Source organism: Saccostrea echinata, unplaced genomic scaffold (genome assembly GCF_033153115.1).
Source record: "Saccostrea echinata isolate AGI-Se365-2 ecotype Australia unplaced genomic scaffold, CSIRO_AGI_Sech_v1 ptg000010l, whole genome shotgun sequence".
NCBI lineage: Eukaryota > Metazoa > Mollusca > Bivalvia > Ostreida > Ostreidae > Saccostrea > Saccostrea echinata.
The window spans coordinates 11586760-11658848 of record NW_026889759.1 but is presented as its reverse complement, the minus strand read 5'-3'; the positions used below and the strand labels follow the sequence as shown (position 1 = coordinate 11658848).

General features: G+C 32.7%; 4 protein-coding genes across 4 annotated transcripts in view; all 4 read left to right on the top strand.

Moving 5' to 3' along the window:
- The window catches only part of LOC133184554 (degenerin deg-1-like), a 16732-nt gene extending 12666 nt beyond the window's left edge, over positions 1-4066 (top strand). Inside the window, exons 11-12 of the mRNA XM_061319641.1 lie at positions 317-398; positions 3853-4066. Of these exons, the coding sequence (XP_061175625.1) occupies positions 317-398; positions 3853-4065 (295 nt within the window). The 3' untranslated portion in view covers position 4066. The remainder of the gene's footprint in view (positions 1-316; positions 399-3852) is intronic.
- A 7710-nt stretch (positions 4067-11776) lies between these two features.
- On the top strand, positions 11777-34770 carry LOC133184552 (FMRFamide-activated amiloride-sensitive sodium channel-like). Its single transcript, XM_061319640.1, has 14 exons — positions 11777-11782; positions 11948-12148; positions 13867-14252; positions 19069-19149; positions 19271-19362; positions 20133-20296; positions 22643-22732; positions 24507-24624; positions 25019-25097; positions 25282-25339; positions 29898-30065; positions 31211-31317; positions 31426-31507; positions 34558-34770. Exons 1-14 carry the CDS (start codon positions 11777-11779, stop codon positions 34768-34770), a joined length of 1845 nt encoding a protein of 614 aa, XP_061175624.1.
- A 12110-nt stretch (positions 34771-46880) lies between these two features.
- LOC133184732 (uncharacterized) lies at positions 46881-57754 on the top strand. Its single transcript, XM_061319805.1, has 2 exons — positions 46881-46959; positions 56217-57754. Exons 1-2 carry the CDS (start codon positions 46938-46940, stop codon positions 57629-57631), a joined length of 1437 nt encoding a protein of 478 aa, XP_061175789.1. The 5' UTR covers positions 46881-46937; the 3' UTR covers positions 57632-57754.
- Positions 57755-64072: 6318 nt separating this feature from the next.
- Positions 64073-68347, top strand: LOC133184731 (transcription elongation factor A N-terminal and central domain-containing protein 2-like). The gene is made up of 4 exons (XM_061319804.1): positions 64073-64194; positions 66713-66854; positions 67730-67917; positions 68133-68347. The coding sequence occupies exons 1-4, from the start codon at positions 64093-64095 to the stop codon at positions 68340-68342; spliced, it is 642 nt and encodes a 213-aa protein (XP_061175788.1). The 5' UTR covers positions 64073-64092; the 3' UTR covers positions 68343-68347.
- Positions 68348-72089: the final 3742 nt, after the last annotated feature.

Below are 72089 nucleotides of genomic sequence, written 5' to 3'. Positions count from 1 at the left end.
CACATGCTCTCCACAAATTAAGAGTAACTATACTCTTAAGAACTGGTATCAGAAACCTCACATTTACCACTGGGGGAATACTTGTAACGTAATGCCATCTAAATTCTAAATAGTTTTTAACGGAAGTGAATCCTTTTTTTATGACGAGCAACAAAAATACTTGCAGGTGGTTTGTATTCAATTTTGTCGAATCAATTCACACAGATAGATTTCGTTTGTGAAGAAGAAGAAGAAGAAGAAGCAATATTTGTAATATGTAATAAAACAATGACGAATATTATTTTTAAATGCATTATTGAAATTGTATTTCTTGAAGGTTATCGGAAAACTTTCTAAAAGCCGTTATTTACTACGAAGATTTGAACTACGAGGAAATCCGAGAAGAACCAATGTATGATGTAAGTAATTAATCTTGGACCTTTTTTTCATTCCTTGCAGGTTTTTATAGATTGCATTTACTTTGATATTTTGAGTGCATTGTTTTGCTACTTTGCGGCAGACGAGATTCAAACATTTTGATTAATTGAAGATAAAATTAAATTATACTGTAATTTTATTTAAAATATTTGAAGACACGTGTTTTGGAATTAGATACAATTATTTAAAAACTAGATGAAATCCCGCGCAAGCGCGGGGAATTGAATTTACACCACTACCGACAGAAAATATATTGTAGTTTTTACTGGCAACCTACAGGCTTATAGAAGGAATACTTTGTTCAAAATCCCACAGGAAGTAAATGTACGTCTCCACCCCCACCCCACCCCCTTTTTGTAAAATCTTGAAAAATAACAATATCATTTAATTGACATTTATTGTGAAACCTGTTATACAATGTTATGGATATTGTACTTCAGATGCTCTTATTTCATTTCCGCCAAGGATAAAAGGAGTGAATATGCACATTTTATTGAAAAATTGATTATTGGGGGGGGGGGGGGGGTTCACAGGTACTTGGGTCTTGGTTTATAAATATGTATATGTACCTTATTGATTTGTAAAAAATGTACTTTACCTTTTTTATATATCAATAAGGTACCCGGTACATACATATTTACATACCAAGACCCGAGTACCTGTGTAAAAATTAGCTGTTTAACGCCCTATGAATAGGCCGAGTATTTGATACAAAAGACTGTATTCAGAAAAAAAAACTGAAATGTATTGATTAAAGCACAAAATTTTACAGCTTTAATTATATTTGAACAATACCTTATTCATTAATTTTCTTTTTTCATGTAAGCAAGTTTATTACGAAGTACAAATTGTACTTCGGGTTCGTTGCCACGATGCTCTCAGTAAGGAAAATACAAATTTTACCGATAAATTTACAAATTTTACCGATAAATTTATTAGAAAAACCTACTACATATATGTAATAGTCTTTCGATATATAAATATATTCACAACTTATAGTGTTATCAATGATTTACCATTATTTCAATGACCATTCACACAAAAGCTTTTTTTTTTATTTTCATGCAGCTAGAATCGCCTCGTTTTTCTTTTTAACATCGGGCTCGATGCTATATGATGTTCTAGAAGCTTCTGTCAATATTAAGATTGGCGAATGACGAAAATAATGTGCACATTTCCCTTTTTAGTCGGTTATCACAACTTATTTCTTTTATATCATTTAAATCAAGTTTTGATTGAATAATAAAGTGATGACGTTTTATGAAATAAATAAACGATTGCTTGTTGTCAGTTTCATTAAAAACTGCCAGTAACTTAGATCCGCCAACCGGAAACGCCACCGTATTCACGTTTTTGCTATTTCATGGCTGTTTATAGAAAATAAAAGTAGACTTTTTATTTAATGTGCGACACTTACTATGCGAATGAAATCTAAATATAGTTTATGGACATCATCTTGAATATAGTGTATTGTTAGAGGAGTAAGTAAGAACTCTAGTGCACCCGTTTCGAAGTTTATTTTGCAAAACTTATTAATTTATAAGTATAGATACCGTATATCGAGTAGCTTTTGTGTCCGAAAAAAGGCGAAATTTGTGAATTGTGTTAATCAAGAAATCATTGTGTATAATATAATTAACAGGTTATTTAATTGAATGAGAATACAAGAAAGAATATTATTTATAGAGAGAGAAACAAATTAAATATGAATATTTGGTTTAAATAAGCAAAACATGCTCAAAGTCAGATTCTTGCCTGGAAAGCAATATAAAAGACTAGCATAAAGATTATTTATGTAGCAAAAGGGCCAAATGAATACAGTAGGTGTACACTGTTTGACGATTGATTAGTTATTATCAGGTAAAGTCATGGTGATCAGAGTTTAGTTGGCAAGAGACTACATAAAGTTGTTTCAGACTTTATCAAAGTGATCACAGAGAGCCAGAGTGACTAGAAGATATATGGGAGTTAGTGATAAGTGGCAAATAGCCAGGTTGTATAGCAGTCTCTCTCTGTGTACTTAATTGTAGCACTAGGCATATGACAAAACACATCTGTATGTATCGAATACCTTACACACTAGGCAAGTGTCCATTGTATTTGTGTACATTTTGCATTCATTATCATCCCTGTAAGACCTGGAAAAATCAAGTGCGATCCCAAGGAGATCAATTGGGTCTCGCACGTTACAATTAGCAAAGGTATTTTTACCAAATTTTTAAAATTCTTGGGCAACAGTTACATAGCTTCATCAATCAATTAATTCTGTTTTATACTTCTGTCGATCCTTTACAGTGTTGTATTATACTCAGGTGATCGTTAAGGCCCTTGTTAATCTTTACTTGATCAGCATTTGTAATTAGACGTACATGCTCCAATCCATGTACACAGCTAATATTGTGACGGATGAAAATTTTCCCTCTTGCAATGTCTCTCTAACATGATACTATCATATCTTACTTTTTTCCAAGAATAAAATTTTCGCCGGCGTGGCGCAATGGTTAGGGCGATTGCTCTAGAATCGCGGAGTAAGGAGTTGATCCTTATGTCACGGGTTCAAATCCCACAGTGGGACGTGGAGACCGGTCCTTCGGATGAGACCGTTTAAACTGAGGTCCCGTGTCGCAGTAGGTGCTGGCACAAAAAAGATCCCTCACTGGTCAATGGCCATAAGTGCCGAGTATAGGTATAAAATTTGCAGCTATCCACCGGCAAGTGGTGCGTCTCAATATGAGTGAAAAATTCTCGAAAGGGACGTTACACAAACAAACTAATGAATAAAACAAACAAAAATCAATTTTGCTTTCAATCGGATTCAGTTGTTCGGTAATTTCTTCCTATCTGAGAATTTTATTACTTTTATTTTCACGTTTGGTATATTTGATTGATCTTTCAAATTAATCATCCCATCTTCGAATACTTAAAAGATAAAAAAAGTTCTTAATATAACTTTTCTTTAAGTCAATTGAAGATCACTTAAAATAAGTCTTAGCAAATTCGAATTTTATACGTTAAATTGTAGATCAATACAGAAAAATATACTTAGGTAATAAAAACAGCCAAAGACAATGACAAAAGTGAATGGTAAGGTTCGACTCTAAATTCAGAGAGACTTCCAAAAATAGGCTTGTTCAAACCATAAGTTTGTCTTACAAAGAGATAAAAACATAACATAGATCAGGCTGTTCAACAAAAATGGTGCCAAACATTTTGTAAACGTAGGGCTGGTGTAGTTTATCATGGTATTTTCAATATTTCAAAATGTGCCCAATATGATTGCAGATAATTGATCATATTCTTTCGAATACATAAATTTTGACTTTCCAAAACACAATAGCATTTCTACTACGGTTTTTCTCTCTTTTTTAATCTTTGAATAATAATCTTTTTTGCTGCCATATATGTATGTATTTCTTCTTTCTTTTTTTCTTACAGGGCTTTCAGTTAATTTCGGATGTCGGTGGTGCACTTGGACTTTTCATGGGGGCTTCCATCCTGAGTTTTGTAGAAATCTTTCAATTTTTTATCGAACTATTAAATCTTTTGCGGTCTAAAGTGTTTCGGAGGCCTGCGCGTTCATTAACACCAGTTACAGACATTTATTTCAAGGAACCAATGGAGAAAGATGATCAAGCCTGGTCGAAATAATGAATGCAAAAAAATCTTGCCGTTGATTTCAGAAACAGTTTAAATGCACATGTACATTATGTATGTAGAAAATAAATTTTAATAATGATTTTAAAGTACATTTTATAGCTACTCCTTTGCAACAATATTACCAGATTATCACTTTGTAAATGTCGTGAACATAATGTTAGAGCGAAGAATAGTATATATATATATATGAATCCCTATTATGTGGTCCTTTCATAGATATCGGGATCACAGAAAAGCATATAGACTGAGCTCGTTTTTCTGTGAAGCCTATTGATTAACCGAGTCAAAAGACTACATTTTTATAATATTTTCTGTGAAACAAAAAACAAAAAAAAAAAGAAAAGAAAAAAGAAAAAAAAACAAAGAAATTCTTTATTTTAGAATTTGTAAGTGTTAAAGACTTTTCACCATTATAAACACATCTTTGAATTTTCCCTAAATTTTTATGGGCGTGTTTGACGTGTGATCTGCAGGAATAAGGCATACGAAACATTTATAGTTAAAATGTCTACGATTTGGTCGGCTGACCACAGCTGGACATACTTTATAAAGTTACGCACATAGGAAAATGTTACATTTAGTTTGAAATACTTTGTCAAAAATCAGTCTTCTTATGTTAATATTTACCACATGTAAAACTTAGTAACGCTTCACATAAATAATATACACCTATAGGGTATAGTTAAATGCAATTACAAGTACATGTATATATTAAAGTATCAGTAGGTTGGAAGAATTGCATTCACTTTCGGTGCAACAGAACCAGAATGTATCTATTTGAAAATAAACCAATACATAAAATTAAACTGACAAAAGAATTGATTGTTTGTACTTAAAAAAAATATTAACGCTCCATTCGAGGATCGAACCAAAACTATTTCTTTTTCGTTGCACTGGACTTATAAGGCATACTACTGAGCTTTCACCGCTACGCACATATTACGGTTTTTAAAGCGACAATGAAGCACCGCATTTACACACAGGAACCCGATACATCAAAAGAATGCTAAAATTTCGTGTGTCAGTTCAATGAAATTTTCAATTTTCAAGTGAACCCAGATTCCTGCCGAATGCCAATCAAAAGCGCCCTCGTTTTTTGCAGGGGGACGGAACTCTCATTATGCTATATTTCAGAAATTTATTCTTAAAAAATCAAGCTTTTTAACATAGAAAGCAGAAAATACTGTTATCATCTTGCGCTATGAAGTCATGTGAATGTACAAAAAATACACGTTACAGGAGCTGTACTGTGTCGGTGTCTAGGCGAGGGGAAAAAGTCACCTATAGTCAATATGGAATCTTCAATAATTAAGCATTGCAGGAGAGGCGATTCCTTGCGAGAGTTGAAGAAAAGGATTGTGAAATGAAACATGCTATCCTTAATTAAGTGAAACAGCACTTCCATAAAAGTTATACGAAAGAGTAAGATAAACAAAATAAGATAACCAATCACTTACAAAATATAACTTGTTGTCTCGTTACATAATATTGCATTGTACCAATGTGACTTTAATTTGTGAGAAAAACCATGTGAGTTTAAAAAATGTGCGAAGCTGTACGTCTTTCTTAATTGAAATATACATGCAGGTATGTCAATGTAGCATTATTGTTGAACAGATATATTAGTATTAAAGATACTAGTACTTCCTTTAACTAAAATACACTCGTTATTCCGTGTATTGGTAATTTTTCAAATCAGCTCAGTATACTAATATTAGGTTCAGTTATCATTGTTGCATTCATTTGTTTATTGCTGTCATTAACAGTGACGATTTATCAATCAATTCAAAGATATTCTTCTGATATATCAAAGTTTTTTTTCCTGTTTAGTATTATCTCTTAATGCAACAAATCTTAGTGCATTTATACGTCATTCTCAGCTGTTTAAGTGTATGTGGTTTAGCAGTTGTCGGAGCAAAATGTCCATATTCACATTTAAAGAATATTGATAGATCCAATACTAACAAAACACTACTTTTTTGTATCACAGTTATGAATTCTACTGTTTATAGATATTGTCTCCATAGTTTGCATGATTTCTCTACTCTCACTGGCCAATAAGTCTATAAAATCAATCGTAGTTTTTATTCACTGTTCACTTAGTTCATTACTGGCGTCCACAAAGAATATAAGTCAGCACTGGTATATCCGGCAGAAAATTTCACTTCATGAAAATGGTAAGAAAATGATTTTCCTAGATTTCTATTGAACATTGTTCTCATATTCTTTGTGATATTAATAAACTCTTTAAAATTAAAATAAAAAACTAATCAAGTACAAATTTACTTCATGAAAAGTAATATTTTTAGAGACATGTGTATAATACTGAATTTAGTCAAAATTGGTTCTGAATTGGACGAAAAAATCTTTTGTAAAATACATGTACATTGTATATAGAAAATACCAGAAGTTATGTTATTTAATTGGATAAGATAAATGAAAATATACAAAATTGTGTTTTTAAACCATGAGACAAGTGCATCATCTTCATCGTAATTTTTAGAATTTTTTTTCTGTCCAAAAATATTTTTTAAAAATTAAAAAGTCATTTAGTACAATATACACAATATCCTTGGTTTGGGGGGATTTTTTTAAATAAAAGAAATGTATTGCCTGGTTTTCTTACTCTAAAGATTTTAAGACAAATGTAGAAGAAATTATTCACTTCATATATTATTTTGACCACTATTTTGCATTCAAGGTATGCCACTCGTCAGCTTTAATATCAAAATTATCAATCACAATTTAATTTCTTTTCTTACATTTTAGTTAAAGCATCGGCTAAAAGATATTTTTAAAAGTGTTTTTTGAAGTATTATTATAAGAGATCGCCATCACCTTCTTACAATTGCAAAACAGCTGAAATATCACTGAGCTACTGGATGAATATCTTATTAGACAAATATCATGTTTGGTAACACTAAGAAAGGGTTAATAATTGAATTTTTTTAATTCAACTAACCATAACATATTTTTCACTTATATCATCATATTGTACATGCATTCTAGTTAAAATTCCTGAAGTGGCAATAGAATAAACAATTGTATAAAAAAAAAGTTTCAGAATTTTTAAAAGTAAACCTTTATTTGAAAAAAGAAAATATCACTACATCCTAAAAAACTTCCTAAAATACATAATCAAAAGAAAATACAGTTTTTATGCTTCAAAAAGGGATATAAACAATTAGATCTAAACCTTAATCGAGTTTCTTCTCTTGTATATGTGAAAGAAATTGGCTTTTTGATCGTTATTTACATTATATTTTTTTCAATTCTGGTTCGAAAAGTTTTAATATAAAAGAATTGTGAAACAATTGATTCCCCTTAAACTACTTTTTGTCCATTTAAGTCAATTCTTTAAATCTAAGCCAAAAAAGAATTTTGATATACAAGTTTTCTTACAAAGAAATTAATTTTTTCTGAAATATTCTTAATATGAAGATGCTATCTAGATAAAATAAAATTGTATTTGTTGAATGTTGTTCAGTGCAGATTTTTTTTTACTGTAACATTTATAGATGGTAATTATTTTTTAATTAGAAAAAATAGTACATGTAATTAATTTGTTTTACATTACAGAGATATTGTTATTCAGTATCTTTGGACTTCCATTTTCACATAATATATGGTTATTTTTTGTCTAATCTTATTGTGACTAACAATGTCTTGGTCAATGCTAGTCAATAATCATACAACCATCATATTGATTTCCATGTGTCCTGAAATCATTATTCATTTGTCTTCGTCTTTTGTACTCAAAATAAGGTGTGAAATGACGATTAAGTTTTGTGTAATTCTAGAATCATAATGTTTAATCGCATATTTATATTGCTTTTCTGCAATAGAAAACATTTTCATCCCATTACTAATACAGAGCACACATTGTTTATGATTTTTTTGCAAAAGCTTATTGAAAAATATCTTTACGATCACATACAATCTATCAATGTGTATTTATTTTTATTGCTATGGAGACGGAAGCCGCATACTGGCAAGTTGATATTCTGCTACAAAACAGAGGAGGACCAGTGCTATAGAAAAAATGTTCTTCCGTACGAAAAATATACATGTATAAAAAATTTCTAAGTGGTTTGGCTTAAAAACTAGATTTAATACTAAATGGAGACCTCTGAAGCTTGCATAATAGTCCAGTGATGGATACCAAGCAATTACGGTCGAATTTGACACTTGTGTCAATCAGTTTTCTTGTTGATTTTGTTGCACTCTTGACTGCCGTAAAAATTTAAGAGTAGAACCAGAGAACACAAAAATTCATAATGTGTTGGCAACACCAAGTGGTAACGAAATTGTGCAATATTTATAGTCCAATGCTTTATAATTAAAACACATCAAAGTATTTAAACTTGGCTTTATATCTTGAATTGTACCCTTTTTATGTCAAAAATTTAGCTAAAGTATGTATTTAGAGGATAAGATGTATTTTTTAGTATATTTTCCTTCAAGGGAGAACTCTGTAAGCAATTGAGGTCAACCAAAAACATTCTACTCATCAATTTTTTTGTTTTAATTATTCATATTTGATCAACAATAATTCTGGCATTTTTGTTGCACTCTTGACCAAGAGTAAGGGAGTCTTTAAAGTAGAATTGTGAAGCCAAAATTACATCAGAACTTGACCTTTTGTATCAGTGAAGTTGAGGTGGAATTACTTGAATTTCATAATTTTTCAGTGTTTTTTTTTTTACATTCATAAAAAATCAAAGAAAAGAATATTATACAATAATAAAACTGTCAATAATTTAGTACTAAATTATTCAAATAGATCATTATTAATTAAAGAGTACTTATAAGTATAAATAGAAGTCTTTTCATCATATAACTTGAATCTTTAAAAAAAAAAGTGTTGCACTCCTGACTATAGAAATATAGATCTGAAACACAGACAGACCCTGTAACTAATAGATCTATTTGGTAAAAAGGTTATCTTTGTCTTTATTTTCCAAAATAGAAATTAGAGAATCATATACTGATAAAAGTTTTTCTATGCTTGGGAGCAAAACATCAAATGTTGCACTCCTGACATATTTGGGTATGCATTGATACTTGACTCTCATTAATGCAGCTTGTGATTTATATAATATTTTTAAAGGTAAATCAGTTATTGTCTTACACTTTGAAAATTCTTTTTTGACTTAATTGTCTTACAGATTTTTTAAATCAATGTTTTTTGGCAAGACTACATTTTTTTGTTGCACTCCTGACATGGTATAAAAAAAAAATTTCAACATCAGCCATGACCACAACGTGCTCAACGAAAAGTTGCTGGTCTATATTTAAAGCTCAATACTTTGAATATTATCAGGAAAGTCTTTATTTCCAACACAAACCATTATTATTTATTTCAGTGATGTTCAAAAAATATTGAGATTTTAAAATGTCACAAAAAGATATTGCACTCCTGACATTTTTTTAGCATTAATTTTGAGCATAACTTTTTTGTGTGAACTGAGATATCAATGAGATATTTAGCAGGTATTTTGACACTATCTAAAGACATATGCTGAGACATAGAAATCTATGCCCATTGCCTGTATTTTGATGCAGGCTGATAAATATGTGTCTGGTCTTTTTTTTTTTTTAATTCACCAAAAACTTATTTCCATTTTATCCTGCTATTTGAATATTCGTCATGTAGACTATCACCATGCAGACTGAGTCTGAGACTATTTACAAACTATTAGTTCTTCTGTATTACTTTTACTCCATATTGTGACCTCTCACATTGGCCTCTCTTGGTCTTTGAAGAACATTTAATATGCTATCTTTGTCTTTTTGAAGAACATTTGATAAGTATCTTTATCTCATTTTTATTTATTTATTATTTACAAGTCTACCTCATCATTAAAACTATGAAAGTACTTTTTTGTATTATACAATAAAAGTTTTTGCATAATTCTCTTATTCTATTAACTTTCAAACACATTATTTACAGTGATTAATTATCAAAAGTGAATGGCAAAGGGGAATAACTTCTCTCAGTTGAATAAAAACTAATAGAACCCTGGCCAGGACCAGAACACTCGACCAAATGGTCCTGATGTACAAAAATCTGGTAAAAATATCCTTGCTTATTAAAACTTTTATTTTGTTTGCCTTCGATATGCCAAGGAGCAGAGAAGATTCAAGATTTTTCAAGGTTCTAGAGAAGAAGTTGAAAATGTTCAAAAGTTAACGCACGACGACTACAGACAAAAACGGATAGCAATAGGTCACCTGAGAGACTCAAGTGACCTAAAAAAGATCGAAATCTAAACATAAAAGAAAAACATCAAAATACCAATCTCCAAGTATATACAATTGCATTGACTAAATACAGAAAAATTCCTCTGTATCGTAAACTTTTGATCCAAATGTGCATTTGTATAACATTGATTTATTGAATTGTAACGGAAACGCTTTAAGGCACAAGAAAATAATGCAAATTTCATGAATAAATATTGTTGTCAACTGCGCATGTCAATTCCAATACATTTATTTATTTAAGGAATATATTGTGTTTAGGTTTAATACAAAATGGTTCATTTGTTTAGACAACTATTGTCACAGAACAAGTTGCGAGTCTGGGGGAATTCAAGCATAAATTCAAGCCATCACAATAGAAATGAATAAAGTCCAAGCATATTTAATTAGATGAACTATTTTCTCTTAATAAAAAGAGAAAAAAATATTTAGAGGTCTATATGTACTAATATTGGAAACAATGCCTAGGTCACATTTAAGTCGATGGTCGGGCAACCAAACTTTTCTGGTATCGTCGGCTGAAAAAAAAAAAAACATGATCGGCCGACACGAGCATCGGGCGACACGTAGCAGTCACATTAATTCCTAGGAACACTGATGAATTTAAAAAGTTAAATATTTGTAAGTCGGCCAATCATCGAGCGCTGAACTACAGTTTGATTTTAACCGTCCGCAGAAATTTTGGAAAGCCCTAAATGTCGACCGACCGATGACCGACTTTATTAAGTGACCGCCGATGGTCGGACTGCTTTAATTGAAGAAATCGGCCACCGACGCAAAAAACAAATTATAACTTGGCCCGATGGTCGCAAAATTGGTCAGCCGACGAAAGAAGAGGTCAAAATCGGGCAAGACAACGGCCGATGAACCGCCAACCTTCACCCGAAGAATCCCATTTTTGCTTCAAAAACCGTCGGCCGTTGGTTGTTTTTGGAAATGTTACTGGGGTTTAAAAGAATACAGACACCAAGTACTGGAATTCTTAAATCTGTTAAGGCAAAAGATAGGAAATTATATAAAGTTCTCTGTGGAGTTAAAGTTACATGTATAAACATTAAATATTTTTTTTCAAAACAGCATTTTTGGTTGTAATTCAAAAAGTAATACTAGTACTCTAAGTTTTAAATGGACTTTATCTTCAGAAATTTTCATACAAATACAATTTCCATTTCAATATATATCACTGTTTATTCTAATCATGATTTCAATTATAAGCTACTTCTTTAGCAACAATTAAGTAGCAATTCTATTTCATTGGGGGGGGGGGGGAGGGGGGGGGGGAGTTGTTAGACATTTCGCTAACTTTTCGGTACATTTTTCTTTTTCAAATGCTGGATTTTGCCAGCGTCCAACCTTTCAACAACAAAAAGTGGGGAGCCAAACAGCATCTAAATAAAAATTTACATAATTAAATTTACAGCAAAAGACTATTCTCAGAAAAATGGGGGTGGGTGCTGAAATCTACTTACTACAGTCCTGAAATCTATTAACCATGGGAATTTATTTTACCTGGATTTCTCAGGTAGGGCATATTGGGAATAAGCTGTTTTATGTATTGGGCAGTAAAATATTGAAATTAAATCTACTTATATCTCATGCATATCTGTTTTAGGCACCATTGGCTAATGACGATCAGACGATAAAGGAGGTCTTAGTAGCAATGGCAGAATCTTCCTCTCTTCACGGCATCTCTCGAGGAGTGGCCTCCAAGCATTGGTATCAAAGAGTTCTCTGGTTTCTTGTCTTCCTTGGCGCTACCGGCGGAGCAAGCTATCAACTTTGGCGTCTGTTCTCGTCATACACGACATATCCAGTAAAAACTTCGGTGGAATTAAAATTTTCAAGTCTTTCCTTTCCTGCCGTGTCCTTCTGCAATATGAACCCGATCAAATTATCAAAACTGAAACTGGCAAGCACTGAAACTATAAAGATAATAAACGTAAGAACTTTATAGCTGAAAATAAATTAATTACATTCAAATTCATTATGTTGATTTAATTACATTGCCTTTACACTTTAGAAACTGAGCTGGAGACAAGTGGTCTCTTGTTCGGAGACGAACACTGTATCAACTGTTCTTGATAAGAAGATATTTAAATATTTTTTCCCCTTTATGTTCCCATGCATGTAATGTATCCCCATTGAGGCCCCAACCCTACCTCCAAGTTGTATGATTTGAACAACCCTCAGTTTGCATTTCCTGATGATGCTTGCATATTTTTGAGAAAAAAGATTTCAAAAGTTTTTTTTCTATATATTCCAATATAAAACCTTAATTCCTTTTTGTGGCCCAAGCCTACTCTCGGGGATCATGATTTGAACAAACTTGAATCTGCACTATCGAAGGATTATGATTAACTTAGTTTTCCTGCTTTTAAAAAGAAGTTTTTATCAGATTTTTTCCTATATATACCTACAAGTAATTTTTTTCCTCTACTGTGGGCCACTTTACCCCATGGGGTCTTGAAATAACCAAATTTGAATCTTCGTTGCACGTTAAGTTTTTTTCTTTTCTGGAAAGTGGTTCTTGAAAACATTTTTAATGCAATCTGAGCTGCATTTTTTTAAAATTTGATTTTGCTGTTAAAATGTGCTATTCTGATCAATTTTCATGTAATTTAAACCTTTTACATCAATTTGAGTTTGATAAAGTATTAAATTGTTTCAGAACAAAGACATATGTACAATCGAATATATATCATAATATAAAGAATCAATATTGTACAGGACGATACTAATGTAATTCAATCTTCAATCAAAGCTTAAAAATAATTCTTCCATCGCAAATATGAACAACAGAAGTTTATAAACGTTCTTTTTTCCTGTCATTCTGAATCATATCCCTTTGAAAGAGGGAGTAGCCCTTACGGACAAATCTGAATTCCTTTTACCCAAGAATGCTTTGTGGAAAGTTTAGATGAAATTGGCCCACTAGTTTAGAGAAGAAGAAGCTTAAAAAAAGAAGGGTAAAGACATCACACAACATATAAAACACAGGACAGAGAGACAGATGGTTCAGAAAAGCTCCTTTAACTAAGGACCCTCTATAGACACTAATGACTTTGAAGAAATAATATGGTATAAAGGTGTAATTATTTAGTTGGTCTATTTTTCATTCTGTCATTCTTTCCATAGAAAATTGTTTAAATACAGCAAAGTACTGATGAACAGAAATATTGAATACAAGCTGTGTGTTACGGTACACCCTAGATTTCAGTGCAATCGATTTAAAATGGGGATATAACTGACTCTTATTTCATGAAATACCATAGAATTGGAATTTTTTAGTGTTCAGTGTGTAGAGGGACCTTAATAAAGAAAGGGGGGATCTAAGAATGGATTTTAGATAAAAGACTTGAGGCTTGCATGTAAAAAATGACTTCAAATCCATGTGCATGTTTTATTTATGAAAATAAGAAAATATTTTAATTATGAATTATCTTTCTCTTATCGAAGTAAAATGTTTATTATCCACAAATAAGCGGAATGAAAAGGATTTTCTTACACTGAGTTTTAAATTCTTTCTAACAGGGCAATGGCGACAGTACATCGTATGGACAATCACAGGGTAAGAGAAAGAAAAGAGGCACCGCCAGCGATATTCTTTTGGCCAAGATTCGTTATTTTGCCTCAAAGAAATCGCAACCCAGTCCAAATTTGGTAAAGGGATACGATCGTAATAAAGAAGAACACAAAACATCATTAAAAAAAATTCTTCGTAGAATAAAAAGAGACCATTTGTCATATGGCAACTCATCTGGAAATACATATGCTTCGTCTGTGTCCACGCCTGGATATGGAAATTCAGATTACTATAGCAGTTACCTGCAGAATCAGCAATTACAAGACTCTTTTGTCCAAGATGAGTGGAACAAACGAGTGACGAATTTTCGATCCGCCTTTCAAAAGAACGACAGGTAAAATTTAAAAAGAGTAAAGTGACACAGGATAGTCTCAAAATAAAATACGTCTACAGTTCACAAAAAAAACCCGAAGGTTTGAATGCATATTTCACATGTTCTATAATAAACTACCGGAATTATACATTAATATTATATGACACTCACTGCAAGTAATACATTCAAGGGATATGGAACGAAAAAAAAGAACTTAAAATAAAAAATCACACTTTCTAGATTTCTGAAAAGCGGTTTAGTCCGACGTATCTGAAAGTGGCAAAGAGATTATAAAATTATATAAATTAATATATCTGGGGTTCAAGTTCTAGATGGAATGGGTTTATATGATGAAATACACATAGCTTTATAGAAATGTGGATGGATGGTCAATTATCTCCTATTTATCAGTGTACAGACACTGGTTTGCATTTTTGTGTGGTAGCTCAAGGCATAAGCAAGTTGAAGTTGTTACAGATCTAGTGAAATAGTGAAAATAAACCAAAATTTCATAAATTTTAAGACTTTCCCTATGTGGTCTTTTTTTGATAAATATGTAAATTGTATGTTTTTTCCCTCATTGAAGTTTAGCTGTATCAAAAGTCGACCAATACAGTCCGGAGATATTTTCATTAGTAAAAATTCTTATGAGACAAATTCCAGCTTGACCACCTTTGTAAGTATTACTGACGAAAATTCATAATATATTTATTTAGAATATTTTGTAATTTTGCAACTTGAGCATCTAGGATTTTGGGGGGTTTTCAACCCATACACATCTATGACAGTAAAGTGATGAGGACATATGTATACCCGAATTCATCAAGTTACGCCGAAAGCGAATTAATAAAACTAGTAAGGAGGAAAAACCGATTTAAAAAAATAAGGCACAAAGTCAGCAAAAATCAGTTGCAAGTGCTATATAAGTGCACACGAGAACCAGCGCTCAAACAATGACAACAAATACTATGCGAATGGAACAAGTAATCAAAGAAACGTTTCATGGCACATCAGCATAATTCACTTCTTTAATATTGACTCAAATTTTGTAAACATATTAACCAGGAAAATGGGATCAAAAGTCGTTAAAGGATTTTTAGGGAGTCACATTTTATATTCCATGTGATGAAATATCTTTCACAAACTCTCAGTAAATACGTTAATGTCCAAACCAAAATAAGGACTCGGTACGGTACCTTGTCAGAGGCTGCCACATCTGTTTCATATTTGGATATTTTACTGATTATGGACGTATGGCCAGGTTACAAGTAAATAACAAGCATGATGACTTCAGCTTTTCCATCGTCCCTTATCCATAAGTAGTACAATTCTCTTTTCTGCTTGAACTTTCAGTAAGGCGTGACATTCTCGGCGATACATAATTAGCGTCTCTCGAATGGTGACCTAGATTCTCATTGGTTAAGAAATTAATAACATGAGCAACTTTAGATTGTTGTTAACAAACGATGAGATGACATAAGCCACACCTCTTTACTGTAAGAAACGATGTAATTGGTCTGACTCATTTTTATCCCATGTGTATTTCACCTGTGAATGAAAAGCTGCGTAAATTTCAGTATTGATGAGTTAATCTGGCAACCTATGAGAATCTAGGTCACTATTTGAGAGACGCTTATAATGTATAGCCGAGAATGTCACGCCTTACTGAAAGTTCAAGCAGAATAGAGAATGGTACTAATATTCACACATAACGTGTATTTGTTGTTTATGTTTCCCATCTGATTTGGTATGAAAGAGCATTTTCTGAGTACGATCAACCGGAGCAGGCTACTGAAAAATAAGTTAATGTTTCAGGACCTTCAACAATCTCGTTAAAAGTCAGTATTTTGCAATTATTATGGTCGATATAAAGACTGTTTGCAAATACATTCTAATCTTGCATGGGTCGTATTTTGACTGATGTATAGCTGACCAATACGCAAGTTTCGAGATTACCTCCCTTGGTGCGCTCTTTCGTTACGGGGGAGTTTTGTTTTCGCATAAACCGGCAGGTGGGATGGGACAGTTTTATATTGGATACGTTACATTATCGATATGCCGGTCCATCATACATGATTGTCGGGATACACTCTTCAACTCGAAAATTAATGAATTAAAGTAAAGGCTTCAAATTTTTTTTTTGAATTTTTTCTACCCAAAAACTCGGAATAAAAAGAAAATTTAAGTGGATAATACTTTCAGACGAGGGAAGAGATAAGGATCTCTAATAAATGCACGCATCTGATCATTGCAAGTCTGCATTCTGAATGACGACTGTCTGTTTCCCTTATAATAATTTAAAAGAGCCCATTAACTTTATCATTCAAGGAAGAGTCTTTTTCAGAAAGACTATGACGGTTCTTTTCTTTTCAAGTATCCTAATTGAAAGTAGATTCTGTAAAACACGTGTTGTATAGCTCTTTAAAATCATCAAAATTATCACTGCTATTATAACATGTTGTTACATTATAATCTCTCTTTAACATTAAATGAATTTTAAAATCCCTAGCCATTTTTTTTACGTTTACTAGATCTACTGATAGCTTATAGTGCGTGTAACTGGTCGAGAGGGGATGCTTACTACTGCTAAGCACATGATCCCACCTCTACAGACCTAGTAAAAGGAGTAATCAACGAATTCAATCGATGATTGTTATGATCAGAGAAATACCACAGGTAGTATACAATTCGTTAAGACCGAATGAAAATTTGAGCATTTGAGCAGATGAAGCTTTAGCATGTACTTCAGTGATTTTTTGTTGCAATAAAATTTGAAACAATTTATTAGGATTAAGCAATAAGGATATTCAAAAACTCTGTTTTCCTTAACTGTAGGAGAACTTCACGCACGGGTGAAGCAAGTTGTGAATCAATTGCCCAAATGTTATACCCTGTTAAAACCTGTTTTGTCCTACCTTGTACTTAATAGTATGACGTATATTACGCTCACATCCATGTTTGCGATAAAGATGGCAAAATTTTGGTATAAATTTTGTTTACCTGCACTGCGGATTTAACTTGGTCAGTTCCGAAACTGTGGTACTCCAACTATAAAGTTGGCCTGCTCATGTCTAAGTAGTCCATAATACAAATTCACCATGCACGGTGTTAATTTGTATGATAACCTACAGAAAATGAATCACACTGTGAAGAATGTCCCTCAGTAAATCAAAGGACTGATGCAGTACTGAAAGACGGGGTCAAATAAGAAACTTCATTATTTTACAATTTTCATTACTGTATGTTGAAATTTTTTGTAGGGCTTTGATATCAACTGAATTTTTTAAAAAAGATTTTTAATATTAACATAAAATTAAAAAAAAAATTTAAAAAAAAAACACTGTGAAAAATAAATCTTTACGTTTTTCATTTAGACTGTAATAGATTAATCAGTAATCACTAGTCAAGAAACCTTTTTGAATTGTCCGAATTTCCCCGGGTCCGAATTACTATCATTATGGCATTTCTGGAAGTCAACAATCGATGATGCGTACGCAGTCATGTTTTACAAAGCCAAGTAGTTTGTATACCAGAGTGGTTCAGTATTACGTTTTTCACGTTTAAAATTTTCAAAACGCTTCTTTAATTTGAGTAAGAAAATCTTCCTATCACTCTCTTTAGTTTGATTCAGCGCATTTGTATTTTAATCAAAACAATTTCCGCACTCTTTCATTTAGCGTAGATTTAATTCATGTGTTCTCCGCACGGCTTCCGTTTTGAGGCCTCAACGGACAGTAAACATAATAGACGGGGTAACGTGACCCCGTCTAAAAATCACGAAGCCCCTCGTAACTTGGTATGATACATGTATGTACAGTGTAAAAAATGTCCATTAGAAGAGATCCCGCCGCATAACCCTCGAATTTTTTTTAAATTTGTTACTTGAACATTATTTCATTCATTTATTTCTTAATTTAAAACTCTGAATTGGATAATTTTCTTTATAAGTATGTATTCCTTCCACCCCTCCCCATCCCCTCCCAAAGTATACATATACTGTGATTGTATAATTAATTTTAATGAGTCAGTATTAAAAAAATCCATTAATAAACATGTAAAGACATCCACAATCGCACATCAGCGCATCATACTCTGAAAAACTCTGAATGAATCCATTTTCGAAATGACTTCATTTTTTCCATTCTTTCTTTCAGTCTTGAATTCAGTAGGAAAATCTTTTCAAAAACAGTAGGGCCAGGATTATTAAAATGACTATGCAACCATCTTCAGGTGATGCAGATTCAAATACGTCCAAATCATGATCCCTTGGGGTTAGGATAAGGAGGTCAAAGCATGGAAATACATTTGAAAATTGGATTGATTGATTGATTGATTAATGTTTTACGCCGAATCGGCACTATTTCAGCCATATATCGGCGATTTTGAAAATTGGAAAAAAATATTGCTAAAATTGAAAATCATTTTCCTGAGAAAGGCAAGGTCAGATATGCAAGTATTCCAAAGTTGTGTTGATTCAAGATCTGTTTTCAAATTATGGATCCTTAGGTTAAGGTGGGTCTAAAATTGGGTGTAAAAATTTACACAATGCATGTACGAGATGAATAAGATCTTTTTAAAAAATCTTTTTCCAGAACAGCAAACTTATGTCATTTCAGTCATATTGATATTGAAGCATTCCCATGCTGTTTGGATTCAAGTTCAATTTAATCATAATCCCTTGGAGCTAAGGTGGGGTCATAATATGGGGTCAAAAGTGCTCATGGGAATAAAGAGTTCAGAACAGATAGGCCAAGGTGATTCAGGTGAGTGTTTTGGCCCATGGGCATCTTGTTATCAAAGAAATATTCAAACTATTTGAACACTTTTTATTCCTCAGAGACATCAGAGAGGACATTGGTCACAACATTTCGGATATGTTGTTGTCGTGTGCATTTAATGGAAAAGAATGCTATGTTGCGTAAGTTTCAATGATCAGATATTTCAGAATTGAGGGATTACGTTACTTTTATATGTAAAGATCAATTACGGGACCAATTTCTTGATCTACCATCATAAAGATTTCTTTATGTTCATTTTAGAAATTTTACCCTTTTCCAGTCCTTGGAATATGGTAACTGTTACACCTTTGAAAGTAGTTCCTACGTCACGAAACAATCTGGACCTCTTCTTGGTATGTAAATGAATAGATAAAATGTAAATTGAAGAAAATATCCATAAAAAGTGAAGGTAATGATGTTGAATAGTTCATCATCTTAATTGATAATTTTGCTTCAAAATTTTATATCATGAGGCCTTTCCAAGTTTTTTTTTCTCTATGTTTAGAGTCCGCATGCGCCTTGGTTTTTGACACCCAGATCAGAAAAAAATAAACAAAATCAGGTCCTGACATTGAATATTCTGGTCGAAATGTTTGAATTCTGTCAATTTCTCTCAATATTTGTCGCCGATATGTCATATTAGGTATATTTACATGTAAGCATTTATTACCTCCATTTTGCAATAGAATAGATCTTTCTACGAGAAAAAAACCCAGAAAGTATAGATAAACGCCTTAAATTTAGATGTACAATATTTCAACAGAGAAAGATATACGTACATGCATGATACGATTATTGAAAAGTCACTATGAAAACTTTTTGTATGTGCACGTTTTTTATGCATACATTCACCTCTGTCGTTGGCTCGCGTATATCACAGTGAAAAGCACGAGAAATAGTGCGTTTGTTTTAATTCATTATAATTAAATGTCTGAGATAATGATAGTCCTTAAAGATAGATATTTACTAAATAAATATAAAACTCTGAGTTTAATTTGAAATAATCTTTGAAATGTTATGTTTTAACGTTACGTCAAAAATCTTGACGCGAGCCCATTGCAGAGGTGTCTGAGAGAGGGACGAACGACAACTCTGCATAGGAGATTGGTTTTTATGTTGATAGGTTTAAGAATGACATTAAATATTGAGACATCAGAATATATTAACAACTACATGGACGCCAGTGGAGTAAGGCTGGTAATTCATGAACCTGGGACTCTTCCATTTCCAGAGGATGAAGGCTTTACCCTCAACCCTTCATATGAAACAACAATAGGAATGCGAATGGTATTAATGCATTTTTTTTAATTCAAGTCCAGCATATAATTGTTAAAATCTTAGCACTATGCATTGATTTGATTTTGTATGTAAACAATATTGCCCAAAATGAAAAAAATAACTTAAGTTTTTTTTTATTCCTGCATTATTTCTTTTAACTACAGTTTTTTTATAATTTTCACACGATGGGTTAGCAGATTCCGTATTAATTAGCAAGATAAAATTCTCGTATCATAAAACATTTTTTTTTTTATCAAAACAGTAAAAAAAATCTTGATCCAAGTTGACATTATGTAAATATTGCATGCGGATGTAGTTGAGTGCAACATTGAAATTTCTTACCCCAAGGAAACCATTGTCAACCGAGGCGCAGCCGGGGTTGACAGGGGTTTTTGAATGGTGAAAATTTTCAATTTTACAACTACAGGCAATATTTATTATATTATACTGAATGATTTATACAAGTACATGAATAGTGAATCGTTCGCGCATAAATTTTACGCAGTCATTATTTTTTGGAATATCACCTGTCGTCAAGCAATGTTGCCTTTTGCTACAAGTACGTTCTATCACGCTGGAGGGCGTGGTTTCATTACTCAAGAGGGTAACAGTGCTTTTTAACAAATCAGTCGAATGAGATTCAATTAATTTACATGAAAGTTTATCCCCAACTACCCAAACTCCGTCGCCATAAGCGGAAAACACGCCAGGTTACTCTCCGAATTTTGTTTGTTTGTTTGTTTGTTTTTTGATTCGTTTCTTGTTTGCTACACTTAGTAATGAACTTAAACATTGTTTTTAGTACTATTTTTAAAAATGCAGTTATCGGGCTAATATAAAACCACTACAAGTACAATTGATGCAAAGCATCAAATCGGCCGCAAACAAAATTTAAGTTTCAAAAAGTACTTTTCACAATCGAGCATCCAAAGAAAGCACAAGATATTCAAAGCTGAGAGAGGGATCGTTTTTATTTCAGACTGTCTTCAAAGCAAAAAAATAAATAAATAACATAAATGAATAAAAATAAAATAAAATAAATAAATGATAAAACAAAATAACATGAAAATAAATAAATAAAAATTTTAGTACATTTGATCATCAAACTGATTCATCTATGTAATAAAGGCAGTTATAAATGATAAGAATTTATTGTCATCAAAATTCTCAAGATGAACCACGTGCCGATACCCTGGATCTTTGTCACGTGATATGCCGATGAGCTTTCCTGCACGGCGCGGTGCAAAATGTAGAAAAAAAATTATCCTTGTGTCATTTGCAGCTATAACATATTCAAAACAATTTTTATTTGTTGAACAACTCTTCAATTTTTATTCAACATGCACTTATCCGGAAAATCAAACCGATTTGCGTTCATATCTTACACACTCCCAGGTTGGGGTACATGTACCTATTGTAAACTCTTTTTATATAATCAATTAATGACAATTATCTCATGAAAAAAATAATAAAATTGAAATATAATAATAACAATTAAGATTTAGTTTAAAGCAAAATTTTACTCATGATTTAATAAATGTTATCATGAAAGAATTATTTTACTGAATTAATAAAGAAATAACGTCTCATTTCCCCATGTGCACTTTCTAACACGAACACAAATAGATCGGCCGCTGCTACGGCCGATAATAAATAGAAAGTCGTACATCCGTGTACATGTACATTACGTCCAACGAACACTGAATAACTCCGTCACCAGCTGGCCCTCTACAATATGTCAACGTATAAAAAGAAATGTGTATCCAGTTTAGTTTTTTTGTCTCTTTTTCTTAAACTTGTAAACATAAAAAATAGTTTTAAAGATATAAAATAGCATTAATTTTATTTTAGGAAAAGTATCAACAACAGAAAAAAAAACGTTAATTTAACGTATTTTATATGTAATAACGTTATCTGAAACATGTGACGTATTAGGGCATATTGAGATGAAAAATAAAATAGCCGTCCGTATGAAATGTCATATGAATCCTTTGGCAAAGACATTCATAACTATACGGCTGACATGTAAAAAAGAGCATATTGACGCACATGTCAAAAGTATCGTTGGAATTGCGCTTAAAAGAAAAAAGTGCTCACTGATTTCACATAAAATATGATAGATACAATAGATTACGTGTAATTGTTATTTATTTTTTACGCATTCTTGAACTTGACTGTCAGAATTTCTCGGAATTTGATTGTATTTCAGCAGGTAAAAAATAACGTCACAATCGCATTCGTTACAAAAAGCTTGGAGTTTCCCGAAAGTGACGGAGTTAAGGGGTTTGGCGATAATATAGCACATATAATACATCGTATTTAAAGTAAACTAACGTCTTCTTTACTTTTTCTTAGCTATCGATCCAGAGAGCATCAGAGCCACATGGTAACTGTGAAAATGGCGAAGACTTTATGAGACTGTTTGGTATTCGATATACAATCCCGGTAAGTGTGTAACGTCGTAGCTAACCTGATCTGAGAGTTTTCTTATCAAAGCTCGTCCATCATTTATCTGTCATTGTCTTTTGTGTTTTTACATTTTCGTCTCCTTCAAAAGAAACGCTTTGCCAATTGTAACCAAACTTGGCATGAAACGTCCGAGGTTGACTGTAGCCCTCTGACTGAGAAAATTCGGACAGACAAACAAGAGATCTTGTCTGTCCAAATTTTGTCAACCATAGAGCTACAGTTCTGCAGGTAAAGTCAAACAGCACTCAATTTGGTTTATACAAGGGTGTAACATGTTCTTCCAAAGTCGAAGGAGGGGGGGGGGGGAGAGGGTAATTAGGAAAGCCAACTGAGCTGTTTCCTGTAAATATTTTTCCACAGAGCCATCGACAAAAAAAGGGGTTCGGTGTTACACATAACAACTGTGAACATTTTCTCCTAGCCAGAAGATCCTTAATAAAATTTTCAGATTAGAATGAAAGGAAATTTATAGAAAATATGTCTTTTTTTAGATCAAAAGCACATTGATTCATTATATAGAATAAAAGTTTTATACAAAGCTAAAGAACACCAAGAAGATCTTTTTGCGAGTTAAAAGAATAAAATATATGCTTTGTCGCTCAATATTTGCACAAATGTTCATAAATTCTCTGAAAATATTCTCTCTGATTAGCTCCAACCATTGGAGAAAGATGTGCTCTGATTCTTTTTTCCAGAACTTTAATAAAAGAACAAGAGGCCCATGGGCCACATCGCTCACCTGAGCACTGTGGCAAGGAAAAAAGCATAAATCAGTTCAGTATTCAAAAGCTTAAATGCATAAGTGGTCCCGACCTACCCCTTAAAGGGGGGTTTGATTTGAAGAAAATTGAATCCACACTAACCAACGATGCTTACATATTTCTTTGACTAACTGTGGCTTTTTTCTTACAAGTTAAAACTTTCTTTGTGCCCCCACCCTACCCCTGGGAGTCATGATTTGAACAAACTTTTATCTACACTATCTGAGGATGCTTCCATATGAATATGACCAATATATCATGGCTTTGCTGTTCTTGAGAAAAAGATTTTTCCTTTATATTCCTATGTAAAACTTTGATCGTCCATTGTGGCCCCACCCTACCCTTGGGGGTCATGATTTGAACAAACTTGAATCTTCACCACCTGAGGATGCTTTCACATAAATATGACCAATCATGGCTTTGCTGTTCTTGAGAAGAAGATTTTTAAAGACTTTTCCTATATATTCCTATGTAAAACTTTGATCGTCCAGTCGGGCCCCGCCCTACCCTCGGGGGTCATGATTTGAACAAACATGAATCTACACTACCTGACGATGATTCCACATGGGCTTCATCTTTCCTGGCCCATTGGTTCTTGAGAAGAAGATTTTTAAAAGATGCCATTAATTTTTCACTATTTTGTAATTATCTCCCCTTGGAAGAAGGCGTGGCCCTTCATTTGAACAAATTTGAATTCCCTTTAGCCAAGAGTACTCTGTACCAGGTTTGGTTGAAATTGTCCCAGTGGTTCTCGAGAAGAAGATGAAATTGTGTAAAGTTAACGACGACGACAGACAACGGACAAAAGCTCCTTGAGCCTTCGGCTCAGGTGAGCTAAAAAAGGGGGGAATTAATGTTTAGTACTTGCTTTAGGTAATTTAAAACACAGATCAACTTCCTTGTGCATATACTTACAATTCATTAAGCTAAACATACATCTTTTTAAATATTAATAATGATAGTAATAATAGTTCCTTGTTTTTATTTAGTCGTGTTTGAAGCTCTGCAAGCAAAGGGAGATAATGGAGAGATGCTTTTGTTTACCATCTACGGCCTATTTGAATGTTGGGAATCTAGATGGTTACAGGCCCTGTTCAGTAAACAAAAGTAAGTTTATTATTTACTTTTCTTATTTTACTTTGATACTGTATTTTACTTATAAAATTGGCTGAAACAAAGAATCGAAGTAGTAGGAACACTTCAACGTGTCAGAATTTTGTGACTGACATTATTCTTGATGTCCTAATCTTCAATTTGTTTAGCTTACTTTTTTGAAAATTGTGAAAAATTCCATCATTCACTATCCTATAGTGTAGGTGAGACCAGTAAGTGGGAAAACTATTTATAGCGTTTTATAAGATCTTGACCCTAATCATCCTTAGGAACATGTATTTATGGAGTAAATGAGAGAAATGCGGGCTAAAAAGGTATTTGTATCCTGTAAACATATTTCTACGAATGTATTTGTTCGTATCTGACATGTATTTTTTCGTATTTATAGTGAAGGTTGACTGTGAAAAATTTATCAACTACAAGATTGAAAACCAGCTTATCACCTGCAACTGTCTCAGTCCATGCAAGTAAGTCTAAAATTAATCATTCTACCTAAAACAGATAAAGGGATTTAAATTATTATATTCAAAGCTTTATATTGCGAATTATTTTTTTTTAAATAACTTCATTATCATATTAATAAATTCCATCCCATATACATTGCATCGTATCATCCCTGCTTTATATTTCAAATCTTTTTTTTTTCATCAGACAATTAATTTACGAAACAAGTTTATCAGGAAGGAAATGGCCAGGTGACCAGTTTATGGTAAGATTTTTAAAAAAGTGCAATGTTTGTCTGTTTGACTTTCAACAATTCATTTTAATATCATAACGTTCATTGTCGTTTATCAAGATAATGTTTGTTTCTCCCACAATAGAGACGCATCCAAGGCCTACCATCCTTTCAACGTCAGGGGTTCTGAGTCAACATATTGCCATTCGACCCTGACAATTCCCTAACAAAAAAATACTATAGTTAATTATAGTTAACTTAACTATAGTAAACTATAGTAAATCAAAGTGTCAAAGTTATCACTATAGTAAATCAAAGTTTTAAAAGTGATCACTATAGTGTCATGGTGATCACTATAGTAAATCAAAGTTTTCAAAGTTATCGTATAGTAAATCAAAGTTTTCACCATAGTAAACCAAAGTTTTCATAGTGATCACTATAGTAATTCAAAGTTTTCATAGTTATCACTTTAGTAAATCAAAGTGTCAAAGTTATCACTATAGTAAATCAAATTCATAGTGTCAAAGTTATCACTATAGTTAACTATAGTAAACTATAGTTAACTATAGTTTTTTTTTGTTAAGGAAATTTCATTCGTTTTTATTTGGGCTTGCTTCTCTCATTGGGAAGCACCAATCAAATTGAAGTAGACAGATAATGTAAACAGAAAGGAATGAGTTGAGACCTAAAATGCACATGTTACGCATTGTTTATCACCGAAAGACTTAGTGTAATTGGTTGAGAGATAAGAAAAACAATTAAGATTTGTTATTTTCCCGAAAGACGTCACCGCAGTCAGCCCGCAAGATATCGAATGAAATTTGTCAGGGGTCGAACGGCAACATGTTGACTTTGGACCCCTGACATTGTGAAAATGAAGGTCTAGACATGTCGTTGACTGCTTTTTATTTGAAAATGAAAATAAGTATTGTCGTGTACTTATTCTGATTTTCAAAATAAAAGTGAGTAAACTTCAGATGTACTAGCATTTTCTATCAATACTTCTTACGGTAAATAAAACTTACGTTCAACTCTTTGATCATTTACCAAACAGTCTTATCCAACAACTATAGGCGAGGGTGGGCTTTCTTTCATCCTCAGTGATAAAGTTAGAAAATTTACAGACATGGAATAAAGAATCAAAGATACAGGTTTTAAGATATAGAAAAAGGTGTTTTTTACACAGAGTCGTAGGTCTATATTAATATATTCAAGTATTTTAAATAGACCATAAAGTTGTACATGAGTGTACATGAGTTGTACAAGGTTACTTTCAAAGGCGACATTGCGAAAAAAGAGTTAATTTACCTACACCTTATTTTATATGTAAAATACTTTTATATAATTAATTCAGAAGTGTGACTTTTTAGAAATATATAAAACGACTTTCCTTTCAACTATTACCGCTCGGAAATTGCACTTTTGCAAAATTATAGCCCTAATCAATTTAAACTATGTGAGTTTTGAAATGCAAATTAAATTTGTTTTTAAATTTATTATTTATTTCTGGCTTTTTTCTTATACTATTAAATTCAGAATTTGAATCAACTAACTTCACAAAGTTTTAAAAGTAAATGTAATTATGAAAGGATACATACAAGCCAAAAAAAAAATGAAATTCTATTTTAAGGTCAGACAACACGGTCCTCAATAATATATATCGATAATTGACGTTTTTTTCTGGATTTTTAATCTACTTTTGGTAACCATGGCAACATCTTTTATGGAAATCAAAAGCTGATAAACATTGAATTATGTACATTAAAGGCTGACTGTACACAAAGTCATTGAAATCGAACCACAACTCTAGGAGGAGTAGCGGTTTGAATGAATTTCACAAAATATTTCTTTTTACTAATAACCAGGTCAACAGTGTTCAATGAAATCAGAAACCGATAAACAGAATTAATAAATGTATCTTAGTATAGTCTACTTGTGCTCCAAGTATTAATGAAATCCAGGGTCAAAGCTGTTGGAGGAGTAGAGTTTTGAAAAAACAAATTTTATTCTTATGAAGTTTTCACATAAGTTTAATTTTTTTGCCCAGTGGTTCTTGAGAAGGTTTTTGAAGATTTTTTTCCTATACATTCCCATGTAAAACTTTGATCCCCTGTTGTGGCCCCAACCCTACCCATGGAGGTCATGATTTGTGCAAACTATGTGATGAAGTTTCACATTAGTTAAAATTAGGGATGGCAACGAATATTCGAACATTCGAATATTCGTTCGATGAGTTGATATTCGAATATGAATTTAAGATTCGAATATTCGATGTTTTTCAGATTTCATAAAAAGAAGTACTGTGATTAATAAATTTTTATTAGATCAGTGCTGGAATTATCTCTGTTTAATTTACTAGCGACCAATTTCGATCGCCTGATTTCTTTCACTACTTTCATAGCTTATAAATCTACTAAATAACATGTATTTTGTTTTGAGTAAGGTGTTAAAGAATTGTACAATAATGCTTTATGTATAATACAAAACGTACTTTCATAGTTTTTAATAGTTAGATACGATCTTATCTAGAATCAAGGACAACAAATGAAATCTAAGAATGTCTAAAAGGCGTGAAGAGTATACTTACCAAAATAAAATTAATAGATCATTGAATGAATGTCTGATAGAATTAATCTGTAATTAATATTGTAAAGAGCTTAATTTCAGAATAAATGTGTAAATTACTTGATTATCTCGGGTTGTACATAATCCTGAATTTTATATTCATTATCGAGAAATTAGTTAATTATCTAGGAAAATTGTCTATGGAAATATTTGTTTTCATTGTATCAAAGATTATAATCATATCTCTTTTCAGGCAGATAATTGTAATTAATTACACGTATTGAAATCTGAACAGTATACCGTTACGACTATCTTGCCTTTTGTAAGACGACTGGTTCCTCAGTTGGAGCTACTATAAATACACGTTTCATTTGTTAAAATTATACTTTTCTACATTTAAATCAATTATTAATTTCAAACATTGACAAATATCAAATGGAATTTCTTATTGTACACCTACAAAAGTCTTCATACAATTTTATTTATATTATAAGTATACCTACGCTAAACCTTTCATGAGAGTAGGATGATGCATATTTAAAATAAAACAGATTTTATTTATTTTATCGAATATTCGAATATATTCGAATACTTTCATTGAATATTCGAATATGAATTATTGACAAATTTGACATCCCTAGTTAAAATTTTTTGTAGAGGCTTATATATGAAAATTATACCCTGAGAGCTATGTTTATCTGTCTCAACAAATCAGTTGAGGGTTCAGTGAGTTGTTTTCAAATTATGTTTTGCATACTCTGAAGACAGTCGTGTATTTTCTAATGGATTTAAGTGAAGAACTTCCATGTTCTTGAGTAATAGAAGTTCCATGTGATATTTGTAGCAAATCATGAAAAAGTCTGTAATTGGATGTAGATCAAAGACATGAAAGTGGGTAATTTTGTTTACATATCTGGGAGGAATATCATTCTAGCTGTAGTATGAATTACAAAGTATAAAATCTTAAAAAGTTGATCAATTTAAAAAAAAAAAATTCCTTATGTTACTTCATTTTAATTTTTGCCCAAGCAGATGTCAAAAAGAGAGAAAGAAAAGGAGAGTGAGAAAATACCCCAGCAGGTTTATAGCCTTATGCAAAACTAAAACTTACGATTGCAAGTGCTCGAAAAGAGCTACAATATTTGAAAAGCAATTTTTTCATGTATTGTTTTCAGAATAGTTCAAAGCTGGAAATGTATATCTTGTAATCATAGTATGACTTTTATCCATGTTGAAAAAACACTGAATATTTTAGAAAACAGTATGATTATAAATATCTAATCAAGGTGTTTTGAATAGCAAAATCAAACTACGTGTATACCGGTATAGCTAATTCAATCGCAGAACTTAATCAATTTTAAGATGCAAGAGACCTGTTCTCTTAATCATTCTTAAAATATTTATATCATCATTACAGATTCAAGGGAGAACTAGGAATATGACCAAAAGTCTATATCTATTCATAATTGGCTAATAAACATGTACATGTATGTTGTTACAAGAGTAAATAATGATGACAAGTCAGAGGTGGGGTTAATATTTACAAATTTAGGAGTTTTCAACAATTAAGATATGTAGTGACAACTCTCTCCCCTTTTCCCGCTTCCCAGCCCCCAGTTTGTTCATGTATGCAAACTAATGCTTTGTTTTTTGATATAAAAATGTGAATATATGCAAAAAAATGTGCACAAAGTTTAATAAAAAGAAATTGTGAATATGTGCAAAAATGAGCACAAAGTTTAATAATGCGTATCTCTGAATGATTTTCATTCCGTATTCTAAGATAGTGGGTTGACCCAAAATCATGAATGGAATGTGAAGTAATCTCATCATGGATGCACTTTTGAATTTGATGCAGGTCATATTGTGAACATTTCCAGTTCAAGGGGGTGGGGAATCTTGGGATGACCTCCAGGGGTTCATAACCTTTATACCATTAGATACACAATGACACAAGAAACAAAATTATGGTCAAGGGGAAAATTTTTCAACCTTTTTTGAGTTACATGATCATTTGTCGTTTCAGGGACAGGGGGTGGCCAGGGAGACCTCTGGGGGCAGGGGGTTCATGACCCCTTATACCCATTTAATCTGTCATTATACAAAGACGTCTTTGGGGTTTCAGATTTTATTTAAGGCTATACTATTGGTTCCATATCCAGAGAGTGGGAAACCCCCAGGAACTTGCTTCAATGTATAACTTGCATGTGGAATCCGATGATCTTTGACCTTTTTAAAACTATAATCTAGCCATTCGCATTTCAGATTATTTTACCCCATTCTTTTCCAAAGCTTGTACTTACCGCCTGTCATAGGTAATGTCAACTTCATTAAATATAATACAATTAAAACATACAGTGAATTTATTCCTACTGATATAATAATGTGTACACCATGTTTATTCCAATAATGCTAATGGTAAAACGATAATAATACTCGTAGGTGACGCAAGTCCAATGTGAGGCGCGGGTTCTAGAATTTTGAAAAAAGTGTACACATGTACAAATTTTATAATAATATAATTAAAAATGAACTTTTACCTAACTTTGTGCTATCTATTTCCAAAAAACAGGCAAATTTTGGGGAGGGGGTGGTGGTTTTGACGAGACCCATATTATTGATTTGAAAGTAACTTTTTCTTGCTAGGATAAGCCCCATGTGCTTTTGGTGGGCATGAGCTCCACCCCATCCTCATTACATGTAATATAATTTAGACAAATTGGCTCAATGGAATTTTTTTTTACACGTAACGTCGTTTTGTTTCTGAATCATTTATTTTTCCAGCACATTATGAATGTGTTTAATAAAAGATAAAATAAACATTTTATTTAAAATCCTACTAACAGCTTCATAAAATATGATAATATGATAACGCGATTTTTTTTCTGTAAAACTTTATTCTACCTTCTTGGCATAACGAAATGCAACACAATAAATTGACAGATCACATAGTTTTCTCTTACATTTTTGCACAGGATACTTAAAAGAATAAGTCGTACGCAATTTTGCAATCTATATGTATTTAGGAAAATACAGAGTTGAACCGTTTGAAAACGTTCGCGCCATCTAGCGTTCCTTCATTTAGCTGTTCGTTTTGTATTTCAGTATAATTTTACAAATTAATTTGTTCGTTTTGAAGTAAGGTATTTTTTCACACTTTCCACAGCCCTTATTTTCTAATTGTACGCAATCCATGTTATTAAGTGACATATTAGAAGAAACAAATATGTATATACTCTGTATCAATCTTTTATTATCATATTGTGTTTCTATGGACTATATATTAAGAATTTTCCATAATTAAAAAAGTTATCTAATTTAATTAATCGTTCATTTTAGGCGGGAAATTTGATGAAGGATCTCTGTCAGAAAAATAATATGTGGTATTTTAAAGGAATGTGCCAAAGTCTTGAATGGAAAACAGCGACAAAGTCGGATACAGAAAGGTTAATTCCTACATATCTTCTCTCTCTCTCTCTCTCTCATATGAAATATATTCAAAGTGATTTATTTTAAATTAAATGAAAGTAATTGATCAAAATACTTATTTTCAGTCTCGCGGGGAATTTCTTAAAAACGGTAATATACTACGAGGATTTGAATTATGAAAAAATTACTGAGGAACCTCTTTATGACGTAAGTATATCAGATCTGTTACAGGAAAATGTTGACAGGCCAAATCACTTCATAAGCATTTCGGTCTATTACAGCGAGATATTGACAGGTCAAACGTCTTTGTTTGGTCTCGGACTAGAATGACGCTTTCTCATTTGCTGACGGACATTACATGCCTGTCTTCAATATTTCTCTGGACGGTTAATTTCAAATTTTGGACAGCAAAATGGCGGATAAACCGATGTTATGTTGTCCAAATTTTAGGGAAAAAAATAGCTTTAAAAGAAACCGAAAAATTCATTACGTTCTTACCGATTTGGCAATGCTGCGATTAAATTTAGAGTATCACGCCTTTTCAGTGTCACATCAGTAAAAAAAAAAAATGGATGACAAATGAAGGAAATTGAGAAAATCGTTTAATTTTATTTCGGAAAGGGGGGAGGTGTTTACTGTTATTGGTCCTCGACAAAACAAAACTGTTATTAGGTTTGTTACTGACTGTCCATGGACTTGAACAATCCGTAATATTTCTGTGGACAGTCTCTAACAAACCTAATATTACGACATGCTTATTCCACGTCTATCACAGAAAACACTCATCTCCTTAGTATTCGATATTATTTAATAAAAAAAATATTACCCATTCCAGGCGGAACTTTTGGCCCCATGTATTTGATTTATGCACCTGTGGTTACTTACCAATATTAACATTTGCTGATGTTTTCCTTAACAGTGTTTCAGAAATGCATACCTAAACCCTTATAACCACAGGAGTCGGCATTTTTATCCATAAAGAGAAAATAAACGAGAAACAGGCACAAATCCTAGCAGACCAGAGAGCTTCTCGAGAAGTTCCCATTCTCAATTCTGAGTGACGTCATATACTCTGTCGGAAATATTATTTTGAATAAAATTGATACCAGTATACAACTTATTATAAAATATTTACTAATGTATTGCAGTTTTCGTTAATTCTTTAATGTTAAAACTGGGGATGTCAAATCGGTAAATATTTGATAATCGGTTACTCGGCCAGTTTTCTATAGAGTATTCGGGTACTCGGTAAAAATGTAAATACAAAGGTGTCAATTTTCTTGAGATGTTTTTATTACGTTTATAATGCATGTATATAAACATAACCGAATAAATTATTTTATTAAAGGAACACAAAAGATATCAATTAATAAACAAGGCACGTAATATCTTTTCTAAAAGTGGAGGGGACCCCCCCCCCCACAAAAAAAAAGTTGATACCTACCTCGAAAAACTCTGAGAAACACAAAAAAAGGGAAAAGTGTCCAAAGTAGAAAAATCCTATTCCTTAGGTTGGTTCTTTCCCCCGTATACGCTAAATTTACTTCGCGCAGCTGACTTTTATCATTTTTTTTTAAATCTTCAGTCATTTCTAAATATTTCTCCACTTTTGAAGTGGGTAGGCATCTCTACGTATGTTCGATTTTGCTACCGTATACTAAAAAAATAATTTAAAAATAAATAAAATGGAGGCATGGGGTAAATGAAAAGAAAAAAAAATGTCAGGAATTAATAAATCAACACTAGGTATGTTTTTTGGTGTTTCATGTTGGTAAAATAGCGAATTAAAGAAAACTCGTTGCCATCCTGTTGCTAAGCTCGCAAAGCTCACTGGTAGGATTTATGCCCTGTTTCTCATTTATTTTCTTTTTATAGATAAAATTGCCGACTCTTGTTATAACTCATTGTAATTCATCAACTATCGTAATTTCACAGTGACGTCAGAAGTGGTCGATGTGTTCAACACATTCAATTTAATCCCTTGAGGTTTGAAAAAAAATCATTTAATGGGTTTGAAACTAAAATACGAAATTATTTGTTATAAATCAGTTATATGTGTACATGTAAATATAAGTGATAAGGTATCATTTTAAAACATTTATCGGGATATAAATACGGGTTGGTACATGATTAAATCATCTACCATATAACCCTTTGGAGTTTGTGGGATTCGATCGCGTGACCAACCCGTACTATTATCATGATAAATGTTTAAAAATGATACCTTATTTTTTTAAATGTTATGAGCACAATGTAAAGAGTATATATTGACTTGGCTGCAAATAAACTGAGTTGACCAAATACTATTGAATTTAGATTTTTTTTTTTAATATTGTTTAAGTCAACGTTGTATGGAATCAAAACAATGTGGAACCGTTTCAAAGACCTACTTTTCACCTTAATTTTTTATTGAGGACTTTTGGACACAATTTCAATTGAATTTATTTTTTTTGATTCAGTTTAGATTATGACAAGATGCAAGATGCTAAATATGCTACATAAGCAACCTGTTGATTTTACGGTCTAAATGTTTTAAGACGATAAAGAAATAAGTTTGAACAAGATAATGGGCAATATTTGAGAAAAAGTGTCATTCAAGTACTCGTACTTGCTAGAAGGAAACTAGGTAAGAATAAAGCTGTAAAGTTCAGGGTCAAACTGTGAAAGGTCAGTAGACTGATACGTTTTAAGTTTTTTTTATTATGTATGACCAGTCAGTCTCAGATTGGATACTGTTAGTTATGTATCACTTACAGGGGTAATACGGAAATGTATGGGGTCCTAAAAATGCAAATTAGGCGAGGCGTAATCCTTGCGAGGTCAAGTTTACACAGTATATGGAAATTGATATTTGGTCAGTAGGTCACGTGGAGTGGGATATTAATTTGATATCTGGTCATTGTATCACGTGAAGGGGGGGATAATAAAAATATCATGTCAGTTGGCAGTATGATATGGTTTTATCAACTTTTATGCAATGTTCTTCTCGACCAATGAAATTCCAAGATTTTTATCAGAGGCAAGATTAAGAGAGATATCATGTTGCAAGAGAAAGTAGTCAAAAGTCAATATAACTAGAGTTAAGTACTGACAATGTAGTTAACACCATACCAGTTCAGTATTTGAGATTAAGTTCTCTTGGTTTTAAAAAAGGAGGGAAATGTCCTGCTTTATTGTGGCCATCTTTATGATATTTGTGCGATTCTGATCATATTTGCTTTCTTCATCATTATGTGGGTTTTTCTTTCTATTTTTAGGGGTTTCAGCTAATCTCAGATATAGGCGGAGCCCTAGGACTCTTTATGGGAGCCTCCATCTTAAGCTTTGTAGAGGTTTTGCAGTTCATTATAGAACTGCTAAATTTTCTTTTGAAAAAAATTACTCTCCAAAGATTATTCGCCAAAAACACAAAAGTTCTTGATTTTAAGGAAGAAAAGGAGTACAACAAAGAGAACGATTCACAAGCCTGAAGGGACTGCTGTTGTTAATGATTTTTTTGATGAAAAAATATACATGTATTTTACAGATACATTTAATATACTACCTTTAAAGTAATCACAAAACAATACTAGTACAATAGGCTACAATGTTCACTTGGGTCACTTAATCCCTTCCAGACATTCTTTTTAAAAATTCCCTCTGTAAATATTCCCTGGGAAAATTTGGATTCTATATTGTGGCCCCAGCCTAACTCCAAGGGGTCGTGTCTAATGCAAACTACACGGGCATTCTGAATGTCTGTATGACTGTGATCTTGCTGATCTGGAGATTTTTTAAACATATTTTTCTGTGTATGCAATGTCAAATAATCACTGATTTTGGTGTTCTTAAAAAACGATTTTAAAGTATGTTTCCCTAAATATTCCCATGAAAAACATCCATCCCTTATTATGGTCCATTCTTACCTTCAGGAATTGTGTTTGAAAAAAAAACTTGAATGTGAATATTGATAAGAGCTTTTCAACTGCATGAACAGTTTTGTTTTGCTTCGCGGATTATAAAGCGTAAACTGACCCAAACCAGGTTATACTCGAATAATTTGGCCAAGAATTAGAGTCATTCCTTATAATTTAATTTTCAAATCATTAAATAACTATGGGTGTAAAATTTCGTTGCTTTTTATTAGTTCAAATTTGCCGCTCAATAATACAACCATAGTAACGGAAGTGATGGGAAGCGAGGGGAGGTAAAAACTGATACATAGGCCTAGCAGCCTTGTTGTTTGTTTACATGTGGTAAGATCGAATTATTGTTTGAAGTTAAAGGTACATTTATTAAATCTGGAATTTTCCATGAATCCCAAGGACTGGAAATGAGCTAGAGGATTGTATGGATACAGATGATTCAGCTGGTTGTCAGGGGGGTGTGTCCTCATACCAAACCAGGTTATACAGAAATAATTTGTGTTCGTTTTTGGATATTAACCAATCAGAGGCTAGAATACAAACGAAATTAAATTATTTTTTTTTACCTTGACCTTCTCTATTTTCTTAACCTTGCTATTTTTAAATTTGCGTTAAGCTCAGTTTCAAATAAACTAATCAAGGACTGTTTATCAAACTTTATATTCTTTTATATTTTGATGAGTGCTATTGAATTGCATCAATTTTTTTTAACCTTTAGCTTCCCTTGAATTGACCTCACTTTCTTAAATTTGCATTTAGCTCAGTTTCAAAAAAATATTCAAGATATATTTATCACAGGTACTTGTGGACAGGAACCCCCCCCCCCCCTCCAATATGCCCCACAGGTCAAAAAATATTTTTAAGTATTTTTTTCATAAATTATTCTAGTACACATTTACAATGTATTCCATAAGAAAAATCCCAAAAATAACACAGAATTAACGTTTTACTAAAAAATCATACCCGCGGTATTATAAAATAGAGAAGGTAAGTCACTTCCATTTGTTTACACTGGACCCCTCTTGGATATCAGGCCCGAAATATCATTTACCTAATACATGTCACCGAAATGTGTCATGATATCTTGTTTCGGTAGATATTTTTGTCTTTAATCGTGCTATTTAATTGCCCAGGCATCCCATAATAATCCGAGTATTCATCGTCAAACGTGAAAAATGCTACAAGATTTGGAAATGTCAGAGTAGAAATTACGGAAGTGATGCAAAAACGACACCTAGCGTGTAACTCTCGAGTTCCGAGTGTTATAGAACTAAGGGAAAAGTCAGAGGTCTACGAAAAAGTTCGGCAAAATTTTGATAAAGAAGTCGAAATTGATTCATTAGAATTAAGTTCTGCTTAAGATTTTCGAGATGAGCGAGGGTAGTCGTCAATATTCCCTTTAAAGGATGTTATCAATGATACCAAGTAGCGGTTTAAAAATCGCTTAAACATTATAAACTTGACATGTAAACCCCCCCCCCCCACCCACTCCACCTCGACCGCCTTCCCCATCTGCGTGGACATGGAATTTTCATTAAATTGTGTCTGCGGAAAGGTGGATATCCGTTAAACTAATGTGGTAGTAAATATAATATTTAGAATGATAAACTAGTTTTAAAAATAAGTAAAGACAGAAATGTGATTATTTAAAACTGTACAAAAAATCTCTTTTTTTCCCCATTTGTTATGAATTCGCTACATGTATTTAATCAATATTGATTAATTTGGGGACGGGGGCTGTGCAACGTCATTACAAGTTACAGTGTTGGAGAAAAACAAATTGACCGGTTGATGAATGGTTGTACAACCCATGCAATATTTAAACGTCAATTGCTACGTAATACAAGTTGCAATTATCTAACTATGACTGTTAGAAAAGACGTACCTAAAGAACTTTTTAAAAAGTCTTTATTTTATAGAAGTTAAGCTTCCGTTTGTTCAATTAAAATAATAGCAGCTTGATATATATGTAATCAAGGCCAGAAATAAACTCAGCAGTGCGACGCGAAAGTAAAGAAGAGCATGAAAATTATTTTTAAAAAAAAATGGGGTTCTGATTTTCATTCTTAAGAATTAATTTTGAAAAGACTCACATTTAAATTCCTTGGTAAATGATAATCATCGCATAAGAATATTAAAAAATATACATAATTATTAAGCTTAATATTATCGGAATTAATTGCAAGCATGTCCATGTAGAAAGGGAAGGGGGGTTACATGTCTTGTAAGTTGTAAATAAATGTTTAAGCGATTTTTAAACCGCTACTTGGTATCATTGATAACATCCTTTAAAGGGAATATTGACGACTACCCTCGCTCATCTCGAAAATCTTAAGCAGAACTTAATTCTAATGAATCAATTTCGACTTCTTTATCAAAATTTTGCCGAACTTTTTCGTAGACCTCTGACTTTTCCCTTAGTTCTATAACACTCGGAACTCGAGAGTTACACGCTAGGTGTCGTTTTTGCATCACTTCCGTAATTTCTACTCTGACATTTCCAAATCTTGTAGCATTTTTCACGTTTGACAATGAATACTTGGATTATTATGGGATGCCTGGGCAATTAAATAGCACGATTAAAGACAAAAATATCTACCGAAACAAGATATCATGACACATTTCGGTGACATGTATTAGGTAAATGATATTTCGGGCCTGATATCCAAGAGGGGTCCAGTGTAAACAAATGGAAGTGACTTACCTTCTCTATTTTATAATACCGCGGGTATGATTTTTTAGTAAAACGTTAATTCTGTGTTATTTTTGGGATTTTTCTTATGGAATACATTGTAAATGTGTACTAGAAGAATAATTTATGAAAAAAATACTTAAAAATATTTTTTGACCTGTGGGGCATATTGGAGGGGGGGGGGGGGGGGTCCTGTCCACAAGTACCTGTGGTAATGGTGTGTTCACATTATGGCAATTTTATGCTAGATCAAGTCAAAAATTCTTAATTTTATGTAAAAATTCATTATTTTATGTCAATAGCAACTCATCTATTATACAAATATTAACTGGGTTTGAGGGCAGCGTTGATTATGTTATCCCTGAAGGGATGAAATATTGCGGAACGGGGGCAGTATTTTCATCTCGAGAGGGCTAACATAATCAGTGTTGCCCCCAAACACCGTCAATCATTGGTTTGTTATGCTTGCGAATCTTCATGTTGCCATTTGTTTATTATGTTTGGAAATCACGATGTATCATTACTTAACAATAAATTAATCTACCAAATAGAATCAAATTGTGAGAGAACTCTCTTTGCCGGTCAATAGTTAAATGACCGTCAATTTTTTTCAGAGGAGCTAATATCAACTATGTTGACTGCTTCTCTATATAGAAACTATTCTTTACTGAATATAACAATATTATATATATATATATATATATATATATATATATATATATATATATATATATATATATATATATATATATATATATATATATATATATATATATATGTATGTATGTATGTATGTATGTATGTATGTATGTATTTCAATATCTGTATTGGATTCCGAAATTTCATAAAAATCCTTACAAACAAAAATACATAGCAGGTTCCAGTAAATCTTTCTTTACTCCTTACTAAAATATCAAAACTTACGACTTTTCAGCTCTAAGTACAACCATTCCCCACAATAATTTAAAGTCCAGACTTTTTGACATCATTGACAGCTGCTTTTTCAATAACAATGGAATTCGTAAATTCACTCACTTTGTCATTGGTCATTTGCTAGATTATTTTGTTAAAATACATTCTGAGTGTACACACAAGTACACTGAAGTTGATATTAAAAAATGTAAATATTAAAAAAAATATTAGATAAAAATTAGATATTAAAAACATGCTTGAGTTTCTGATTGAAAATTTCTATGCGGTTTTTGGAGACAAGGTCTTCCAACAATCTGTTGGAATTCTCATGGGTACCTCATGCGCCCTGTTATTAACAGACCTATTTTTGTATTCATATGAAGCAGAATTTATTCAAAATTTTATACATGAGAAGAAGAAAACACTTTCTGTGGCCTTCAACTAGACATTTAGATATATCAACGACGTATTATCAAATAACAATAGTTATTTCCATTCATATGTCGACACGATATATCTCAGTGAGCTTGAAATAAAAGAAACTACAGAGTCTTACACATCTCTTTCATATTTGGATATTTTACTAGAAAAAGACGTTAATGGTAACCTAACAACTAAGCTTTATGACAAATGTGATGACTTTAAGTTTTCAATGGTCAACTTCCCTTACTTATGCAGCAATATACCGAGTACCATTATCACCTGCATAGGGGGTTTTATGTCTCAGTTGATTCGATACGCAAGAGCATGCTCTACCTATGAACAATTTCTAAAACGAGGTAAGTTATTGACAAACAAGTTGATGAAACAAGAATATCAACAGTCTCGTTTAAAGTCATCATTTCGTAGTTTTATGGTCAATACAATGACCTTGTCGGCAAATACAATTTATCACTGAGTCAAATGTTGACTGGCGTTTACATACTAATTGTTAGGCCATTATTTACAGACTGAATTGACTACGGATTTTCCGTTATTTCTGATCGTGACAATGAGCACACGGCGGGTGTGATCGGTTGGCAGGGGATGCTCACTCGTCATGGCTCGTCATCACTCCGTTCTTCACCTGTATCAATCTTGCTATTTCATTTTCATCGATAGCTGCACGTTCGAATCCTCATATTTTCCTTATACTGTTATTTATTAATGATTTTGTTTGGAGCAATCTTGCTATTCAATTTTTATCGATAAATGCACATTCGAATCCTTCAATTTTTTCTTGTACTGTATTATTAAGTAATTTTTTTTTTAATTCCATATTTCTGCATTATGATCTATACACTTTCCCTGAGTACCGAGTGGAGAGCCTTCTCAAAGGCAACAAAATTTGTGTAACTAAATCAGTGACCTCCATTCATTTTCTTCTTCTTAGACATTTCTTAGAATAAAGATCAGTGGCCTGTTTTAGAACTTACGACTAAGACCAAAAACTTGAGTTCATTGGAAGAACTTGCAAATTGAAATGATTCTGTTAAAAACTGCGTGTAGAAATATTTTTTCTGGATTGTTATTAAAAAGAATAAAACAATTTTTTAAATTAATGTAAATTTCCCGGAATTACATTTTGGTTTTAGTCGTAAGTTCTTCTGCAAAACGGGGCCCTGTTCTCTTGCTTCCCTTCCTGCTCTAAATCTTGCTTGCTGATTCCTGAGTTTCTGTTTACTTCTTTCTTTATTCAGTCAATAATCATTCTGCAAAATATACTGCTTATTACTGGAAACAGGGTCACTCCATGCCAGTTGTCGCAGTCCCGTAGGTCGCCCTTCTTGATTTTTTTTTTTTTTTACAATTTGTCTCTGTTACAAAATCTTTGGCCAGAGGTGTCTGCCTCCCAGATGTCGTATATTTCCGCTAGTCTAGCTGCTGTTGTTTCCATGTCTGCCGTCAGTATTTCAGGTCTTATTTGATCTACTCCTGCGGCCGTTCCACTTCTCGCTCTTTTCAGTACTGATCTTCTTTCACCTACTGCATGACCATCTTCCTGTATTGATAACCTCTGTTTCCTCCATTTCCCAAGGGTCCTTGACATTATTTTCCATAATTGAGTCAATTGGGTCTTTGTGGCTCAATATCTCACAAATATGTTCGACTCATCTTCCCATCATATCCTTCTTCTCAACATCCCTTACTTGCCTTTCACTCAAACAGGTTAATCACCGCCTGTCTCCTTCTTGCAAATGTGTATCTTTGTTATGGTATACAACTCTTTACTCCTCCCATTTTCAGCAGCCTTTTCTGCATCTGCAGTTTTCCCTCTGTCCTGTTTCTCTTATCTTCTATAGCACTCCTCTTAACTCTCTGTCTTCCTCTTGGCCTCTTTTTCAGTCAGTTAAGGGAGATGGGCGAACATAGCGTGCAGAAAGCTTATAGCTTCAAATAAATAAAAATCATGTTCAATTTGTGAATTTAGTATTTGGGTAAAGTTCATATTATTGAAATTTATGAAATTATGATAAACACAACTTTTCTGAGGAAAATTTTTCTCGGCAAAATGTTTTCTTTTATTAAAAAATAATGTGGTATTCGTGGGGTTCGAATCCTAGCAATAAAAACCCTGAGCATCGTTTTCTTTCGAGACTAGCACGCTAACCACTCGTCCTGATGAATAGTTGCATTTAAATCATGTTTGTGATATGACCCTTGACTTAATGGACTTCAAGTATTTCTCGATATAATGCGAATGTTATGTCATAAATGTATATTTTTAAGGTATAGTGGGTCTTTCTTCCATAACTTTGTTAACCAAAAAATGTATATTTTTTATGCAAACTTTGAGGGTTAACTTTCATAAAAAAAAGGAGCGAAGACCCACTCATATCGAAAAATAGTGTTACAGTATGAGAAAATGACTCTTTTTGCCCTCTTTAGTGTGTGTATAATATTTCATAAGCAAATAATTTCAATCTTTCTGGGATTTTTGCAAATTGTACAGTTTTTACATAAAGTATATTTTAATGTTAGTTGAAATATCAAGGAAAATTTTGATATAATTGAGATTTAATTTTTTCACCCTCATGTTTGTCACACAATAGGCTTTTCGCTCGTCATGTTCACCCATCTTCTTTTGCTTTCTCTTGCTCTTCCTTTTATCCACCCTTCGCCATGTCTCCTCTCTGATTCATGGTCTTCTTTGGCTTTTCAATGATGTCCTTTGCAGTTTTCCTGTACACGTTCGCCATTTTGTCAAATCCCTCCTCCACATCTTCTGAAACCTGTTCTTGAACTATGTAGCTAACTTGAATCTTCTGATCCCATCACTGTCTAAATTTTTCAAAACAAATCACTCAATTTCGTTTTTCTTCAATCTGTTCTTTGTTAGTTAGGACATAGTCAATGTACATATCTGCTCCCCTCATACCACGATTTCATGATCACTTGATTGATCTGATTAAGCGGTCGGTCATCTGGTGATTCCCATGTTGTTTTATGGATCTCTGTGTTTGGAAATATAATATTGTTCTAATTACAATAATTCTATTTGTACTAGAGAGGACACAAAGCCGTTTCCTATTGTCATTCAGACTTCCCACTCCGTTTACTTCTTTGCTGTTGTTATCTTTTTCCACTTTGGCATTTAAGTCTCCATTACAACTATTATGCCATGCTGGTGGCACTCTGTAAATTAACTGCATTTGGTTGGAAAAGTTCTTTCCATCACCATCTGCCTCATTTGTTGATGCATAGTCTTGAACGATTGTAAGTTTTTTATGCTTAAAGAAGAGTCGTGCCTTTATAATTCTTTTGTTTACTGATGTCCAATCTAGCAGTAGTACCTTTTTTGCTCTTTCTTTAATCATTATTGTCATCGTTCCTTGCTGCAAGTCATCATCTCTGACATACAGAACGCTCTTCAGTCTGCAGGATTTTTTTTGTTCCCATTCCAGAGACCTTTCCATTTACTCTCATATATTCTCAGAATTTCAGTCTTATATGTCCTCATCTCTCTTGGCACCTATGTAGTTCTAGATTTGTCTACCATTGTGCTTACACTCTAACAGCCAAAGATTGTCTGCTGCTCTGCAACTTCCATCGGTGGCTTGTAGTAATATGAAAAGGAGAGTGAGTGTGTAAGCCTCTATATCTTCTCCACAGTTCAATGTAGTGCTTCCCCGTGACATCACAAAGCTCCATCTAAATACAAGGGCGAAGGGTAAAATGGACTCTTTAGCTTAAATTGTCAGTAGCTCGTTACGTATCGTAAAGATGGTAAACTCTGATTATGTAATGCTCGGTTTGGTGGTTAACCGTTCGTCACTTCGAAAACAGAGTCACCGGAAGTAAGAAATTGAGACAAAATTACTTTTTTTAAGAAACAAATATAAATACTGTAAGGGTAATAAAAGGGGTAAAATAATCAAAATGGAACAATATATGAGGGGTGATCAAAAAGTTCGCGAACTACTGGTATCTCTACATTTACAAAACCACAATTCAGATCAGAATGAAATTTGGCACACGTATAGCCATACAAAAGTTCTATAAATAGCATGTGTTATATAATGTTTTGCTCCATGTTTGTGACGTCACAATGTAAAAATGAAGTCAATATGTAGGTGACTTATGACAACAAATGGTTGACTCAGTCGTACTCGAGCAACGAACGGCTGTAAAGTTTAACGTGTATCTCGGAAATTCCTTTGCAGTAGAATATAATAATTTGTACAAGGTTTATGAAGACAAAAGACTTATCAAAAGTTCAATCATTAATTGGATTGATTGTTTGAGTGAAGGCAGGGAGATGGTTAAAAATGATGTTTGTTCTGTTGCCCAGCGAAAGCAAGACGGAAAAAAAAATTTGTCCTTAGTTGAGCAATTTGTTTCGAAAGATCGTCATGTTAAAATTAGAAAATTAGTTGAATATCTGAACAATGTTTAAGGAGGGATTCTTCTCTTATTCTACTCATATTTCTTGTATTTAAAAATTAATGAAATTTTCATAGATTCAAGAAGACAATATCACTAAGTGATGGTATCAATTAGATTAAATTTGACCGTTTTATTCTAGAAACAAGGTCAGGTCAAGGTCATTATCTTTTTCCTTGACATTTAGAGTATAAATTTACTGATGCTAATCGTGTGATGCCTACTTCTATTTTAAAAGATAAAATGCTTTCCTTTTTGCACGAAAAGATGTTACCATATCGGTTCTATCAGATGATTCTACCAAATTAATTGACATTATTTAACTTAAATAGATATTGGCTAATCCGGATTTCCTCTGTTTTTCTTATTTTTTTTAGGATATATTAGTTATTTTTATATACTTCTTATATTTAAATATTTCTTATTTTTACATATGGTAGAGTAGTCATATAAATATACAAAATGATACAAAAACAAAAAGCTTTGACCGTTTAGTAAGAGAGAAAAAACACTTTTTACTGATTTTTTGCTCAAATCTGTTTAAGGTTGGAGGATTTCAAAAGCTAACAAGATTGTAGTTTGTTTAGAAAATCATTTTTATTTGCTATGTTTTAAAACTTTAGAGCATTTTTTTATGATTTGAGTTACATATCAAAATTTCTTCAAGTCTTTGATTGTTTAAAAAAAATTAACCACATGTAATGTTCTGTAAGTGATTTTGATAGGCAGAAAAGGAGATATTTTCATACGCCGCAGTTGCGCCAAAAATATAGTCCCTTATGGATTTCAAACTCAGTTTACCATTTCTATTTAAAATTGTACAATTATGATGAGTAAAGAAAAATATTATCTTTTAAATACATTACAGCTAAGTTTATAAGACATACAAGCAAATATACTTGGAATATTTCGTCTAGTCAGAAATCAGACAAGAATCCCTCCTTAATTATCAAATCCCTAAAATATCGTTTACTTTAGACTTTAAACATATTTATATGAGAAAAGAAGGTGCCCATACTTTTTCCACATTGGATAAACGACGCTCCCGAGACAGAGGACTCAGGTTTAATTCAATTAGTTCGCGAACTTTTTGATCACCCCTCGTATGGTGTAACTGTTAAAACTTTGACTGAATTTAAAAAAAAACAAACAAACAAACAAAAACAAAAACAAAACAAAAAACAAAAAAAAAATGATATATATAATTATTTTTTTAATGGGCATTTCGTGGTTATAATGGTACGCGACACCTATTTTAAAAGCGAACATATAAGTTTTAGCAATCGTTATTTACCAGTTTTTATGAAAGGAACAGATACATGTATACATATAACCACAAAACACACGTTCACTATCATCCAATGGTTTGAAAACTTTAAAAAAAAAAAAAATCACTTTTCAGGATTTTTTTCGGGGGGGGGGGGGGGGGGGGGGCGGAGGTCCACCCCAGTCGAAATAAATTTCCAACCCAGAAAATTTCCTGACAAGCAAAAAATCCAAAAAAAAAGGGTTAAATCCCATTCCAAAACGTTAAAAAACCTTTTTCATGATGGTGTTGGTGGGGTCCACGTTTTCCGGGGGGGGGGGGGGGGTCCAAAGTCATTTTTGATTTGCTTAAGTATATACTTTAAATAACTCTGCAACTCTCCCTCTAGATGACTTGATAAAAATAAGTTTTGCCGTAAAAGGTCATCTTAAAATGCATTTGCTTATTATGTCTCTGTTCCGTGGTAGGAAATATGAAGGCAAAAGTTTGCAGGAATAGCATAAAAATGATAGATCTTTCCCAAGAGTAAAATCATATACATCCAAAACACGACATACTAAAATAGAAAGCTGGAAATAAGTGAATGTCCATAAAATTAATATATTTCATTTAAAAAAAAAATCCAAAATAAAGTTGTCACATTGCATTAAATAGAGACATATAATGGTCTACTGGAGAAAACGAATGACAAGGAAACGTTTTGGGAGTTCGTCTCTCTAGAGAGACTGATCACAGGGAGGGACCTCATTGATCCTCCAGGTTGGGGTTCATGCTAGAATATATGAAATTGACTATGGGAGAGCCGCGCTGCGGGTACTTACATGAAGCAGTTCGGTCAAACCTAAACAATGAATAACAGTTTAAATGAAACGAATAATTTCATGTACAATTTAGCAAGTTGAAAATTATAAAAATAGAACCAATCTTAGATTTGATTCCGGAAGCTGACTAGCTTGTTAACCCGAAAGGAAATATTAGACTGTAAAAGGTTTGAAACTATTATATCTTTATGAAACTATATTAGAAATGCAGTTTTTATTGTGATATCGAAGAGTCAAGAACTTCGTGTCGTTTACAAATTACAGGAGGGATTTTGAGTTTATTTCGAATTTCCTCAGTTTCATTGTTCATATTAGCTGATTAGATGCTAGTTAGAATATTCTAACTGTGTCTCGGGACAGGCCCTCACCACAGTTAGAATACGTCCCATATACTTGCAATGTAGCAAATCGGAGTGGATCCACTCCGAAATGATTCTGAAGAATACAAAATGAGTTGCACTGAAAATAACTACCAAATTAATCATTACAAACCTTTTTGAGATTGTATATGCCTTTTAACCTAAAAATTAATCCATATATATACGAAAATTCAACTCATTTTCTCTACGTTTTTTCCTCGCTTCAAATTTAACGCCATGTTGACATTCGGAACTCTCTGGATTGTTCATAGAAAATGCACAGAGTTCGAGTTATCGCCCGCGAATACACGGAACGAATTCTATCGTTAAACCGGGTCCGTAGGACAATATCATTTTAACGATAGAACATTCTATCTAATTAGATGCTAGACAAAAGCATTTTAACCAAATTGACTTACATATAATTGAAACACACAATTTGTCATGGGGCAACCAAGCTTAGTTCACTGAAATAATCAAATTAATTTATGCATTTATAGTTGTACTCAAATTTGCATGTCATTTTAAATGTTAGAGAGTAAATCAGCAGATAATATGATTTGGGGAATTCAGATAATTTATTGAATTCGTGTATTGCGTTACTGAGTGATATGAATTTTCTAAGCATGCATTTTATTTTTTGATCATTTTTCCATACAAATTCAGATAATACTTAGGAGAGGAATTTGTATTGTAATTATAAAAAAAATGTTTCCAATCTCTTGTGGAATGTCTATAATTAAAAAAATTTTTCAGACAATTTGTTTATAACCAGAGAAGAAAGAATATTAAAAGGTGTTTTTCTATTACATCAGAATATGGAATCATCAAACTCTGAAGGTTAGTTATATTTACATGACTGTAGTTTAGCAATTAATTTATATAACATTAGATAATAACAATGACAAACTAATAGATTTACAGTGCGACGGGGGGGGGGGGGGGGTGAGTGCAGTTTTGTATTAATTACTGATTACCTATTTACTTTTAACTTAGATGCGCCTCTTCAATTTACTGGATGAGACATTAATTAGGAAGGTCTAGACTGTGGCATGACATAGTATTTTAATTGCATTTCCATAACAAAGTCATTCCATAGGCAATTAATTCTTCAGTTTGGTACAGGGATGGGGTAATTGAAAAAAGTAATTGTAATTGACTGTAATTAATTACATTTTTTGAAGTAATTGGAAGTAATTTGTAATTGAACATTTTTTCAATTACTTGTAATTGTAATTTAATTAATTACACTGAAAAAATACCATGTAATTTCAATTACTTTTTCAATTACATTCAATTACTTTACATAATACACATTCATGATGTATTCATGATGTATCGTCACCACTATCTCCCCATTTTACTGGTTTTTATTTTATTGTTAAACATATCCTCAATCCTTCAATTATACAAAATCTAAGGTTAATGCTTACAAAAAAATAATTGAATGATTGGCTTGATAATAATATTAAACTGGTTTCTTTCTAATCATTATGTAAATTTTGAATTTTTTTATCTATGTTTATAAATATGAATTTTGAACCACCCTTCTTAGGTCTATTCAGCTATGAAACACACATTTATTATATTTCAAACTTTGTTGTTTGATCAATAATAAAGAAAAAGAAGGTGTGTGTCATTAATTAAGTTCTCTCTTATTGGGAAGAGATAATTGCCCTCCAGATCACAGCTGTAAATTGCAATCAAAACAAATCAACCCCTCTAAAGAGATATTCATTCCATGATTTAGAAGACAAAGCCAATGGAGATAATTATTTCAATTTAAAATGCTCCGCTAGCTTTAGAAAAGAACTGAACTGAATTTATTGATCTCTTCACAATTTTACAATTGTATAGCGAGATATAAATGTAAACTACAATGATGAAAAATAAAAACACATATATGGCATGCGTGAGTATGAGGATAGACAAATAGTACAATTATAGGTTGAGGTCTTTACTAGTTTGGGGAGCACGTTTTAGTAATTTTTTTAATAAATATACACAGTTTTCTTAAAAATGACTGTTTATCTGAATTCATTATTTCTCTAAATGTAATTGTATTTTTTAATCGTAATTGTTTTTGTGTTAAACATTTATTTCTTTCACGTGTCATTGCCGTACAATTTAATATGTAATGGAATTCATCTCCTATTTCATTTAATTGACATTTCTTACATAGTCTAATCTCTCTTGGTTCATTTAACCAACGTCCAGTTTCAATTGGCAAATAATGATTACAAGTTCGGAATTTGCAGAAATTTATGGCTTCTTTTCGCGATAGAATTTCTAAATATTTTTCAAATTTTAGTTCGTCTTTGTATATTCTATAATTTAGGGTCTTTGATAAATTTTGAACATCCGAATTCCATTTTTGTTTAAATTGATCTATTAAAGTTAGTTTTACTTTCGCTCTTAACCAATTTGGATTGAAGGCTTGACTGTTCCAAATATTTGAAAGTCCACAATCGTTTAAGATATTTAAGACATTATTTATCCAAGCAATCTTCTTAGTCTTTTGATTTACGGTATCACTTAATTTAAACAGCAGACTTGATATTTTTGTTTCTTTTCCAAGTTTAAGTTTACACCAATAGGAAATAATACGCGTTTGTATTTCAATGGACATGGGATGTCGACCGAGTTCACCATACACCATACAGTCCGGAGTAGATTGTTTAAGGTTAAGAAGTAATTTACAAAATTTTAGATGTACTCTGTCTACAATTGCATTGTTCGAAAATCCCCATACTTCACATCCGTACAACAATATAGGCTGAACAATTTTATCGAACAGATCTAACTGACATCGTATTGATAGATTATGTAAGCGGCCTTTCTTAAGAATTTCAAATATTGCTTTATTTGCTTTGTCAACTTGTTTCTGCTTTGCTTCCTTGAAAGAACCTGACGTACTAAATAAAATACCCAAATAATTAATTTCATTTACAACTTCAATCAACTGTTCGCCGTATTTAAACTCAGGCTTTTCTTTTTTCTTTCCTTTACTTATTATCAAAACTTTTGTTTTGTTAATATTAATCTTCAAATTCCATTTTCTGCAATATTTTTCAAAACAATTAATTTTTGCTTGTAAGTGCTCGGCAGATTCAGCTATCAATACGGTGTCATCGGCATATAATAGTGCAAATAATGTCAAATACACATTTAAATGTTGTTCAAACATAACAGATATAGTAGGTAAACCAATTGACATATTTTGTTGGAAAAAATTCTGCAGGTCATTTAGATAAATTGAAAATAAAAAAGATGACAAGTTTTCACCTTGTCTGACACCATTTTCACAATTAAAAAAATCAGTAACGTTATTATCATAGACTATCCTTGATTTGATTTGATTATACATATTCGTAATAACATTGTACATATTTCCATTAATATTGTTTGCACACAATTTAAACCAAAGAGCTTTTCGCCATACATTATCAAATGCTTTCTCGAAGTCTATGAAAGCACAAAAAAGTTTTTTCTTATTTAGTTTCAATAGTTCTGATATAATATGTATGGAAAATATATGATCAACAGTTGAATATTGTTTTCTAAAACCAGTTTGATTTTCCTGCAATATTTCATATTCGTTTGAAAAATCGTTTAATCTATCATTTAATATGGATGTAAAAAGTTTTCCAATACAGCTTAAAATTGTTATAGGTCTATAATTTTGCGGATTGTTTTTCTCTCCCTTGTTTTTATATATTGGAAGGATATTTCCTTCAAGCCAACATTCGGGTAGTTTAGCTGTTGAAAAAGCTAAATTAAACAATTTTTCGTAAAGTGGCAGCATAATTTGTATTGATGATTTTATATATTCATTTCTTATTTTATCCTCGCCTGAAGCTTTGTTGTTTTTTAATTTTTTTACAGCACTAAGTATTTCATCTTGCGAAATGTATTTGTTTAGATTATGTTTCAATTCTTCTATTTCTAGTATTTTAATTTCATTATCTAGCATCTTTTCTATATTTTCTGGTATTTCAGGTGCCTTATTTAACTCATTGAAATAGTTAAATAATTTTTCAATATCGATTTGATCTGCATTGTTTTGTTTATTGTTTTTATTCAATATCTTCCAATATTGTCTGGGAGTTTTGAGTCGCATATTTTGTAACTTTTTACTCATTTCTTCACTATACTTGTTTATTTCTCTGTCTAACACTTTTTTATAAGCCTTTTCTTTGTTTTTATAATTTTCTTTAGCATTTTGCGAACGTTTCCTGAAATAATAAACTTTGCTATTTCGGTATTTTTTTCTCGCTTTGTGACAAGCTGTAGAAAACCATGGCTTATTATTTTTATGAATGCTTTTAGTCGTTTTATTTTTGTTCACTTTAATTACTCCTAAAGCTTGTTTAGCTGCATTAATATAATTTTTATTTAGTTCATTTACAATATTGTTGACAATTTCCTCTGGGTTTTCACTGGAATTTATTGCTTGGTCTATGTCTGATATCATTTCTTCGACGCGATTTTTGTTGATAGCTTGAATAAAAGTATTTTCTTTCTCCGGATCCCATGGCTTTATCATTTCTAGATCAGTTGTAGAAACATTTGTTTTCATTTCGTTTATTAATTCGTGTTTATTTATACTTAAAACAAGGGGATTATGTACGTCGGAGTACAGTGAACTATGCTCCAAAACTTGCATGTTTTCTATATGATTCCAAAAGCCGTAGTTACATATAAAATAATCTACAGTACTTGTGCTTTTACATGTTGGTTTTCCATTTATATTATCTCCAATTCGACCATTTACTATTAATAAATTGTTTGTCTTACAAAATTCTAATAACAATTTGCCATAGCAGTTTTGTATTTTATCAACATTATTACGCTCTACATGTTCTGATGTTAAATTAAATTCACTTTGTGATTCTTCAAAAATATCATTAAATTTGTCTGTGGTTTCGTATACAACAGGATGGATTTCAGATCCTGTTCCGGTCCTGGCATTAAAATCACCTGTTAAAATTAAGTGTTTGTCATTTTTTAACATGTTTTGTAGTTCAATTTCTAATAAACTAAATGCATCTTTACTGCTATATTTGGAGTTTTCTGGGGGAATATACACGTTTCCAATTAAAATATTTTTATTTGTTTTTGAAATTTTTGTTGATAGTTCAAACCAAAGAACAAAATCGTTATCATTTTTGTGAATTACAATATTTTTACTGAATTCTTTCCTGTATGCCAATGCAATTCCCCCAGAACACTTTTTGCCTTGTTTACTTCTGTTTTTCAAATAAATTTCAAAACCATCTAAATAAAGTGTGTCTAAATCGTCAGTTTTAGTTTCCTGAAAACATAGTATGTCATAATTTTCAATAAAGTTTTGGAATTCTGGATATTTTAGTTTTTGTTTGATGCCGCAACAGTTCAAAGATAGGATCTTTAGTTTGCCACAGACGGATAGTTCTCACAAGTGTCAACATGGTCCCCTGCGTGCCCCTATTTCCATTCCGGTGATGATGCTACACGCCTTCTTTTGAAACCCTGGGCCCCCGGAGTTCGAACTGTCCCGTGTTTGTCTTGCACAGATCCTGTGGTAGCTTCCATCTCTGCTTCGGTCGGATCGTATGGATGCCCATTAACATATAAAATATCTCTCACTAACTTCACTCGTTCGCCATTCTGTCGCAGTTCTTTCATTACAGGGTATAGAGTTTTCCTGGCTTGTTCTATTTCATCTGGGTATTGCCTATTTATTTGGAAAGGTTTGTTTTTCAGTTTATACGCTGACTTCATGATAAAGTCCAATTCCCGTTGGTATATGAACTTTGCTACTATAGGTCGTGGCTTATTCCTGTGTTTCCTTCCAAATCGGTGTACATTGGCAATTTCTATGTAATCTGTGATTCTGAGTTGTTGGAAGAAAAACTCTCTCAGCACCTCCTCGGTGTTTTCGCCTTCGACCTCCATTATGCCTGTGAAAATTAGATTGTACTTCATTGAACGGCATCTCAGGTCTGTGATTTGTTCCGAAAGAAGTTCGTTTTTCTCTGTGATTTCTCTTACTTCTTTTTCTTTTTCAAATCTGTATTTACTGAAATCGTTTTCAATTTCTTCTATGCGAGACTTCATGTCTAGTAATTGCTTACTGGAATTCGACACATCTTCTTTTACGCCATCAAATATATTGCTTAACCCTTGGAGACTTTCTTGGAAATCATTGGATGTTTTGTTCATTTCGTGGAGTTCTCCTTCTATGTTCTGTACTTTTGCCGATAAACTCATGAATTTTTCGAACATTTCATCAACTCTTTGTAGTTTACTTTCTATGTTCGAAATTTTTTGTTCAAAATTTGTGTTTATTTGATTAAATCTTAGGTTCATAGTATTCCCCATGGATTTCATCAGGTTGTACAACTTTTCTATAGTGACTTCTCCACTTTCATTTTGCTCTTGTAGTGTATCGCCATATAGTACCGACCTACATTCACCAATAATGTTCGACGTGTCCGACGCCATGTTTGTTTATACTGTTCACTCATGCATCACAGATTCACCTAACTTTTACCTGTGCTATTTATAGGACGGAATGGTAATCGTGTCTTCGTGCCTTTTATTGTTCACCGAATTGTTCAATTTTAGATCAGAAATACTAAAATAATACACAATATTTCGGCATTTAACTGCTCTATACTGTTTGTAAACACCTTAAATACCTTCTTTACGTATGTCCTGACTGTATTAATGCCCTTTTTTGGATGAAATCTTAAATTTTTTTCTCTCTGAAATGAGGCGGTGTTTCTCCAAACTCAAGCATGCGCCCCGTTCACTTTCAATTTGATAATTATTTTAACATCTAAACAGATTTTTATGAATGAATTTTCTATCTGTACAATTCTGATTTATTAAGTAAAATTGTACAACATAAATAGCAATTTAGGATGTTCAGGTTACCTTCAAAGGAAATATTTAATTTGAGGGGTTACAGTTGTGACTCATTTCACTCTATTAAAATACTCACTTTTAATTAAATATCATAAGCCATGCAATTTGTGTAGATGTAGGTTTTGTGTGGTGGAAACTGCATCAAACTGATCTCGGATAGTTCTTTAAGAGTTTCTTTAATGTTTTATAAATAAATGTTATAAATTAAACCAGAATGATACACAATGCCTATAGCATATTATTTCTTGTACTGTTTGTGCAGAGGCTGAGCTTATATACAAATAAATGATGTTCTATATATTCATTGACAAGGATTATGAAAATTTTCAAAAAAATTAAAAATTTAATTTTTAATTTAAATAATTACTTTTGCAAAGTAATTGTAATTTAATTAATTACATGTCTTAGAACGCCTGTAATTTAATTGTAATATAATTGAAGAAAAAGTCAAAGTAATTGTAATTTAATTATTTACTTTATAAAGTAATTGACCCCATCCCTGGTTTGGTAATTTTATTTTATGGATCATGATTTCTACCAACTTTTATAAATTTTCAGTATATAATCTTTGACAGTTTTATGTTCAAAATCAACGTTGCTTTTCATTTTCTGACTTTCCAAGGTATGGCAAATGTACATTTGTGTCATATTTGTTCAGATTTACCCATAATTCAAAGTAATAAGCATCACAATTGCTCAGTTACATGTACTTGGTATAGTAAAGAAGTAAAAATCAAGTAAGAGTAAGGTTTCGCAATTTACCTTTAACAGGCCAGACAAAAAGGAACGGGGGGGGGGGGGGGCTAATAGAAATAAAAGCAAATTAAAAGAAAAAAGAGAGCACTAGATGTTATTTTTGTTTTCTATTGTATAGTATACTGGCAAAATTATTGAGAGGCACAGCTGTAAAATTAGCTGTTTTCTAATGTAATGTACATGTACTGGCAAAATTATTGGGGTAGAGGGGGAGGTGGCATATTACCCCTCTAAAGGAAAGTATTGAAACAGTTAATTCACATTAAAATGTTTATACATGCATTAATACCAGGCTGGGTTGTCCCTTAGAATTAAAATAGCAGGAGACATTAAAAAAGTAGAAGTGGGTCTGGGGTTCCTAACCTAAGTGGGGAATACCAGAGTATCCGGGGATTACTTCCATTATAGGAGGGGAAATTCCCCAGCCCCCTGGTCTTAGGGACAACCCTGCAGAGTTTGAGGAAGAATCACTGACCACTTGTCCCAAGTATGTAATCGTCCCTATGATGATTATGCCAATCCCATATAAAGTTCATTTTTTATTTACCAAATAATGATAAATGAGATTTTACTATTTAAGTGAATTTTTCATATTTCTTTATCCTATAAATTGTATTTGCTATTCACACAATATTCATTCAGTATTCATTCATTATTCATTCAGAGTCTAAGTCTCTTGTTCAATCAAGCCCCGCTGCCATATAACATACTTAACAAGGCCGAGTCTAATTTGAGTGCGCTTGACTTTGCGCAGCTTTTTAGTTTCATGCAGTCGTAGGTGCAACATAACACCTATCCTAAGTATTGTAATTTTAATACAAAATTAACATTACATTATCTGTAATGTTTATGGGTCTTAAAAATGTGCTGTTAAGACAATTATTAGGAATAAAGGCTGAATTGGTTTTCACGGCGTCACTGTTTTCCGGTCCTGTAGGCAATGCATGACGCTGAAGAATGACGCATGACTCGCTAGAGTATTCTGGAAATTTTATTAAAACTGTTGACAGAACATCAAAAGAAACACACCAGCAATCTATTAAACATTGTTATTTTTTACCAAAATAATTCATCTGCGCAGATATATACAAAATGTATACCACAATATGGCAAATTTAGAGGTATTTGGCATTGGAAAAAAATAAACTATGTAATATTTCCTAGACCAAACCAGATGGTCAACTTTTTTGAAATTTCACAAATTGGTGACTTTTTACAATAACTTTCATGTACTTGTCTGAAAAGGAAATCCCTAGGGCAGAAATACAAAAAATATGGGGGAAATGTGATAATTTGGTGCTTTTCCAACAAATTCCCATAGGGTCCAATAGTAAAATATGACAACATTTGAGTTGGCCCCCAAAGAAATGGGAATGGTAAACATATGATTTTTAGCTCACCTCAACGAAGTTGGGGGAGCTTATGTAATACCCTCAGCGTCGATGTCGGCTTCAGCGTCCCAGGTTAAAGTGTTTGGAGCAATTGTCTTTCAAGTACTTCTATGCCCTATATTAATCAGAGATGCATGGAGGATGCTTCTAGTGTTTCATTGTACCAGTCAGTGTTTCAGATGCTGCAATTTCAGCTAAAGAATGACCAGGTTAATGTTTTTGGAGCAGATTAAAGTTTTTAAAGCAGGTTAAAGTTTTTGGAGCAGATCTCATTTCCAAGTAACTATAAGCCCTATATTGACCAAACTTGCATGGATGATACATCTAAGTATGCAGACTACTGGACTTGCTTCCAATGCTGGATCTGACCTACATTTTCCAGATGAGTGACCAGGTTAAAGTTTTTGGAGCAGATCTCATTTCTAAGTAACTATAGGGACTATCTGAACCAAACTTGCATAGATGATGCATCAAGGGATGAACACTCTCAAATTTATATGCTTCAGATGCTGGATTTGACTTACATTTTCTGAATGAGTGACTAGTTTAAAGTTTTTAGATAAGTCCATTCCCATGTAACTGCAAGGCCTATCAGACCAAAATTGCATAAATATTGCATCTAGGGATGCACACTACTAGATTATTACTATAGTGTGGGACTTTGCCTTAATTAAAAACAACATTCGTTGAGGTGAGCTCTGTAATCTCTGATTACCTATGTTTTTTATCTTAAAATAATTAATATAATAGTAAAAATTCATTCAAGAAATTTATCAAAATATCTAGGGTAGATATAATTAGACTCTGCCTTGTTAAGTCTTAATATCACTGCAAAAATTTTACTTGTTGCCAGGGAGAAGCAGATCATGATGTCCACTCATACTCAGTCAATTTTCACTCATCCTGAATGGGTGGATGAGTGTTTTTTTTCACATACTATGATATATAATCTAAATGGTTATAGCTCTTTGTATATGAAACTTCATTAGAAAATTGTAATTTTTTAATACAAATACCATGGTTGAATTTTATTTTCAGGTTCTTTTAAAAAGGGTATGAAATTAACCTTGATCAAAACTGAAATAAAAAACAAGTATGTAGTGGAGGCATATGAAAGATTAAAGGAACACAAAAGTTTGAAGCAGCTTCTTTTCTCATGTCTTTGTGGAATGGGAAAGTTTACATCATACTTCATCAACGAAGAAAATGTTTTCAAAGGAGTAATGGATGTGATGAAAATTGTTCAAAAATTACAAAATGAAAAAGAAAAATTTCATGGACATGTTACAGTGCCAGAACTTGACAGATTTATGAATTCATACTTTCAATTTTGGATTGAAGAGGAAGATAGAAGCAAACCCAGAGTTAAAATTGCTAAGTCTACTATTGTCAATAAAAAATCAGAGGGAAAAGATGCAGAACAGTTTATGAACTTACATTCAAATAAGGGACAGAATGAAATGCTTAAAAGAGAACCATTGTTTCCTGGGGTTTTGTGTAAAAAATCTGCTGATAATAGAAAACCACATGTAAAACTAATCCCAGTACTAAGGAATAGGCCAAAAAATTCTGCTGTCTCTCGTTGCAGGGAAAATACAGGTAGCTATGATGAAACATTAGAGAATGAACAGATTAAAATTGCTGGACTTGATTTGCCAGAACTGCAGTCAAGAAAAATAAGAAATAGTTATGTGTTGGAGACATTTCGCTTTAAAAATGGAGATTCATCAAAAATCTATAACTGCCTTTGTGAATGGGAAGGCATAACTCCAGAGGTGGTCCATTTAGAAAATTTTGCTGCTGCAGTGAAAAATACAATAAGAAAGGCAGACAAATTGAGAAGAACTAAAAGTAATCTGTATGATTCTTTCTTGATGGAGTTTTTCAAATTTCCTCTTGTTGAAAGAAAGAAAGAGAGTAGGAAGATGGAGGCAAAAGAGAAAGAAAAAACAGAGGAGAAAAATAAAAGGACATCAACTGAAACACAAACACAAATTAATGATAAAGTGAAAAAACGAAAGAGGAAAATAAATCATGACACAACTGCCGTGAAGAGACAAAAAAATAATAAGGAAGGAACCATGAAACAGAAGGTGAAAAACTCAAAAATAAAAAAGGCTGATGAAAAAAAATCTGATATAAGGAGTGCTCGAAAATGCAGGACAAAACCAAAGAATTCTGACCTGGTGAAGAAAAGAAATTGTGTACAAAAAAGGAAATGGAAGAGAATAGATGTGTTGGAATTGCAACTGAAAATGAAATTACAGCACCAAACAAAACTTCATCAAAAAATTAAAAGACAGAATAATCTACTTGTTAGACAAAGGAAACATATTCGTGTGCTTAAACAGAAACTGGCAGGTGCTTGCTCAGGTGGTATTTGTAAAGGAGTACAGTGTTCATTAATTTCTGCAACTCCACAGACTCTCTTAGTTAGAGTAATGAAACCATGATGGGAGAACAAAGATTTTGGTTAGTCTTTTTCAAGAAAGAAAGACATTGACAAAAATTAAGTAAGAAAGAATCAGAATTGTTTATTATATATACATTATATATACATTTAGATAGAGAATGTTTTACTGCCATGTAAAAGTAAACATCTAAATAAGTATTTATTTTAAAGTTGTAATAAAAAAAGATGTTTTACTTAAGTATATTAACCTTTTGAACTGATTTTTCAATTTATGGAACAAAGATTTGTGTTAAGAATGCAACATAATGAATTCTCAAGTTATCTCGGACTTTTTAATCAGTATGTGTATGGATGTGCATAATAACAAGAAATGTTTGAGAAGCATATAATAATACCCCCCCCCCCCCCATCTTCTTGTGACAATCAGTAGGGGTCATTTTCTTCCAAGGGGGAACCAATGTACCAAGTTTGATACCTGCCAAAATATTGAGCAGACAATATCTTCATATATCTGGAGTAGTTTGTCTTTGTGACCTCTAAATCTTTTTTGGTCAACTACTCTTTAGTGGAAAGCAGTTTGCCAAGTTTGATGTCTCTCAAGATGTTGAGCAGTCAGTGTATTCCTATGTCCAGTTTGACACTTGACATTTAACCTAGTACTTGACATTTAACCTAGTGACCTCAAAATGTATAGTATTCATCTACTCCTCAATGGGAACCAGTGTCTCAAGTTTGATGTCTGTCAAGCAAAGGGTTCTCAAGATACTGAGCAGTCAATATACTGTGTCCAGTTTGACCCTTAACCTTTGGCTTGGTGACTTCAATATCTACAGTGGTCATCTACTCAATTGGAAACAGTGTACTAAGTTTGATGTCTGTCTAGTAAAGGGTTCTCAAACTATCTTTCTATGTTCAGTTGGTCTTTGACCATGTGACCCTGTAAAATCAATAGCTATAGGGGTCATTTACTCCTTAAGGGAACCAATTACCAAGTTTGATGTGTATCAAGCAAATGGTTCAGGGTAGTTTGACCTTTGACATTAAATCAGTAGGGTCACCTATTGTCAGGAGGTACCCATGTACCAAATTTGGACAAGGTATGGTAATGGCCAAATCTCGCCCCTTATTTGATGTAAAAATCAGAACACAGTTAAAATTGTGATAGTTTGTAAAGAACTTAAGATGATGCTTGAATTAAAACGAGTTCTAATTTTGATTCAAAGTTTACAGGGAGGGCACAAGAGGGTGCAAAAGTAGGACATTTTCCCGAATTTCCTCAATTTCTGTGGAATTTTGTCAAATTTGCGATACTTTTCACTTCGGGAAACATAGAGCACAAGCTTGCCTATCTGAGATTTTTATACAAAAGATGCATCTGATATTAGTGTATGAAATATATAAATTTGGTAGATAGGCAAACGTGTGCTCTATTTTTTCTGAAACAAAATGTGCTCTAAAATCGATGAAAATTTGTATAAAAATGAGAAAATTCGGAAATTGACATATTTTCTGACCTTCCTGTGACCTCTGTGTATCCCATAACTTAGAACCAATACTCATTTTGTGACAGGGGTGACAACAGGTTTTTATTGATAAACTGTTGCATCATTCTAAAAGACACCCCGAACCATGGGCCAAAAAGAGGTCTTAGCCTATCTTGTCCTTTGATGTCTGTCAAGCAAAGGGTTCTCAAGATGTTCAGCAGACTACACTTGCTCTACCGACATAATTACCAACAGTCACAAGTGCAAAGCAATTTGCCCTCTTTTTCAAGGGTGGGGAGCATAAAAATGTCCTTATTCTATTTTTAATTTTTCTTTTTTGTGCATTTTTCTCCTTTTCAATTAATCATACAGGTAGAATCCCATTTTGTTACATAGCTCCTTACCCACCAAAGGGAGGTGGTAAGATACGTTTATGCAATTTGAAATAATCACCGAGAATTAGGGCTGTATCTTTATATCGATACATATCAATATTCATGAATGTATCATATCGAAAAAATAACTTCCAATACGTATCAGGCAGTATGGAAAGCCGTAGGGTATGGAAAGTATGGAAACGTGATAATTGTAATTTTTGCGGGAAAATATAATAATGCTGTTAAAAAAAAAAATTATATTTATTTTTTTTATTATTATTATTAATTTGTGGTACAATTATAAATATATAGGAATAATAATAATGTGGAGGTACCCAAATTATTATTGTTGCAGAAAAATAATAATGTTGTAAAAAAGCAAGATTTTTATTTTTGGATGAGATAATTATTTTTGGTAAACTTATATAGGAAAAAATAATAATAATGTGGGGGTACCCTACTGCTTTCCATAAGGAGGTAACACATCTTGGATAATTATTACAAAATACATAGACAACTTTATTTAACATGTTGATTTTATATACAGTCGTTAAAAGTTTGAATTTGAAGTGTAATTTGTAATGACAGTGAGACAAGAACTTTAAAATGAGTTGCAAAACAATAGGTTTTTATAAGATTCATGCTTTAAATGATATATAAGACTTTTTTGATAGACTTGTTAAAGAATCCAATATATCGTATTATAAAATATCGTATTGTATCGTATTGAAATTTTTGGCTCAATTCACAGCCCTACCGAGATTTATTTCAATACAATTTAAATTCTGGCATTGTCCCTGCCCAATTAATTTTAATTAATAAAAATAGTTCCAAAATTTATGAAAAGCAACGTTTAACATGTGTAAAATAAATTTTTCTTTCTTTATAAGCTACATCTGCATGGAATACCTTTTAGTATACATTCTTTATAAAATAATTCCTTTTTTGAGGCTCACATAGTCAGTAATTGATTTTTGAGGGTTGTGGGGGTAGGCGAAATAACTAAAAAGTTAGAACAAGTAAGAGGATTGAAAACAAAAAAATGCAGATGGAGAAAGAAAAGAATTCAGTTGACCTTTCATCATTTATATTAAATTAATAGGGGTTCTCTTTAGCTATAGAGATTCATACCTTAAGTTTCATTGCAAAAGCCCAAACAAAACTTATGATCTAAAAACTACTTTATGCAATATATGAATTTCTGACCTTGGCCTCTGACCCTTATAATTCAAAATCAGCAGGGGTATTCCTTAAGTCAAATTGATTTATGATATTAGAATTCATGACAAAAGCTCAAAGATAACTAATCTTATCATCTAAATTCCATTTTAATCTACATATTTCTGACCTTGACCTTAAAACAAATAGGGTCTTTTGAAGACATAAGGAGTTACGTACGATTTAGAATTCTATTGCATTTAACATTCAGAATTTTATCATCTGGAAAACATTTAGCAACGTGTGAATTGATGACTTTGATGTTTAACCTCAAATCCAAGAAGGGTCTTCTTGAAGTGATAAGGAGTTAAGCAGGGTTGTCCCTAAGATTTCAAATTGCATTTAGGTACATTTAAAAAGTAGAAGGGGGTCTAGGGTTCCTTCTTTAATTCTTAAACTAATTAAGGGACGAAGGGTCATACCAGAATAACCGGGGAATTATGTCATTATAGGTGGGGAATTCTCCGGGTCTTAGGGACAACACAGAGTTAACATATAAAATCTCTGCAAAAACTCAAAAAAAATTAAAGCTATCGTCTGGAAACCTTTAAAGCAACATAATTTCTGATCTTAAATTTGACCTTTGACCTCAAAATCAATAGAGTTTTCATTAGCTGCAGAACTGTATCTTATGGTTTTATATTTTTGTCTTAGTTATGATCAGAGACTAAAATACAAATGTATAAAACATAAGGCTACAGTTAAGCAGATAGGTTTTCATTATTTTTTTTTATGCCCCGGGATCGAAAGATCCCAGGGGTATATTGTTTTTGTCCTGTCTGTCTGTTTGTTTGTCTGTCTGTCTGTTGTCAACTTTAACCTTGCCCATTACTTTTGACTGGTTGGAGCTATGACGTTCATATTTCACATGTGTATTCCTTGTGCCAAGACCTTTCTTTGGGTACCATCATATTTGACCTTTTGACCTTGGAGTTTGACCCACTTTTGCAAAATTTTATGAGACTTTAACCTTGGCCATAACTTCTAAACAGTTGGTGCTTGGGGTTTCAAACTTCACATGTGTATTCTTTGTGACAAAGCTTCCTTTGGATACCAACCACTTTGACCTTTTGACCTTGACCTTGGAGTTTGACCTACTTTTGAAAAAACTTTAACCTTGGCCATAACTTTTGAATGGTTGATGCTAGGGCTTTCATACTTAAGATATGTAATCCTTGTGACATCACCTTTTTTGGATACCAACCACTTTGACCTTTTGACCTTGACCTAGGAGTTTGACCTTCTTTTGAAAAACTTTAACCTTGGCCATAACTTTTGAATGGTTGATGCTAGGGCTTTCATACTTAACATATGTAATCCTTGTGACAAGACCTTCCTTTGGATACCAACCACTTGACCTTGACATTTTACTTACTTTTAAAAATCTTTAACCTTCGCCATAGCTTTTGAACAGTTGCAGCTAGGTCTTTCAAATTTCACAGGTATATTCCTCGGGACAAGACCTTTCTTTGGGTACCAACATTTTTAATCTTTTGGCCTGGATTTTGACTTGCATTTGAGAAACTTTAACCTTCGCCATAAGCTGCCATACGGGGGCATCAGTGTTTCACAAACACATCTTGTTTTATTTTTTTTTAAAAGATATTTCATCCTGAAACGTAAACTGTAAAATGTTACATATAGATAAAACATGTAAAATGACAGACGACCCACTGGAAGATGAAAATAATATCCCACGCTTTTCGTGAAGGCGAGGGACAAAAAAAATAATATAATAAAGAAGTCATATCGCCAAAATAGTAAAATTTAATGAACTTCAGTAGAACAGGAAGAAGCCAGAGGCAATGTACATGTCACTTGTCTTAAATGTTACTCACAAAAAGTCTCTAAGCCAAAAAGATCATGAATACAGAGGTTGATGGCTTTATCTTTTGCTTGTTTGTTTGTTGTTTTTTATGCCCCCGTAATCGAAAATTTGGGAGCATATAGTTTTTGCCCTGTCCGTCCGTCTGTGTGTCTGTTTGTCCGCAAAAACTTTAACCTTGCCCATAACTTTTGATTGTGTAGAGCTATGGCTTTCATATTTAACAAGTATATTCCTTGTAATAAGACCTTTCTTTGGGTACCATCATGTTTGACCTTTTGACCTTGACCTTGGTGTTTGACCCAGTTTTGCAAAATTTTACCCACCATTAACCTTGGCCATAACTTTTGAACAGTTGGTGCTACGGCTTTCATACTTCACGTATGTAATCCTTGTGAAAAGACCTTCCTTTGGATACCATGAACTTTGACCCTTTGACCTTGACCTTGGAGTTTGACCTTCTTTTGGAAAACTTTAACCTTGGCCATAACTTTTGAACAATTGGTACTAGGGCTTTCATACTTCACATATGTAATCCTTGTGACAAGACCAACAACTTTGACCCTTTGACCTTGACCTTGGAGTTTGACCTTCTTTTGGAAAACTTTAACCTTGGCCATAACTTTTGAACAGTTGGTGCTAGGGCTTTCATACTTCACATATGTAATCCTTGTGAAAAGACCAACAACTTTGACCCTTTGACCTTGACCTTGGAGTTTGACCTTCTTTTGAAAACTTTAACCTTGGCCATAACTTTTGAACAGTTGGTGCTAGGGCTTTCATACTTCACATATGTAATCCTTGCGACAAGACCAACAACTTTGACCCTTTGACCTTGACCTTGGAGTTTGACCTTCTTTTGGAAAACTTTAATCTTGGCCATAACTTTTGAACAGTTGGTGCTAGGGCTTTCATACTTCATATATGTAATCCTTGTGACAAGACCTTACTTTGGATACCAACAACTTTGGCCTTTTGACCTTGACCTTGGAGTTTGACCTACTTTTGAAAAACTTTAACCTTGGTCATAACTTTTGAATGGTTGGTGCTAGGGCTTTCATATTTCACATGTGTATTTCTTGTGAGGAGGCCTTTCCTTAGGCACCATTAATTTTGACCATTTCAGCATGACCTTGATGTTTGACTCACTTTTGAAAAACTTTAACCTTTTCCATACCTTTTCAATGGTTGCTGCTAGCTATAGGGCTTTCATATTTCACAGGTATATTTTTCGAGACAAGATCACAGGTACTTGGGTCTTGGTTTATAAATATGTATGTACCTTATTGATATGTAAAAAAGGTACTTTTTTACATATCAATAAGGTACATACATATTTGTAAACCAAGACCCAAGTACCTGTGGACAAGATCTTACTTTGGGTACCAACATATTTGATTTGCATATGAGAAAGTTTAACCTTCGCTATAAGTTGCCATACGGGGGCATCAGTGTTTCACAAACACATCTTGTTTTTTGCTTTTTTTTTTTTTTTTTGGTTTGTTTTTGGGTTGTTGTTTTTTTGGTCGAATTCGTTGGTGTACAATTTATTCAATTTATTTGATCGAAAAGTACTTCCGGTGTAAACAACTTCGCGATGGACAAATTCGTTGTGAGGAAAAAAAGAGACAACACAGTTGATAAACCTTCAGGACAAGAGAAAAGGGGCCTGAAACAAACAACAATTGATTCTTTAAAGGTGAATATTGATAAAAACAAAATTTCGAGACATAGAAATATGTTACGAAAAACAAATGTAATGCTATAACGTTAGTAAATACGTCCCGGGCAATATATTGGGTTGGGACCACTCACCCAAATGCATCCTCGCAAGCCAGGGGTCCTGAGTCAACACGTTGCCGTTGTTCAACGACAACGTGTTGACTCAGGACCTCTGGCTTGCGAGGATGACCCAAATGGGACATAATACAGCCCTTATTATTATAAATTCATAGTGATAACAGATATGCATCACCAATTTTGATTGGTAAATTAAAATCAATTAAGCTGGGGAGTGCCTTTGTGCCAAAATGAAAATTAAAAAATTATTAAAATCGCATCAACAACTTTTTTCTGACTATATTTTTTGAAAGAAGGATCCCTTAGAAATTTTCACTTCTGAATCTTCTGTGGGATCAATTTCATAAACAGTAGGGATACATTAATTTACCATTAAGAAGAGCCTTTTATACACTGCACTAGGACTGTATCAATACGTGTCAAGAATGCGCGTGGTTTCACCCCAATGAGGTATGAATTGCCGATCTATACTAATTAATAATTATTTCCATTTTCACGACAGATCTATGATAAAAACTTTTCTTTTAAAAATCACGAACACAGGGGAAAAGTAACTTAATTCATCTGTTTTAAAATATGTAGAATATATGTCCAGTTTAAGCATTTCAATTTTATTCCAACAATCTCCATCTTTTTTTCAAAGTTTGATCTAAGTAGATTTACTTCATTAAAAACGTAATCAAATAGGTGTGCCATGTAGATCGCTTTAAATATATATACAATAAAAATCTTTTCCATAGCACATACACAAAAACCACAAACATAAACATTGAAGATTTGTCATAGCAAACTGCTGAAATACACATGTGGAAAAATTTAACACCTTTTAATTACAGGTAGCTGATATATAATCAGGGTGAAACCACTCAGAGCGAACATGTAATGAGGGTGAACCTACCCGTTACTTTTTCAATATTCAGGAATGTACCGTATCGAAAAAACAACTTTCAGTATGTATCGGACAGGCTGTTTTCATAAAATTCTGTGAAAAGTTGGGAATTTCAATCACCAAAGATTATATTTAACTGTTTTGAATTAAAATTGATCAATAATGATGTAATCATGAAGGAAGTAGCAAATCTGAGATAATCATTACAAAAAACATAGACAACTTTATTTAACATGTTGATTTTACAGTTCGTTAAAACTTGAAGTGAAATCTGTAATGACAGTGAGACAAGAACTTTGAAATGAGTTGAAAAACAATTGATTTATAAAATTCATGCATTATTAATGGTTTATACATGTAAGAAATGGTTTATACATGTAAGACTTTTTTGATAGACTTGTTAAAGAATCCAATATATCGCATTATAAAATATCATATTGAATTATGCCAAAAAGTTTTGCTCAGTACACAGCCCTACACTGCACACTAAAGAGTTATGATTTTATGGTATTTTTATGGAGACAGAGTGATCTGCTCCTTGATCTAGAATAAAATAAATTGAAATGTACTGCTGTACTGCATTGCTTAATTTGTTATCAATCACTTCTTTTGCATGTATTTTGCCCAATTAAGTAAACAACAGTGATTTCTGTTCATCAGTATTTCATTGTCTTTGAACATTTTTCCTGGAGGTAAATGCAAGGTACCCTATATTAAAAATGTAAAAGATATGAAGCTCAATGTATACATCTTTACACATTATAATTTTCTCAATGTCGAAAAAAATTTTCCTTTAGTGTATAGAGGGTCCTTAATTACTTCTGTAACAGGAAAGGAGAAAATGTATGGCTGGACCAGGAATTGAACTCGGGACCCCTGCATCATTAGTCAGGTGCTCTACCAACTGAGCTACTCTGGCCGATACCCACGGCCCAAACCATTACATTCCTCCCTCTTAAATTGTGTTCACCCTCAAAAATACAACCCAAGTTCTTATTAGCCCCTGGCAGGACTGTCACCTGCAAGTCCAGGTGTGCAATGGTCAATGGCACCAAATCTGTAACAGGAAAGGAGAAAATGTATGGCTGGACCGGGAATCGTACCTGGACCCCTGCATCACTAATCAGGTGCTCTACCAACTGAGCTACCCAGGCCGATATCCACGCCCCAAATCATTACATTTCTTTTATCTTTTTTGTGTTCACCTCATTTCCTGATTTTAATGCTTATCAGAATGTAAAAAGTTTATAATCAAAGTTCACTGAGATGAAGTTTCAATTTTTTTACCTTTTTAAACTTGAAGCCATGATGATGAACTTTTCTTGTTCTTTTTCATATTCTTTTATGCTGATTTGTTAATAAAATTTATTTAATTATAGTACAGGGTATTGCTCATGTTGATATGTTTAAATGATAATTGATTACAATTCTTTATTAAATTCAAAACTGATTAAATCAGTATTTGAAAAGGAGATCTATTAAATCTTTAATGGGTGAAATTTAAAATGTACACATGATAAACTTTCAGGGAGTAGTAGTTGTTGAAGAGATCAAGAGAGCCAAGGCCATTTTAAAGCAGCCAACCACAACAGTAAATCAGATGATAGAGTGCTTATTAGGTCTTGAGAAGAAGATACCATCAAGAAAGGTGTTAATGGAGACCAAAATAGGTAAAATCAAAAAGAATGAGCAGCTACATGTATTGCTTCACAAAATTATGTAATTAAAGGTGTTTCACATAAAGAGCAAACTGCAAAAGGTCTGATGAATTTATTTTGTGGCTAATTAGTTTTATTAATCCAATATGCTAATGTTTCCTGGAAAAAATGAAATGAGGCTATTGGTTTAACCACCTTAAATTAAATTTTCCTAAACATGTAGTGTACTGGAAGGAAATGCAGTATATATATGTCATATACCGGTATGTGTTTCTAATATTTTCTATACCAGCTAAATCTAACTAGAAATAATTGTTTTTCTTCACTCTAAATAAAACTTTGAACTTTGAAAATGTTATTTATCTTAGGTATTAAATTTTCAAAACTGAAATCTAATGGCAGCAAAGAAATAAATTTTTGTCAAAAGTTACAAAGATAAAATGTATTGAGATATGGACAACAAATCAAAAGGAGTAGGTTGATACTAGATATATGTATTTACCTGTCCAGTGGTATCAAGTCGTTATACATAACCATGTAAACATGCACATATTTGAAAGTAAAGGATCATTTGTAAAACATAGTATTTGAGAAACATATTGATAATTATAAATAGTAAACTATTCAAATAACCACATTATTAGAAAATAATTACACTTAAAAATTATAAAATATTCAAATAACCACATTATTAGAAATTTTATTGATGATATAAAATATATATATATTTTTTTCTAGATGATTTGATCATTCCTTGCTTGTGCAAACAGGTTACAATGATAATAAAAATTCTTTTCTTTAGTACCATTTACTTGTTATATGCATTTGCTTCATTAAAAGTAGATAACATATGACATGATGGTTGATATCTCTTCACCATTTTTCAGGAAATGTGATTAATAAGTTGAGAAAACATGAAAATGAAGAAGTACGCCAACATGCAAGGCAAGTGTATGTCAAATGGAAGACTCACTTTGTGGAGCACCGAGACAGACCTCAAATAGAGGTGCAGTGTGATCTCAGGACAGAGAAAACTCGGAAAGCTGGAAGAAAGTTCATATCAGAAGCATTAGAGGTATTTCTACATATACAATTATTATTAAATTGCATGAGGTCAATAATTATTTAGCTAATGCTACTTGAGATGGAAATATATATTGAACCTTAGGTATGTGGATGACAAAAATTCAGATGAATTGATACCATGGTGATAGTCAAGACTGATTTTATTTTCTTAATTTTTTTGTTATGTGTTTATTATTAGTAAATAAGATTGTACTCTTATTTTAGCTGCAAGCTGAAGGGGGGCTGCCAGAAATCATTGAAAGAGAGGTGTTCTTTATGAACAACAGATTTCTTAGTGGTCAGTACAAAAAGACTATGAGGAATATTTGGTTCAAACTTAAGAATGACCAAGCAATTAAGGATCAAGTGTTGAATTCATCACTGACTGTGAAGGAACTTATTCAAATTAGCACACCAGGAGGAATTCCATCTTGACCCCCCCCCCCCCCTATGTTCAAAACTGGTTGATCATTTATTACATATTTACTAAATGTTGACATATTCTAAATATTATTAATGTACAAACATGTGTACATAATTTTCTTTTGCTATTTCATTTTAATTTTATTTGAATATTTTTCATTGTAATATGTCAGTTTGTCTTGACAGGAATATTGTTTGGGTGATATTGCTAAGGAATTAAACTTTCCTCATTTCAGCCCCCCTCTGCTTTTAGATCCCATTTTCAGAAACACTGTTATTAAAAGATGTTTTTACCTTTATATATGACTACAGACTCAGATTTTGCTATTTTGTCAAATAGAATGTGTTTTAAGGAAGCTCTAGACACTGCTCACTGAAGAGTTCTAATCCCAAGGTAGTTTTATGCAGTTAGAGTAATCTGCCTTTTGGTGTACAATGGCATTAATAGAAATCTACAGTAAATGACACATTTTGTAATGCATGAAGATGAAAGTATTCTTAACATTATATTAGACCAAGATAAAGTAACTAAAAACTTAAATTGCACATATTTTCCTAAAGTAAGTAAACAAATTTTAAAGTGAATTCTGTTCATGAATACTTCATTGTGTTTGACATTTTTCTTGGAGAAATATGGCTGCAGGTACTGTGTTGAAAATAAACTCAATATGTTCCCCTTTATATGATCAAAGTCCAAAAAACATTTTTAGGTCACCTGAGTAAACTCAGGTGAATTATTGCTATCTGTTTTCGTCCGTCGTCGTGCGTAGTCCATTGTGCGTTAACTTTTGAACATTTTCAACTTCTTCTCCAAAACCACTTAACCAATATCAACCAATTTTGGCATATAGCATCTATGGGTAAAGGGGAACAAAAAATTGTGAATTTCATGGTCCCCCTCCCCCCGCCCCTGGGGCCAGAGGGGTGGGGCTAAAACCACTCCTGGACACCAAGCAGTCAAACTGTTGGCATGATTGTAATAAGCATTGGGCCCTCTACCAAAATTTGAAATTCATGGCCCCAGGATCAGGGGTTCTGGTGCTAGGATGGGGTGATATAGATCATATACTATAATAGTGAAAGTGCATTATTTCTTTGAAAATCTTTTTCTGTTCTCCAGAGTATTATTTAAACAAACTAAGTGCATGGTTATGCTAAGCAATGATGCCTTTTCTAAAATTGTGAATTTCATGGCCCCTGGGTCAGGGGTTCTGGTGTTAGGGCAGGGCTCTATTGATTATATAGTGAAAATGCATTAATTCTTTGAAAATCATCTTCTCTTCTCCAGGGTATTATTTAAACAAACTAAGTGCAGGGTAATGAGAAGCAATGATGCCTTTTCTAAAATTGTGAATTTCATGGCCCCTGGGTCAGGGGTTCTGGTGTTAGGGCGGGGCTCTATTGATTATATAGTGAAAATGCATTAATTCTTTGAAAATCTTCTTCTCTGCTCCTGGGTAGTTTTTAAACAAACCAAGTACATGGTTATGATGCACAAGGATGCGTTTTCCAAAATTGTGAAATTCATGGCCCCTGGTCAGGGGTTCTGGTGTTAGGGTGGGGCTCTACTGATTATATAGTGAAAATGCATTAATTCTTTGAAAATCTTCTTCTCTGCTCCTGGGTAGTTTTTAAACAAACCAAGTACATGGTTATGATGCACAAGGATGCGTTTTCCAAAATTGTGAAATTCATGGCCCCTGGTCAGGGGTTCTGGTGTTAGGGTGGGGCTCTACTGATTATATAGTGAAAATGCATTAATTCTTTGAAAATCATCTTCTCTTCTCCAGGGTATTATTTAAACAAACTAAGTGCAGGGTAATGAGAAGCAATGATGCCTTTTCTAAAATTGTGAATTTCATGGCCCCTGGGTCAGGGGTTCTGGTGTTAGGGCGGGGCTCTATTGATTATATAGTGAAAATGCATTAATTCTTTGAAAATCTTCTTCTCTGCTCCTGGGTAGTTTTTAAACAAACCAAGTACATGGTTATGATGCACAAGGATGCGTTTTCCAAAATTGTGAAATTCATGGCCCCTGGTCAGGGGTTCTGGTGTTAGGGTGGGGCTCTACTGATTATATAGTGAAAATGCATTAATTCTTTGAAAATCTTCTTCTCTGCTCCTAGGTATTATTTAAAACAAACTAAGTGTGTGACTATGATAAGCAATGATGCCTTTCTAAAAATTGTGAAATTCATGGCCCCAGGGTAAGGGGGGGGGGGGGGAGGGGGGCTCTATTGATAATATAGTGAAAAAGCATAATTTCTTTGATAATATAGTGAAAATGCATTATTTCTATGAAATAATCCTGTCTGCCCCTTAGTGTTGAGCAGATAAACAAAGTGCATAGTTATGATAAACAATTGTGCTTCTTACAATTTTTTTTTAAAACTTGTGGTCCCAGGTTTTGGTGTTTCGCAGGGGGGGGGCTATATTGATAATAAAGTGAAAATGTGTTAATTCTTTGAAAATCTTCATCTAAGTGCATAATTATGAGGATGAGGGTACCTCTACCAAATTTGTGAATTTCATGGCCATGGGACATGGGTTTTAGTGTTAGGATAGGGCTGTGTTGAATCTGTAGTGAAAATGCATTATTTCTTTGAAAATATTCTCTGTTCCTTGGCAAATTGAAGGTAAACAGAATAAAGGTTTTAATAAGCAAGGATATTTTTTACCAGATTTTTGAACATCAGGACCATTTGGTCAAGTGTTCTGGTTGATGATTAATCACTGTAAATAATGTATTTGAAAGTCAATAGACTAAGATAATTATGCAAGAAATGATATTGTATAATACAAAAACTACTTTCATAGTTTTAATGATCAGGTAGACTTGTAAATAATAAATAAATCAGAATGAGACAAAAATAACTTATCTTATTAAATGGTCTTCAAAGACCAAGAGAGGCCAATGTGGGAGGTCTCAATATGGGATTAAAAGTGGCACAGAAGAACTAATACTGTAGATTCCTTATTTTACGCGAGTACTTATTATCGCGAAATGACCCAAGGGCGTCAAATCGCGAGAATAATAATTCGCGAATGTTTGATTTACCTAGAGATTTTACATACATTAAAGCACCATAAAAATAAAAGCGAGTAATTTTATTTCGCGAGCGGTGCTTCTCGCGTAATTACGCGATAATTTATTCCTCGCGTATATTTAGGAATCTACAGTAGTTTGTTAATTGTCTGCACTGCGATAGTGATAAATGGGAGATAGATTAAAATTTAGTAAGCTGTTACTGAATACTAGACTAATTATTTCATTGATCCTGATCATCCTATTTCTCTTGTTTTTGGGCAACAAAGTTTCATCTATCAGTTTATTTTATACTTTATGGATTGTTGTATTATACTCAGGTGACCGTTAAGGCCCTTGGGCCTCTTGTTCATTAAGTGTAAGAGCTTCCTTAAACATTTATGTCAATACTAGTATACTAACAACTGATTACACCTTAAGTTAGTACTTGATAAAACATTTCATAGAGAGAGGCATCAGATCAAATCTTTAATCATACCAATCATACCAAAAGCACTAGTAGATGGTAATGACTTTCTCTTTAACTTTGATCTCAGGATTCTTGTGACTTTACAATACAGTCATAGCATGAATGGTGTTGTAAACAATAATTATTGGTGTAAACTTTGCCTCATTCTTAATGGTACTCCAGAGAATTTTAAATTCTTTGGTCATGTTTTTAAATCGTTATAATTTTTATGTACGAAAATACATGTTAATAATATTTTTAGTGT

Bases quoted from the DNA above. Each gene is read 5' to 3' on its own strand.
- LOC133184552 (XM_061319640.1), top strand. The intron at 12,149-13,866 runs GTAAAAACTTCG...TCTTTCTAACAG, and splicing joins CGTCATACACGACATATCCA to GGCAATGGCGACAGTACATC. The intron at 24,625-25,018 runs GTAAGTTTATTA...TCGTATTTATAG, and splicing joins GCCCTGTTCAGTAAACAAAA to TGAAGGTTGACTGTGAAAAA.
- LOC133184732 (XM_061319805.1), top strand. From the start codon at position 46,938: ATGGAATCATCAAACTCTGAAG. The intron at 46,960-56,216 runs GTTAGTTATATT...TTTTATTTTCAG, and splicing joins GGAATCATCAAACTCTGAAG to GTTCTTTTAAAAAGGGTATG.
- LOC133184731 (XM_061319804.1), top strand. From the start codon at position 64,093: ATGGACAAATTCGTTGTGAGGAAAAAAAGAGACAACACAGTTGATAAA. The intron at 66,855-67,729 runs GTAAAATCAAAA...ACCATTTTTCAG, and splicing joins GTTAATGGAGACCAAAATAG to GAAATGTGATTAATAAGTTG. The intron at 67,918-68,132 runs GTATTTCTACAT...CTCTTATTTTAG, and splicing joins TCATATCAGAAGCATTAGAG to CTGCAAGCTGAAGGGGGGCT.